Raw genomic sequence first — 72,089 nt, forward strand, 5'->3', positions numbered from 1 at the left:
CAAGTCACTGAAACAAACAGATCCTTTTAATTTACATGGGAACTAAGCCACAGTCATACAACTGTGGTTTGTATGTCTGCTGCAGGAATGGCTTTGTTCTGTTTTCCAGGAAGCAGGGGCACCATGACCCTTGATTCTATGACCCTTAATTCTGTGACTCTTGGTTCTATGACCCTTTATTCTCCGACCCTTGACTCTATGATTCTAGGGTGTTGTTTCTGTCATAATAGAATATTAAGCATTATTGGTTAGCTACAGTTTATGCTCAGAGAAAAGTCTGCAGAGCTTACATGGTCTTCTTGATGTTTCATATACTATTGAGACAGCTTTGTGCTTATAGGAGTTGGTTTATTCTCATTTGGTCTGTTAGATAATGATGATAGTTTGAGTTTGTTATTAGCTGTTAAAAATTCATTATGTCCACATAGACCAGAGAATCTTCTTCTTCCTCTTGTTTCCAGGCATCTGATTTCTTTCCAAACCATTAGTCTCATATATACATATATATATATATACACACACACACACACACACACATATATATTTATTTATTTCTAAGTATATTGTATGCTCACAAGTATATGGATATATACATATTTGTGCATTTACAAATCCATTATGCAGATGGCTGCATGCTATCTAAATATGCTATTCTTCTCTGAATCTTGCCAGATGCTGGAGGTCTAAAGGCATAACTCAGCCTTAGCCTTCCACCAGGGCATTTAGTTTGTTTCCAATACTTAGCTGTTACAAGCAAAGCTGCATGTCACCCGTGAGAATGTATCACCAAATAAACACTGGGAGTCAGTTCCAGACCCAAATAAGTTCAGTGATGATTGTCAAATTGTCTTGGTTGGAGATGGATCAGCTCTTGCAGACGAAGGTCATTCAGACCCTCTCCAGGTCACTCCCACCTACCTGTAACTCTGCCTCTGAGGGGGGAGATTCAGACCTTTTCTGGTCTCCATGTGTTACAGGTACACATGTGAGCACAGAGCCACACACCTATACATATAATTAAATAAAATCAAATCCTCAAAAGATTTTGACCTTTGCCAATCAGATTGTTGAACGATGATCTCATTGCAGCTTAAATGTGGGTTTTAAAGAATTACGTACGGATGGCACAGTGCCTCTTTGGAGCTGTTAAAGGTTTTTCTTTTCTCGCCTTTTTCTTCTGACACTTTCACTGTTTCATGTTTTAATTTTTAATATTTACTTGATTTTATGTGTATGCATGTGTGCCTGAGCATACAAATGTACACTGTGTGCATGCAGGATCCTGTGGAGGTCAGAAGAGGCATTGAATCTCCTGGAACTGGGGTTACAGACAGTTGTCAACTGCCACATGGGTGCTGGGGACTGAGCTGGGCTCATGTTTCTCTTTTAGATGCCAATCAAATTGGGATATTTTGGGTGTGGGGAGTGGGGTAAGAGTCCACCGAGGGTTTTAAGGGTCTTCCACACACTTGTCAAGCTCTGTTTTGGGCAGCTCTGAGACCAGTAAGCATCTTGACAAAGTGGAAGAGGCTATGATTCTGCCTTACAGAAGCCATCGTGGCCTTTAATGAGGGCATCAGGTAGTACGTACTTCACTGCCAGTCTGTGTACAATATTGGCACCTCCGGGGGCTCTGCAGAAGATGATAAGAACTCTGCAGCAAGAGAATACCAACTTGCAGGTGGGCAGTGGGCTGTGAAGGTGGTGGAATAAGAGCATTTCTCATGAACTGTATTAGCTGGTGAGCTGGTTTTATTATTGATGTGGGATTGATGTCCATATTTCCTATTCATATTGAGTAACCATGTAGTGAAGGGGAGATGGCACTTGCAAATCCAATGTGGAATAACTGAACAATTTAAAAACTTTGTGTGTGTGTGTGTGTGTGTGTGTGTGTGTGTGTGTGTGTGTGTGTGTGTGTGTAAGTGTATGCCTCAAGTGCTTGGGAACCCATGGAGGACAGAAGAGGGTGTCGAATCTCCTGGAATTGGAATTATGGGCAATTTTGAGCTGTCAGAAAAGGGTGGTGGGAACGGAACTTGGATCCTCTGCAAGAGCATCAAGTGCTCTTAACTGATGAGCCATCTCTCTAGCTCCCTGGACCAAGCTTTGGTTGCATTTGCTTGTTGAACTGACATAACTCTGTCCTATTAATGACATCTTCTATGCCTGCTAAATGTGAGATTGGGAATGGGATTATTTCTTCTCTGTTGCTGTCATAAAATGGTGACTTATAGAACAGACTACTTAGGCTTAGAGACCAGAGGAATGAGTCCGTCATGGTGGAGGAAGCATGGAAGCAAGCAGCAGGCCTGGTGGCAGCTGGGGGAAGCTGGGAGATCATATCTTCAGCTGTGAACAGGAACCAGAGAGAGTAAACTGGAAGTGGAGAGAGGCCCCCCCAACGATGTTCTTCCTCCACAAAGGCTAGGCCCCCTAATTCTCCTCAAGCAGTACCAAAAACTGGGAACCAAGTGTCCAAATGCTGAGCCTACGGGAACATCCTAATTCAAAGAACCCCAGGAAGTTTCACTGAAGGCAAGAAATGCTCAAAAGAGTGTAAAAATGAGCCTACATCTTTGCTTTGGACGTTATACATGAGAAGCTCTGGTAAATTTCACAGAATGTATGTTTTTCTTTGGCTCTTTGCTGAGCGTTTGCTTATCTGTAACTGTTCACAGGCGGGATGACGTCAGGCTCTGGTTGTGCAATGTCCACTGTGTTAAACAGCTAAAGCAGATTGAGAGATTTTCCGATTATTTCCAGTAAGTTTGCTGACCGGTATCACTGGAAGTTCAAGGATGCCAGCCTTTCTGGAGTCCTCTAGGGTATACAGTGATCCAGCTATCTCAGAGCCCCTCCTTCCTCCTCACCCTACTGGAATTCACTTCTTTTGATACTGTGTAGTTCTTCTCCTTCGGTTGTAATGGGGTTGTTTTGGTTGTGTAGTTCAGGACTATGCAGACATCTATATCCTGAATGTAAATATAGACTTGCTGATGTGTGTTTGTCTGAGACACAGTCTTACTCTGTGGTTCAGGCTGACCTCATATTCAGAGTATTATTCCTCTGCTCCTGAGGGCTAGGATTAAAGCTTGAGTCACCATTATCTTTCCCTTATCCTGATTGAACCAAAGAGGGTGCCCCAAGGCTGGTCTTCTCCATCTCTCATCATATTTTATAACCTTCCATATCTGTAGGAACTCTGAACCTTTCACATCCCTTCTGTTTGTGTTGACCTCTCCTCTTCTGACAATACACAGATGTTCTCAGAACATTTTATATCAAAGGGAAATGTGCAGACAATTTGCCTTTGATAATCCTCCATTCTCGCAGAGAGAACCAAGACTGGTGAGTTGCTCTACAGCCAAGGCTAGTTGAGTTGCTCTACACTCGTCTCTCATTTACCCTCACACTTCAGCAGCTGCATTCTCAGCTTACTGCTATTCTCTTCAAGTCAAGTCTTCATTTCCACGAGCTTTCAGTCTTCCCTTCCTTGAAGGTGAGACCATTTTTCAGTGTTCACCATTATTCCTTCTTGTGTGCTTCCCTACTTCCTGGGATTTTATTCTGCTTGCTATTTGAGTATTCCAGCATCTTTCTCCCCTGCCCATGCTCCAAGGCCAAGTTTCTCCTCATTTCTCACACTGTGTGGGCTCACCATATCCACCCATTTCTAGAGTAGTCAGTTGCAGTTTCATAATCTGCGAGGCCTAGATTTTACTTTTGACCCAGTCTTAGTTTTGTTATCTCAATAAGGCACTTCATCTGTATACCATTAACTTTTTTTAACCTTTAAAATGGGCATAATGATTCTGACCTCATAGAACTATGGTTAGGAGTAAATTAATGCCATTTACCGAATCAACAAACAACACCGAGCCCATATTACTATAGCTACTATATATATATATATATATATATATATATATATATATATATATATATATATATATACATATATTTGTTTTAACTATCACATACAGTAAGAAGTATATTTTATAATCTCATCTAGGAAACAAATACATGATTTTCTTTGACAAAGTCTTGTATTCCCTCTGTTTGATGTGATATGCATTCTCACTTTCTCCTGTATTTCTATAAAACTTATATCGGTTAGAAGCTACTAGGCTTCTCAATGAACTAATGTACTAATTGACAGTTTGGAAAACATTCTTGTGTCTTTGGGGACAGAGGATTACATGGTTTGAACATTAAGTGTCCCACATAGGCTCAATCATATGAACTTGGTCTCCAGTTGGTGGGACTGCTTGGGAAGGTAGGGGAACTTTGCTGGAGGAAGATACCACTGGGGGTAGGCTCTGAGAGTTCACAGCTTCTCCATACTTCCTCTCTCTCTGCTTCATTTTTGTGGTTGGGACGTGATCATCTAGTGCATGCTGCTTGCTGTCACATTCCATCCACAGAATGGATTCTTTTTAAAAATAGTTGTTTAAAAACTAAAATATTGTGATGGTGTGTGTATGCTTGGCCCAGAAGTGCCACTATGAGAAGGTGTGGCCCTGTTGGAGCAAGTGTGTCACGGTGGGTGTGGGCTTTAGGACCCTCATCTAAACTGCCTGGAAGTCAGTCTTCCACTAGCAGCCTTCAGATAGAGATGTAGAATTCTCAGCTCTGCCTATACCATGCCTGCCTGGATGCTGCCATGCTCCCACCTGTATGATAATGGACTGAATGAACCTCTGAACCTGTTAGCCAGCTGCAATTAAGCAATGTCCTTATAAGAGTTACTTTTGTCGACAAGTCCCTTCTGGTCCACTGGTCCACTCCAGCACTGGGGTGCCTTGCCCGTGGAGTCTCTGGACACACACAAGGACCCACACAGGATCCCCCACAGGATCCTAAGACCTCTGGTGAGTGGAACACAGCATCTGCTCCAATCCAATCACGCGGGACCTGAGACTGCGTTAACTAGGGAAGCAGATAACCCGGCCTGATCAGGGGCACAAGTCCCTTCCAGTCCACTCCAGCACCGGGGTTCCTTCTGCAGAGTTTCCGGACACCCCCAAGGACCCACACAGGATCACCCACGGGATCCTAAGACCTCTGGTGAGTGGAACACAACTGCTGCCGGGAGGCAGGTTCGAACACCAGATATCTGGTCACCTTCCCTGCAAGAAGAGAGCTTGCCTGCAGAGAGTACTCTGACCACTGAAACTAAGGAGAGATCTAGTCTCCCAGGTCTGCTGATAGAGGCTAACAGAGTCACCTGAGGAACAAGCTCTAACCAGAGACAACTATAACAACTAGCTTCAGAGATTACCAGATGGCGAAAGGCAAACGTAAGAATCCTACTAACAGAAATCAAGACCACTCACCATCATCAGAACACAGCACTCCCACCCCACCTTGTCCTGGGCACCCCAACACACCCGAAAAGCAAGACCCGGATTTAAAAGCATATCTCATGATGATGGTAAAGGACATCAAGGACTTTAATAACTCACTTAAAGAAATACAGGAGAACACAGCTAAACAGGTAGAAGACCTTAAAGAGGAAACACAAAAATTCCTTAAAGAATTGCAGGAAAACACGACCAAACAGGTGATGGAATTGAATAAAACCATCCAAGACATAAAAAGGGAAGTAGACACAATAAAGAAAACCCAAAGTGAGGCAACGCTGGAGATAGAAACCCTAGGAAAGAAATCTGGAACCATAGATATAAGCATCAGCAACAGAATACAAGAGATGGAAGAGAGAATCTCAGGTGCAGAAGATTCCATAGAGAACATCGGCACAACAATCAAAGAAAATACAAAACACAAAAAGATCCTAACTCAAAACATCCAGGAAATCCAGGACACAATGAGAAGACCAAACCTACGGATAATAGGAGTGGATGAGAATGAAGATTTTCAACTTAAAGGGCCAGCAAATATCTTCAACAAAATTATAGAAGAAAACTTCCCAAACCTAAAGAAAGCGATGCCCATGAAAATACAAGAAGCCTACAAAACTCCAAATAGACTGGACCAGAAAAGAAATTCCTCCCGACACATAATAATCAGAACAACAAATGCACTAAATAAAGAGAGAATATTAAAAGCAGTAAGGGAAAAAGGTCAAGTAACATATAAAGGCAGGAATATCAGGATTACACCAGACTTTTCACCAGAGACTATGAAAGCCAGAAGAGCCTGGGCAGATGTTATACAGACACTAAGAGAACACAAATAACAGCCCAGGCTACTATACCCAGCCAAACTCTCAATTATCATAGATGGAGAAACTAAAGTATTCCACGACAAAACCAAATTCACACATTATCTTTCCACGAATCCAGCCCTTCAAAGGATAACAACAGAAAAATACCAATACAAGGATGGAATTCACGCCCTAGAAAAAGCAAGAAAGTAATCCCTTAACAAACCAAAAAGAACACAGCCACAAGAACAGAATGCCAACTCTAACAACAAAAATAAAAGGAAGCAACAATTACTTTTCCTTAATATCTCTTAATATCAATGGACTCAATTCCCCAATAAAAAGACATAGACTAACAGACTGGCTACACAAACAGGACCCAACATTCTGCTGCTTACAGGAAACCCATCTCAGGGAAAAAGACAGACACTATCTCAGAGTGAAAGGCTGGAAAACAATTTTCCAAGCAAATGGTCTGAAGAAACAAGCTGGAGTAGCCATTCTAATATCGAATAAAATCGACTTCCAACCCAAAGTTATCAAAAAAGACAAGGAGGGACACTTCATACTCATCAAAGGTAAAATCCTCCAAGAGGAACTCTCAATTCTGAATATCTATGCTCCAAATGCAAGGGCAGCCACATTCATTAAAGACACTTTAGTAAAGCTCAAAGCACACATTGCACCTCACACAATAATATTGGGAGACTTCAACACACCACTTTCTTTTTTTTTTCATTTTTTATTAGGTATTTAGCTCATTTACATTTCCAATGCTATACCAAAAGTCCCCCATAGCCACCCACCCCCACTCCCCTACCCACACACTCCCCTTTTTTGGCCCTGGCGTTCCCCTGTACTGGGGCATATAAAGTTTGCGTGTCCAATGAGCCTCTCTTTCCAGTGATGGCCGCCTAGGCCATCTTTTGATACATATGCAGCTAGAGTCAAGAGCTCCGGGGTACTGGTTAGTTCATAATGTTGTTCCACCTATAGGGTTGCAGATCCCTTTAGCTTCTTGGGTACTTTCTCTAGCTCCTTCATTGGGGGCCATGTGATCCATCCAATAGCCGACTGTGAGCATCCACTTCTATGTTTGCTAGGCCCAGGCATACTCTGACAAGAGACAGCTATATCAGGGTCCTTTCAGCATAATCTTGCTAGTGTATGCAATGGTGTCAGCATTTGGAAGCTGATTATGGGATGGATCCCCGGATATGGCAGTCTCTACATGGTCCATCTTTTTATCTCAGCTCCAAACTTTGTCTCTGTACCTCCTTCCAAGGGTGTTTTGTTCCCACTTCTAAGGAGGGGCATAGTGTCCACACTTCAGTCTTCATTTTTCTTGAGTTTCATGAACACACCACTTTCATCAATGGACAGATCGTGGAAACAGAAACTAAACAGGGACACAGTGAAACTAACAGAAGTTATGAAACAAATGGATCTGACAGATATCTACAGAACATTTTATCCTAAAACAAAAGGATATACCTTCTTCTCAGCACCTCACGGGACCTTCTCCAAAATTGACCATATAATTGGTCACAAAACAGGCCTCAACTGAACAACACTCTTCTCAATGATACCTTGGTCAAGGAAGGAATAAAGAAAGAAATTAAAGACTTTTTAGAGTTTAAAGAAAATGAAGCCACAACATACCCAAACCTATGGGACACAATGAAAGCAATTCTAAGAGGGAAACTCATAGCTTTGAGTGCCTCCAAAAGAAACTAGAGAGAGCAAACACTAGCAGCTTGACAACACATCTAAATGCTCTAGAAAAAAAGGAAGAAAATTCACCCAAGAGGAGTAGACATCAGGAAATAATCAAACTCAGGGGCGAAATCAACCAAGTGGAAACAAGAAGAACTATTCAAAGAATTAACCAAACGAGGAGCTGGTTCTTTGAGATAATCAACAAGATAGATAAACCCTTAGCTAGACTCACTAGAGGGCACAGGGACAGCATCCTAATTAACAAAATCAGAAATGAAAATGGAGATATAGCAACAGATCCTGAAGAAATCCAAAACACCATCAGATCTTTCTACAAAAGGCTATACTCAACAAAACTGGAAAACCTGGACGAAATGGACAAATTTCTAGACAGATACCAGATACCAAAGTTAAATCGGGATCAAGTTAACAATCTAAACAGTCCCACATCCCCTAAAGAAATAGAAGCAGTCATTAATAGTCTCCCAGCCAAAAAAAGCCCAGGGCCAGATGGGTTTAGTGCAGAGTTCTATCAGACCTTCAAAGAAGCTCTAATTCCAGTTCTACACAAACTATTCCACAAAATAGAAGTAGAAGGTACTCTACCCAACTCATTCTATGAAGCCACAATTACTCTGATACCTAAACCACAGAAAGATCCAACAAAGATAGAGAACTTCAGACCAATTTCCCTTATGAATATCGATGCAAAAATACTCAATAAAATTCTCCCTAACCGAATCCAAGAACACATTAAAGCAATCATCCCTCCTGACCAAGTAGGTTTTATTCCAGGGATGCAGGGATGGTTTAATATACGGAAATCCATCAACGTAATCCATTATATAAACAAACTCAAAGACAAAAACCACATGATCATCTCGTTAGATGCGGAGAAAGCATTTGACAAGATCCAACACGCATTCATGATAAAAGTCTTGGAAAGATCAGGAATTCAAGGCCCATACCTAAACATGATAAAAGCAATCTACAGCAAACCAGTAGCTATATCAAAGTAAATGGTGAGAAGCTGGAAGCAATCCCACTAAAATCAGGGACTAGACAAGGCTGCCCACTTTCTCCCTACCTATTCAACATTGTACTTGCAGTCCTAGCCAGAGCAATTTGACAACAAAAGGAGATCAAGGGGATACAAATTGGAAAAGATGAAGTCAAAATATCACTTTTTGCGGATGATATGATAGTATTTATAAGTGACCCAAAAAATTCCACCAGAGAACTCCTAAACCTGATAAACAACTTTGGTGAAGTAGCTGGATATAAAATTAACTCAAACAAGTCAATGGCCTTTCTCTACAAAGAATAAACAGGCTGAGAAAGAAATTAGGGAAACAACACCCTTCTCAATAGTCACAAATAATATAAAATATCTTGGTGTGACTCTAAATAAGGAAGTGAAAGATCTGTATGATAAGAACTTCAAGTCTCTGAAGAAAGAAATTAAAGAAGATCTCAGAAGATGGAAAGATCTGCCATGCTCATAGATTGGCAGAATCAACATTGTAAAAATGGCTATCTTGCCAAAAGCAATCTACAAATTCAATGCAATCCCCATCAAAATTCCAACTCAATTCTTCAATGAATTAGAAGGAGCAATCCTCAAATTCATCTGGAATAACAAAAAACCTAGGATAGCAAAAGCTCTTCTCAAAGATAAAAAAAAACCTCTGGTGGAATCACCATGCCTGACCTAAATCTTTACTACAGAGCAATTGTGATAAAAACTGCATGGTACTGGTATAGTGACAGACAAGTAGACCAATGGAATAGAATTGAAGACCCAGAAATGAATCCACACACCTATGGTCACTTGATCTTCGACAAGGGAGCTAAAACCATCCAGTGGAAGAAAGACAGCATTTTCAACAAATGGTGCTGGCACAACTGGTGATTATCATGTAGAAGAATGCGAATTGATCCATTCCTATCTCCTTGTACTAAGGTCAAATCTAAGTGGATCAAGGAACTCCACATAAAACCAGAGACACTGAAACTTATAGAGGAGAAAGTGGGGAAAAACCTCGAAGATATGGGCACAGGGGAAAAATTCCTGAATAGAACAGCAATGGCTTGTGCTGTAAGATCAAGAATTGACAAGTGGGACCTCATGAAACTGTAAAGCTTCTGAAAGGCAAAAGACACCGTCAATAAGACAAAAAGGCCACCAACAGATTGGGAAAGGATCTTTACCTATCCTAAATCAGATAGGGGACTAATATCCAATATATATAAAGAACTCAAGAAGGTGGACTCCAGAAAATCAAATAACCCCATTAAAAATGGGGCTCAGAGCTAAACAAAGAATTCTTACCTGAGGAATACTGAATGGCAGAGAAGCACCTGAAAAAATGTTCAACATCCTTAATCATCAGGGAAATGCAAATCAAAACAGCCCTGAGATTCCACCTCACACCAGTCAGAATGGCTAAGATCATAAATTCAGGTGACAGCAGATGCTGGCGAGGATGTGGAGAAAGAGGAACACTCCTTCATTGTTGGTGGCATTGCAAGCTTGTACAACCTCTCTGGAAATCAGTCTGGCAGTTCCTCAGAAAATTGGACATAGTACTACTGGAGGATCCCGCAATACCTCTCCTGGGCATATATCCAGATGTCCCAACCGGTAAGAAGGACACATGCTCCACTATGTTCATAGCAGCCTTATTTATAATAGCCAGAAGCTGGAAAGAACCCAGATACCCCTCAACAGAGGAATGGATACAAAAAATGTGGTACATTTACTCAATAGAGTACTACTCAGCTATTAAAAAGAATGAATTTATGAAATTCCTAGGCAAATGGTTGGACCTGGAGGGCATCATCCTGAGTGAGGTAACACAATCACAAAATAACTCAAATGATATGTACTCACTGATAAGTGGATATTACCCCAGAAACTTAGTATACCCGAGATATAAGAGACAATTTGTAAAACACATGAAACTGAAGAAGAACGAAGACCAAAGTTTGGACACTTTCCCCTTCTTAGAATTGGAAACAATCACCCATGAAAGGAGTTACAGAGACAAAGTTTGGAGCTGAGACAAAAGGATGGACCATCGAGAGACTGCCATATCCAGGCATCCATCCCATAATTAGCCTCCAAATGATGACACCATTGCATACACTAGCAAGTGTTTGCTGAAAGGACCCTGTTATAGCTGTCTCTTGTGAGACTAGTCCGGGGGCCTAGCAAACACATAAATGGATGCTCACACTCAGCTATTGGATGGATCACAGGGCCCCCAATGGAGGAGCTAGAGAAAGTATCCAAGGAGCTAAAGAGATCTGTAACCCTGTAGGTGCAACAACATTATGAACTAACCAGTACCCCGGAGCTCTTGACTCTAGCTGCATATGTATCAAAAGATGGCCTAGTAGTTCATCACTGGAAAGAGAGGCCCATTGGACACGCAAACTTTATATGCCCCAGTACAGGGGACACCAGGGCCAAAAAGTGGAAATGGGTGGGGAGGGGAGGGGAGGGGGGGAGGGTATGGGGGACTTTTGGGATAGCATTGGAAATGTAATTGAGGAAAATACGTAATAAAATACATACATATATATATATATAAAAGAGTTACTTTTGTCATGGTGTCTGTTCACAGCAGTAGGATCCTGAGACAAATATAATTACATATTTTTCTTCGTTTCCTTTCTAATTCCTCCAACTTTCCCCATACACCATCCTTGTTCTTTCTCAAGCTCATGGCCTCTATTTCTTTAATTATTGTTACACACACACACACACACACACACACACACATATTATTATTATTATTATTATTATTATTATTATTATTATTATTATTATTATCATTAATTAAGAAATACAGCCTGCTCAGTCTGAACGTTACTTATATGTATATGGTTTCAATGATGTCCACTTGGTATTAGATATGCAGTGGACATTTATCTTCTGGAACAATAAACCTAAATAAACTCTCTCTTCCATAAGTTGCCTTTCATTATGGTCTTTTATCACAGTAACAGAAAAGTAACCAATATGTTTTAGGAAGAGAGGCTCCCTTTATGGAGGTCATGTCTAATTTGGTGTCAGAATTTAGCTATCTATACTGCTATATAGGCGGAGATTCCTATTAGAACAGTGAAAGCAAAGCTGTATAATCAGACATGAACAAGTCCTGTGTGGCTGGATTACAGGACATTTAATATTAACAGAAAGTGGCTATCATGATGAACATGGGGAAAAGGAATGTCAGGGCTCAATTCATCACCTTACTGCTAGATGCTCCACCAGACAGCCCCAGAGGCATCCCAAACTCATGACATACTGAGTCTTCAAAAGTTGTTCTCCTCTGTGTGTCCTGTCTCGGTGCCATTGCCATTAAACCTACTATTGTCCATCGCCCCGCCTTTTCATTCTTCCCTTCCTGTTGATTGCTAAGTCTTGTTATTGTCCTTCCTAAATCTCTCTAGAATATGTCTGTCCTTAAGTCATGGATTCAAAGTAGCATCTTACCTAATCTAGTTTTCATACTATAACCATATCAATCACTGAAAAATAGGAATTCAATTATGTCACCCTTTTGAATTAAAAAACACACAGTGTTCCTGATAGCTCTGTTTTTCAAAACATGAGAATTTCTTGCTTTGTACTTGTTGGGCACCTGCAAATAACGTTCCTTCTATATAGGATTTCTTTTGTTCCCATCCTCTTCCACTTTCATATTGCATCCTTAGTATACAGTATATCTCCACCCATGACCTTTGCCACCGGCTGACATATGCTTGTCCCTTCCAGTAGCCTTGTGGGTGCTCTCAACTTTCCCCATCATACCACCCACTATAGTACACTGTAATGTGAAGTGGAAACTTAAGGGTTCTTTGGAAAGTCAGCTGTGTAAGATGTTGTTTTGCTGGGGCAAACACATGAAGTTCCCAAAGAAACACGGATAAAAGGATGTTTTTACAAAGGTAGACTCATGAAGGAATGTTTCACTGAAGCAGACACAGGTGAAAGGATGTTCTGCTAAAGCAAGCGCATGAAAGGACACGTGACGAAGGATTCCTGGATAACAACACACATGTATTGGTCTGCCTTATATTGCATAGTTGAGCTCAATTTGTCGGGATTCCGTAGAAAGAAATGCAACAGAAAACTTCTGGTAGTGTGCTGTAGCTTCTTACCACTTCTGCAGACTCTGGATGATTGGCAGAGTGGTGTCAGCTGATGCAGACTCTTGTGGAGTTTTGCTGAGACAAACCCATGTGCTAAGGCAAAACCCATAGTAAGGTAAGATCCGTGGAGGACACATGATGTTTGGAGGGAGTATAAGACCATCCTGGATATCAAATGTTTACATTATGATTCGTAACAGTAGCAAAATTACAGTTATGAAGTAGCAAGGAAATAATTTTATGGTTGGAGTCACCACAACATGAGGAGCTGTATTACAGGGTTACAGCACTCGGAAGGTTGAGAACCACTGCTTTAAAGGCAGGTGTTATTATCTTCGTTTTGGAAATTAAAAGTGGAAGTTACTGAGAATCTCTGGTAACACACTGAGGTTACACAGCTCTCAGGTGACAAAGACAGACAGCCTTGGGTACCTAAGTGAAAAATCCATTTTATTAATTTCCATGCCAGATGTAGGCTTGCTCGAGAACTATGTTCTAACAAGAGCATTCACAGAAGGTGTATACAACCATATTTTTTTTTCTGAGCTGAGTCCCTATCCATGCACTTACAAGACCAGCTCCTGTGTTCTAGGCTTGAAATGAAAATACCAGACCAGGCTGTCAACCTCATAAAGCTTTTTTAAAATGTAGAACAAGTCTCCTAGAAGGCACTGGCAGAGTGCTCCAGGAGTGGCTTCCTGTGTGTCAAAAAGGCTGTGTCTGTGGAAGGAAGGAAGCCTGGAGATTTCGAGTGCATGGGTGGGTCATTTTCTGCTCCAATGGATTCTACATTCTCTTTGTAATTGCCAGTCTATCTGGGTAGTGACCTTGTTTTTAATCTTACTTCAGGAACTACCACCCTGAATTGTGATCCTGCCATTTACACTGCCATTGTATTTGGTGGAAATTCTGGTGAATTGATGTCGTCATTGTCCAGTGGTTTGACGTGACTTCAGGGGTTCTGATTAGGCCACTTTAGCCTATGCCTGTCATCTTTATGATGGGTTGAATAGTTAAACAGAGTGCCTTTCATTTGTAAAATTCCAGACACTTGCCAGAATTCATTTCCTTTATTCTTTGCTACCTCTATCTTCACCAAGAGGGTGGCAATTGTTGGTTCTTTCTTAATGAGACAGACAATAGAGTTCAGGAGGTTAACGGCCTTACCTCTGTGTAACATCCGGGTTACAGTCAGCCAACACAATGGTGTTACACTTTGAATCAAAGTGTTTTGTCTTACTGGGGAAGAAATGTACATGGTACACTTAAGGATCCATAATGCTTTCATGAATATTCATTTATTTTTTTCAACAACTATTATGGAGACCTACTATGTATCAAACAGTAAGGAGTAGGAAATAAGACAAGCACATGACAAGAGTGCAGACGTGGGACAGGTGACATCATGGAAAGATATATGTTACATATATTCATAGAAGTAATGTTCTATAGTAAAATATCAATAACAGGATAGGAGATGTTTGGGATAGATGAAACGAGAGTCATCAAGGGCTTCCATGGGTTAAACAAGTTGAAATTATGAGCTCAAATAGTGCTTCCTTTAACTTGTTTATCTGAGGGGTTCTTTTTGTTTTGTTTTGTTTTGTTTTTGTCATGGTGATGGACAATTGACAGTTTTAAGGGGGAGTGAAGGAAACGTCTTGTTCATTTTTACAAGATCTCTTGGTTTGTCCTGCAGTGGTGGACTGAGGGAGATAGGAGAGTTGATTTTTTGGGTGTTGCCTTGTGTCAGACACTGCAAGAGTTTCTTATACATGTGTCTCACTCTTCAGAGTCCCGTGGTGTAATAATTACTATCTTCACTTTTCAAATATTGAAACTAGAAGGCTCAGTGTTCATCTCTACCTCACCCAAGGCTATTCAATCTGGGTGACACGAAAGTTTGATTTCATTAATTAACTTAATTTTAGTTTAATTCTAATGAATGTACTATTATACTGCCCCTTTTAAGCTTTGGTTTATCTTCAGAGTCTAATGGATTGCCTCCCATGGTTGTCCCCAGAGATTCTCAAACTGCTACGCTCCATGTGGTTTAAAAGAGAATGCCCACCATAGGCTCTTACATTTGAGTACTTCGACACTAATTGGTGGCATTGTCTGAGAAGGTTTAGGAGGCATGGCCTTGCAGGATTTGAGAGCTTAAAGCCTCACCTTGTGATAGTTTGTATATGCTTGGCCCAGGGAGTGGCTGGCCTGTTGGAGTAGGCGTGTCACTGTGGGCGTGGGCTATAAGACCCTCACCCTAGCTTCCTGGAAGTCAGTCTCTTCATACCAGCCTTCAGGTGAAGATGTAGAACTCTCAGCTCTGTCTGCACCATGCCTGTCTGGATGCTGCCATGCTCCTGCCTTGATGATAGTGGACTGAACCTCTGAACCTGTAAGCCAGCCCCAATTAAATGTTGTCCTTCCAAGACTTGCCTTGGTCATGGTGCCTGTTCACAGCAGTAAAACCCTAACTAAGACCCACCTAATTCCAGTTTGCTCTCTCTCCTTTGAGCTTGTGGTTGAGGATATGAGCTCCCATCTTCCTGTTTCTGATGTCTTGCCTCCCACTTGCTACGAGGCTTCCCCACCATGATGGAATCTTATCCCTGAGGAACAGTAAGCCAAAACCAAACTCTTTCTTCCATAAGCTGCTTTTATTCATAGTGTCTTATCACACCAACAGAAAAGTAACTCATACGTATCCCCAACCAACTCATTGTCTTCTCTCTGTACCAACCAATCTTCCATCTCCCCAGTCCCATTAATGGCACCACCCAGACTAGTAGTAATCTAGGCTGCAGAGTCTTGCGTCTTATATCTTTCTTTATTCCCTTAATTAACTGTATCCCTTTGAACTGATTTCTCTATTCTCTTTCCATTTTTCTGTCCCATTGCTTTTGTGTAAGTAAATTAAACTATTCCGCTAATCAGTTTGTTCACAATTCTGTCTTTACCTTCTGCAATCTGTATTTATTCCACTTCTAGATTAATTTCTCATCCCACCCTCAGATCATGCTGTCACTATCTTTTTCAAAGGACAACATGCCTTCCCTTCTTCGTGGGAATCAGAAGTATTGGGTATTTCACTGTTCTAAAAAGATTGTTTGTTTGTTTGTTTTTGTAGCAGGGTACTCACCAGTTTTTACCAACAAGTCTTACCAAGTCTAACCCATCCCATGAAGAAGTAAGTTAGGAGTGCACAGCCCAGCAGCTCTTGACTAAGCTAAATGGCATGAGCTGGGTGACAGTATAATGAAACACTCGCACTCATGGGCCAACAGGGTGACTCCATAGCCTTGTAGGAGAGCTTGTTGACCCAACAGCTCCGGGAAGCCACTCAACTGGGTACCCTTTTGTTGGGTTGAACTGGCATTTAAGAAAGAACCCAAGTTCTAAGGCCATAGCCTGGTAACTTTTGCTGTCACTTTGGAAGAAAAATGCAGCTTAATTTTTTTAAATTAACTTTTAAGAACTAGCATACAGAGTTACAGCTTTCTTGATGGTGCTTTCATCCCTCTTTTGCTTTGGCTAATCCTCCCCATCATCTCCTTGTCCTTAGCTTGTCCCTTTGCAGCCTATGGCAGGTCCTTTCCACTTTCAAATCTCATACATTCAGTCACCCTCCTGTTCTCTTTCTTAAAACCTCTTTTTTTCTATTATGGTTCCCTTTAAAGTTGCATGACCCATACCTATTGCACTCACATTAATGTAAATTTATAAGAATTCAAGGGGCTGGAGAGATGGCTCAGAGGTTAAGAGCACTGACTGCTCTTCCAGAGGTCCTGAGTTCCATTCCCAGCAACTACATAGAAGCTCACAACCATCTGTAATGAGATCTGATGTCCTCTTTTGGTGTGTCTGAGGACAGCTACAGTGTACTCATATAAAATAAATAAACCTTTAGAAAAAAAATAATTTGAAGCTAAGATCCTAATATAAGACAGAATAGCTAATATTTATATTTCTGATGATAGTTTTTAATCTTATTAATTTAAGTTTGGGATACTTCACTTAAATAATAATTCCCAGATCCATCCAGTTTGATGCAAATCTCAGTTTTCCTTATGGCTTAATAAAAGACTATTGTGTGTATGTATGACAATTTCATTATCCATTTGACCCTTGATAGATATCTTAGTCAGGGTTTCTATTGTTGTGATAAAACACCATGGTTTGTACCAAAAGCAGCTTGGGAAGGAAGGATTCATTTCAGTGTGCACATAGGAAGCAAGGCCATGCAATCAAGGTGGGAACCTGGAGATAAGAACTGAGTCAGAAGCCCGGAGGAAGGCTGCTCGCTGGCTTGCTCCTCTCGTCTTGCTCAGCCTGCTTTCTTAGACACTTCAGAACCAGATGTCCAAGGGCTGCACCTCCTCCAGTGGCCTGACTCTCACATCAATCAAGGAAAGTCCCCTAGGCTTGCCCAGAGGCAATCTGGATGGAGACATTTTTCTCAATTGAGCTTCCTCTTCCTGGATAATTCTAGCTTGTGCCAAGCTGATGAAAACTTAGCCAGGAGAACAATGGGCTTGTGGGATGATTACGTTTCCTTGCTGCTAACCAACCGTGGATATGTGAGGATCTCTGTGGTGGGATAGCTTTTGGGCATATGCCAGAGAGTGGTATCACTGGATCCTATGGTAGTTTTATGAGCAGTATCTATCCACGCAAATTTCCATAGTGGCTCGAGTTTATAATTTCAGTAGCAGGGAATAAGGATTTCTTATTTCCCACACTCACATTGTCACCAGGTGCCATTGTCCTTTTGATAGTTGTAGTTCCAAATGAGACTTTAGTTCTCCAAACAGCAGTCCAAATACCCAGAAATGGGCTCAGCGTGGGCTAGAGGGGGGTTTCTGGTGGTTAGATAGAACCCAGCAGTCCTCAGAAGTTAGTGAAGCCAGTTCCCCTTTTCCTTGTCACTGGCAGAAGGAACAAAGGGTTGTCTGAGGTGCCTAATAACAACCAAAGTGCATGCTGGCCTTCAGCTCTCGGCACCATGGTTTCAGTCCATGCTGGGATCTCAGCCCTTCTCACCCTTCTCCAGCTCATGGGCTTCCGTACCGACAGCTACTCATTCTCCTTATAACTCTGCTATTTTCGCCCTTACCCCTGCCCCCACCACACACAGACACACAGACATACACAAAAACACACAGACACACACAAAGACACACATAAAGACACACAGACATACACAAAGACACACACAAAAACATACACAAAGACACACAGACACACACAAAGACACACACAAAGACACACAGACACACACTAAGACATATACAAAGACACACATAAAGACACACAGACATACACAAAGACACACAGACACACACAGTCACAGACACACAGATACACACAGACACATACACAGAAACACACACACAAACACAGACACACACACATACAGAGACACACCTACAAACAGACACAGACACACAGACACACACAGACATACACAGGCACACAGACACACATAGGCACACAGACTCATACAGACGAGACACACATACACAGACACACACAGAGACACACACAGACACAGACAAAGACACACACAGACACAGGCAACACACACAGACACAGAAGCACACCCACATGCATGCACACACACTCTGTCCACCCCTATCCCTCTGCTCAGCTCCTGCTTCGCCCCTGGCCACGTACGTGCTGCTGGCCATGCTCAGTCTACTTCCTCTCTCTGCTCTGGACATTTCTAGATGCCTCTGGCTGTTCCCTCTGTCATCGCAATAAAAACCTTCCCCTAACCAGAGCATCAAGTGGCCATGGGGTCAGTTTATACTAGCCATTTCGATTGAGGTGATCTGGAATCTCGAGGTACTTTTAATTTGGATTGTCCTGTTGGCTAAGGGTGCTGAACATTAGAAAACAAAACCCAACTCTTGACCATTTCTGCTTCTTCTTTTGAGAGCTGCTTATTCAGTTCATTGGTCCATTTACTGATTGGCAGTCTGTGCACGAGTGTGAATGTGTGTGTTCGTGTGTGTGTGTGTTAGTTTTTGCAGTTCTTTGTGTAGTCTAGATGTTAACTCCCTGTCTGAAGCTGGCAACGCTCTCGCACTGGGCGGGCTGCCTGTTCCCTCTGCTGACACCTTCCTTGGTTGGACAGAGAAGTCTTTTAGTGTCATGTGATCCCACTTATCGCTGTATTATTCCCCATGCTCTTGAATCCTGTTCAGAAAGTCTTACCTATTGTCTGTATCATGAAGTGGTTTACCTTCAGGTCGTTCAGCGTTCCAGGTTTTAAATGAATGTTTTTGGTCCATTTTTTTTTTTCTACTTGAGTTTTTGTGCAGGGTGAGAGTTATGGTTGACATTCTTATGTGTGTCTATAATTTCACCAGTACCATTTGTTGAATGGATTATCTCTTCTTCCTCCTTTTTAAAAAACAAGTTATCCATAGGTGTGCCCATTAATTCTGGGCCCACGGTTTTGTCCCAATGGTCTACAGGACTGTTTTTTGCCGGCACTAATAATCTGAGGTGGAGTGTTGTGGGAACAATGGCCACAAACTTTCTTCTTTGTCTTCCTTTTTCCACACACAATGTTTTGTCTCTGTAGGAAGTAGGAATTAAGACGCTTTCATTTATTTATTTATTTATTTATTTATTTATTTATTTATTTATTTATTTATTTGTTTATATATTTATATTTATTTACATTTACATTTACATTTATATTTATTTATATTTATATTTACATTTACATTTATATTTATATTTATTTAAGTTCTGTAAAGAGTGTCACTGTAATTTTAGTGCAGATTGCAGTGGCCCCACATTATTCTGTGTGATAGAGGTATTTCCACACTGGCCTATCAATCTACAGGTATGGAAGGTCTTTCCAATCTCACGCGTCTGCTCCAATCTCTTCTCAAAGTGCCTTCACTTTTCACCACAGAGCCCCTTGACCTCCTTGGTCAGGTTTATTTTTCGGTATTTAATTGTTTTCTATGCTGTTCTGGAGGGTGTAACTTTCCAATTTCTTTCTGAAAGTTTGTTATTGACATTTGTAAAAAAACGACTGAGTGCACGTTAACATTGTATCCTGCAATTTCACTGTAAGTGCTCATCAAACTTTAAAGTTTTCCATTGAGTTTATGGGGTCTGTCAGGTTTAGACCCATGCTGTTGGCTAATGGGTATTTTTCCTTCCTCTTCATGTTTTAGTCTTTCTGTATCTTGCTTGCTCACCCTACTCTTCCAGCTAAGACTGTGGGCACCATTTTGAGTAAGACTGGAGAGAGCAGCCACACTTACCATGTTCTAAATTTCAGAGGAGATAGTCTTGGTCTTTCTTCACTTCTTCGAAGGTTGACTGTGGGCTTGTTGTAAACAGCTTCAATCCGTTGCGGTGTGTTCCGTTAATTCTTATTTTCTTCAGACTCCTATCATGAGAGCATGTCAGACTTTGTCCAGTGTCCTCTGTGCATAGAGATGACCCTGATTTATATGCTTAGGCCAATTTAAATGATGCCTTATTTATTGATTCGTGTACACCGAACCAACCTTGCATCCCTGCGATGAAATCAATTTAGCCACTGAGTATGATCTTGTTAGGGCCTGGAATTTGGTTTGTAAGCATTTTGTTGAGAGTTTTTGCATCCCTGCTCATCTGGGAAATTGGCCTATAGTTTTCTCTTTCTTTGTTGGTTGTCTTTTTCTGGTTTTGATTTCTTTCTTAGTTACTTTCCTACTACTGTCGTGAAAAACACTATGACCAAAGCAACTGGGAGAGAAAATCTGGAAGAACTGGATTGGGCTCGTGTATTCTGCATCACGGTCTATTGTGGGATGCCAAGGCATGAACTCAAACCAGGCAAGTCCCCAGCTGGAGGCAGGAGCTGGTGCAGAGGCCATGGAGGGGTGTTGCTTACTGCTTGCTCCTTATGGCTTGCTCAGCCTGCCAGTTTTATAACCTTAGGACCAACCACCCAGTGGTTCCCCCCTACCCCTAATGGGTTGGGCACTGTCCCATCAACCACTAATTAAGAAAATGCACTACAGGCTTGTTTGCCTACAGCCTGATCTTATGGAGACATTTTTTTTCAATTAAGGTGTTTATTTTCCCTCTATGAAGACTTTAGCTTGGGTCAAGATGACATAGAGTTGGCCAGGACAATATCAATGTAATACTGGCTTCACAGAATGAGTTTAATTTTTCATTTCTATTTTATGGAAGAACAGTTTGAAAATGGTTGGTGTTGGGTCGTCTATCAGAGTTTGAGCCAGCGGTGGACGCCTCTGGCCCGGGACATTTTCATTTTGTGGAAGAGTTTTACAGTCTCACTTCTTGTCATGGGTCCGATGAAATTGTCTATGTTGTCAGGGTTTAATTTGATGGGTCATATGCAGGTACAAATTTATCAATTTCTTTTATGGTTTTTAGCTTTGGGGATTATAAGTATTCAAAGCCTTTCCAGTAAGTTGGGTTATCACTGGAGTCTGTATTGACAACTCTGTCTTTATCTCTAATTTAATTAATTTGTTTCTTCTCACGTTTGTGCTTAGTTTGGCTAAGTGTTTGTTGATCTTGTCAATCTTTTCTAAGAACAAACACTCCGTTGGTTAGTTTATGTATTGCTCTGGACCTCACTCACTTCTGCCCTCATCTCTTGCCTTCCTTTCAGTCCACTGCACCTGAGTTTGACTTGTTCTTCTTTTTCCGGAACCTTGAGGCCCGTCAGCAGCTTATTCCTCTGAGATCTGCTTTTTTACAACCATGAGCACTTCCAGCTTTGTGCTTCCCTCTTAGGACGGACGGCTTGCACTGTCTATCAGAGGTTCTGCTAAGTTATGCTCCAGTCCATTTGATTCTAGGAATTTCGAAATTTCCTTCCTGATTTCTTCAATGACCCACTTGTTCATTCAAAAGTGGATTGTTCGGTTTCCAAGTATTTATGTAGTGTCTGAGTTTCTCTTGGTATTGGTTTGTGTGTTCAGTGTGTGATGGACTGATAGGATACAAAGAGTCACTTCTTTCCTTGTTAAGCCTTGATTTGCATCCTGTAATGAGATCTGTTTTGGAGAAGTCTCCATGAGCGCCTGAAAGACTATGTATTCCCTATCTGTTAAGTGAACTCTCTCTTAACTGTCTGTTAAATCCATAGATCTGCAGTATTGTTTAGCTCGAAGCTTTCTTTACTAATTCTTAGATCGACAGACTTATCTAAATAAGATGGAGTGGGGGCAGTGACATCTCCCACTACTATGGTGTCAGGACCCATGTGGTGTGCCTTTTAATATTAATTTCATAAAAATTGCAGCCCTAAGAGTCAATGAATAAGTATTTACAATGGCTATACCTTTTTGATGAATCACATCCTGCATTAAACATGAAGTGAGCCTCTTTATCTCTTCTTCTGACCAGTTTTAGTTTGAATTCTACTTAATCAGGCAGGAGAACCAGGATTCTAGTTTTTTTCCCTTCACTGGGTAGATTGACTGCCAGCATTTGACTCTTCCTTTTTGGGTGTCTCTGATAGTAATTGTGAGATTTTTTTTTCAGGGATAGCAGATAATTGGGTTTTGTTTAAAATTTTCATTGTTATCTTTTTGGGTATGTCTATGACATGTGGGTGCGTGTGTGACATGGGATCTTTGTGGAGATCAGAGGACAACTTGCAGGAGTCAGTTCTTTCTATCTACAATGCAGGTTCTGTGAATCACACTCGGGTCATCTGGGTTGGCAGCCAGCGCTCTCACCCACTGAGCCATCTAGCTGGCCCCGGATCTTGCTTTACAATCTAGTCAGTTAGTGTGCATCTTTTAATTGGTAAATGAACACCCTTTACATTCAAGATTAGTACTGTGAAGGGTGTGTTCTTCCCTGCTTTGTTGTTTGCTGATCTAGTTGGGTGACCTGAGGCTATCTGTCCCTTTCTTCCGTGGTTAGGATTATTCCCCTGCTGGGCATAACTGGGTCCCTTTGGCTCTCTTCCAGGTACTTATTATATGAAACATATTCTTTCCTGATTTCTTATGAGTGAAAGCATGGAACAGATGATCTGATACCATCCTCATGGCTCTCCCCCCTTTGAGTTTTGTTTTTTCCTTCGCAGCTTTTAGCGTTGTTTCTTTGCCTTGTACTGTTGACATCTTGACTGTGATACATAATGGAGAGATTCTTATCTGATCATATCTGCTTGGAGTTCTAAGTGACTCTTGTCACTTACAGCCAGACCCTCCCCTTTTCACCAGCACTGGGAAATTCTTGGCTATAATTTTATCGACTATATTCGTTTTTTATTCTTTATCTCAGCTCATCATTCTTATACTATGGATTCCTTTTAAAAACCTTTCTAAAGTTAATTTTTATCTTATGTGTATGAATGTTATACCTGTTTGTATGTCTGCATATCACGTGTATACCTGGTGCCCTTAAGGGCCAGCATGGAATAGCTGCTTTCCTGGAACTGGAGTTGTGAGCTACCATGTTGGTTCTAGGAATCAAACTCAGGACCTCTGGAAGAGCAGTCAGTGCTCTTCACTGCTGAGCCATCTCTCCAGCCCCTTTGGTCTCTAGAACATACCTCAGAGTTTTTGTGAGGGTTGGTCATAGTCATTAATTTTTTTCTGTGTTTGTCTATAGCTGTTACTGTCAGACTGGATCCTCATCTCTTATATTTGTATCTTTTCTTCTATTCTACAAGGTCTTCTTTTTGCTATGTGTTCTGCTGATGGCTTAATCTTTCCTTCCTTCCTTCCTTCCTTCCTTCCTTCCTTCCTTCCTTCCTTCCTTCCTTCCTTCCTCCCTTCCCTCCCTCCCTCCCTCTTTCCTTCCTCCCTCCTTCCTTCCTTCCTTCCTTCCTTCCTTCCTTCCTTCCTTCCTTCCTTCCTCCCTTCTTCTTTCCTCCCTCCCTCCCTCCCTCCCTCCCTCCCTTCTTCTTTCCTCCCTCCCTTCTTCTTCCCTCCCTCCCTCCCTCCCTCCCCCCTCCCTCCCTCCCTCCCTCCCTCCCTCCCTCCCTCCCTCCTTCCTTCCTTCCTTTCTTCTACCTCTTTCTTCTTTTATTCCATTCTAGGTTTTCTAGTTGGTTCATTTTTGGCTTTTAAACCTCCTTCCCTTTTTTTCGCCTCCACGTTTTAAAATCTTCCCTTAAGCTACCGACTGTTTCATCCACCTTGATGTCTTTCTCGTGTAGGTTCTGGGTTAATTTGGCAACTTTCTTATTTAGGTTCCAAACTGATTTTCTTTCTTCCTTCCTTTGCTTATTTAACACAAGGACACTGGTCCTTTTAAAAGTGGGATCTGAAATATATTTCTGGTTCTCAGATCTGTCATTGTTTTCTGAGAAGTCACTAGCTCACGGGTGTTATAGTAGAGTGTTGTCTGATGTGTGTGTGTGTGTGTGTGTGTGTGTGTGTGTGTTCCTTTGTTGTGTTTTACATATCTGTTGGTGTGTATGTGGCCTCCAGCTTTTAGTTCTTTCTCTGTCTCCACCCTTTTCCCATTTCACTGTGTGTGCATCCTCTTGGTCAGCAGCCTTTGCTTGCGCTTATGTTTAGGGAAGCCAGCAGCAGTAATAAGCACAGTGCTTAGTTGGTGAGCTAGCCACTGGAGAAGACACGCGTGCTCTCTCCTAAGGCACAGAGGGACTACACACCTGGCTGGGGATGTCCAACCAGAGTTTGATTGCTAGGCTTCACATGAAAGCTTACAACTCCAGTTCCAGGGGAACACACACACACACACACACACACACACACACACACACCTGTATATAGCTCATGGTGTTTTTTAGGGGTAGGAGTATCAGTATTTAAGTTGTGTGAGCGGGATGGGATTGCAGGGGAGGGATAGGGGACAAAGCAAGGATGGAAGGAAAGTGTGTGTTAGGGTGTGAGAATCACCAGAGACAATATGAGCTTTAGGTTCAGAGAAAGGAAAAGCCAACAGAAAGAACTTTCCCAGTGACACTCATGTTATAGCACAACACATGCAGAATTAAAGTATAAAAGCATAAATTAAAAAAAAAACCACCCTAATCAGAGGGCAATTATTAAACCAAATAAAAAGTTATATTCAAAAACTAATAAAATAAAGAGATTTTTAAAAACCCTAAAAACAAAATTGGAAAAAAGTGAGCAATGTAATGAAAACAGACGATATTGTGCCCCAAGTCAGTATTTCATCCTGATTGGGGCTTCCTGTTTCATAGGCTTGCTTTCTTTATGTCCTTTCCTCCTTCCCTCCCTCCTCCACCACATACACCTTACACCACCCTCCAAAATTGGTGGTGAGTGTTGCTAGTCTCAGTGATTCAAGCATGTTAAACCATCCAATCCTACCAGAGAGAAGGGTTTTGTGGTTGAAGACCCTGTACTTTTAGTCTTTTTCTGTCAACTTGACATAAGTTTGGGTCCTCTGGGAAGAAGGAATTTCAATCGAGGACCCTCCTCCAGCAGATTGGCCTGTAGGCAAATCTATGGGGCATTTCTTGATTAGTGATTGGCATGGGAGAGCCCCACCCATTGTACGGGGGCCACCTCTGGGCAGGAGGTCCTCAGAGTGTAGCTCAACGTGAATCCAAGAGCAGGCCAGTTAGCCGCTTTCTCTCCTCCGAGGTCCCTGCTTCTACTCCTGCTTGAGTTCCTACACTGACTTCCATCAACGGTGGTCTGTGATTGACTGTGTAAACCAAACGAACCCTCTCCTGCCCACGTTGGTTTTTTCTGTGGTGTTTTTATGACAGCAAAAGAGAGTGCAGGCCCAGGCAGCCACTTTCTTGCCAGACTCTCTGGTGTCTGATTCCCAAGGTTGATATTTTTGGGGCTCTGTGGGATCATTTGGTCTCTGTAGGGTTGTCTTTGCCTGAGACCCTGAGGTCATATGAAGGGCCTACCCACCTACATTCACCTTTCTTCAGTGCCTCTGGAAGTTCCACCACGCACACATCGTAGGTTCTCAACCCCTAGACTCCACAGCTTGCCCCTCATTGTGGACATGGGGGTGGAGTGGAGGTATAATGTGTTACAAGCTAGAGAGATCTCCCAGCTTCAGACTCCTAACACAATTTTGCAGTCTCCACCATCTGTGCTGTTGGGGATTCACTGTCATCAAGATGGTACTGCAGGTTCCGAGTTCTGCGGTGCCCTCCCTCCCGCCCCTCCGACCCCTTGCTCCTCTGGGCTGTGGAGGTGAGAGAATGGTGGACACTGCTTGTCTCTCACCTGAAGACTCTCAGGCCCCTTTCCGATCCTGTGCCCACAGCTTCCTGTGTTACAGTCATTTGTTCAGTCCAGACAGACTGAATTCTCCATCCAGTTTGGGTTTCTAGTAGCAGACACTATTTCTCCTGCTGGGTCTATGGCTACCTGCGCTCAGAGTTTTTGAACAAGATTCTCTTGGGGGGGATGGAGCTCAGCGTGAGCAGGTTAATAAGGCTGGAGGTGCTAGCTGGCCTTTGTGGGGAACATCCCACCTAGTTTTATTCCTGTTTTCTGTAACTGTTTCCCTTACTACTCTCTCAGTGGCTTTTCGTCATGACTTTCTTTCATCTGATCCCACGGGGCCAGGGGTGGGGGGATTCTTATTACCATCCTGCCACCGTGACCTTAAAGCACCGATACCCTGGTTTGGCTTGGTTTTGTTTGCTTGTTTGTTTTGAGTCAGGGTCTCACTGTGTAGTCTTGGCTGCTTCAGAATCTTTAAGGAGAGCAGGCTGGCCTCTAATTCACAGAGATCCACCTGCCTCTGCCACTGGAGTGCTAAAATCGAAGGTCTGCCCAGCAGGAGAAATAGTGTCTGCTAACTAGAAGTCTGTTCTTAGGGGTAGGAACCATTTAATTTAAAAGGCAGATATCTGGAATGAAGGGAATGTCCATCCAGGATGCTATCTCCCCTAACCCTCTATTCCATGCTGTTTACTGGCAATAGGTTCTGGGGGCGGATGAAGGACTGAATAAACAGTCAGGAAACAGGAACAGTGAATTTTTTTTTTCTGAGTTCAATCTACAGACCTGCAATTTAGTGATTCATGTCTGGCCTTTTGCATCCAGCCAGCATCCTGCCTTTCAGTGCTTGTTGTAGACAAATAGAAGATAAAATATTTTCTGGGCTACTCCTAATAAGGCTTCCTCGAATTTGTGGTCGTCTTCCTCCAACCTCCAGGGAAGTTCTCTGATCTACTGGATAATAAAAAGAAAGCTTAATAAACACGACTTTGGCTAGCCCTTTCTCACTGAAGGGAGTAGTTTTGTGGCTGTTGTCTGGGATGCTAATCAGAATGAAGGAAGTTCATTTTAGCTGATTTTAAAAAAAAGTCTAAAAGTTGTTCTCTGCTTTATTTTGTAGAATAAGGAATAGTTTTTGAAGAGCAAAGAAGCAAACTCTGTCTTTTTTACATTCAGTTTTAAGGTGGACTATAATTTTTAATGCCTATACTGTAAGCACGTTATGATTTCCCAAAATAACTTAAGCGCAGTGCATACACTCGACTGACAACCTTTTGTTGTACCAACAATATTGTAATGACAAGAGCAGAAACCAAACAAGAGAAAGAAAAAGACCCTCTCTGATCTGCCACTTTAGTTAATGGCTCTTGATGTTGCTTTCCGGTTCCTGTCAATCTGGCGGTCTAATCTTCAGATGGTTACAATCTTTCACAGTGGTCTGACTTTGCAAGGCAAAGGTTGCTACTGGTGTTTTGTAAACCTTTCCTTAGCTGCTTTGCAGTTCTAAAAGCCAAGACATTTTTGTTAGAAGACTGCCAGAGAGTGATGGGTTTCTTCAAAGAAGTGTCTTAACCTCTGCGGTGAGAGGTGTCAGTTCTTAGCATCAGTGCCACCACGGAGTGCTGCTGGGTTGCACTTTTATTGCTTCAAGGAAGATAACAGCAGGTCAGGGACAAACAGAGAAAGGATCAGAGGACACAGGACTACGCTGGGGTCCCTGGGAACCGAGAAGACCTCAAGACTCCCTTTTCTGTTCTCAGAAACACAAAGGGAAAGATTTTTCAGTGCTGCTTGGCTGAACGGGAGGTGGCCTTCCAGAGGCGAGGAGTCCAGAAGGACATCTAAGATTGCCGGCAGCCAGTCTTGTGAAAGCATCTTCTCATGTGCGGACCCCTCCGCTCAGACGACTACAGCTTGTGTCAACTTGACATAAACTAGCCAGCTCTCTGTTGGCACAGGTTTTGTGGGAGGGGCTGGGATCTCCGTACGTGACAAGCCCACAAAGATCTGCTCTGAGGAAGCCACCAGCCTAGTGGAGAAGACAGAAGTCTCACTCAAAGCATGGTGTAAATTCAAAATTAAGTCTACAATAGGTGCAAAGAGCCAGAGTGCAAGGGGACTAGGCAGACCATGATCTGGGCATGAAAGCATCCCTGAGGAGCACTGGCAGCCTCAATAGAAAAAATAATCTTGACTAGGTTATGGTTGTGTCTTAGTCAGGGTTTCTATTCCTGCACAAACATCATGACCAAGAGGCAAGTTGGGGAGGAAAGGGTTTATTCGGCTTACACTTCCACGTTGCTGTTCATCACCAAAGGAAGTCAGGACTGGAACTCAAGCAGGCCAGGAAGTAGGAGCTGATGCAGAGGCCATGGAGGGATGTTCCTTGCTGGCTTGCTTCCTTCCCCTGGCTTGCTCAGCTTGCTTTCCTATAGAAGTCAAGACTACCAGCCTAGGGATGGCACCACCTACAATGGGCCCTCCCCACTTGATCACCAACCAAGAAAATGCCCCACAGCTGGATCTCATGGAGGCACTCCCCCAGCTGAAGTTTCTTTCTCTGTTATACCTCCAGCCTGTGTCTAGTTGACACACAAAACCAGCCAGTACAGGTTGCTACCCGGTTGTAATGTGTTAGGTCCATAGTGAAAAGTGTCCCAGTGAGGTCTGGACTCATATTACCATGTGGGTAGGCATCGGTTTAGGGGCAGCATGGGGCTCGTTACTGAGCATTCAGTCAAGTGGGTGGTGTAGAGAGGATAGGGTTATAACTCAGTTGATTCCAAAGCCTGGGCACTGGCTTTACGTCATCCCATCTTCTGCCCTGTCGCCGTAGATACCAGCAAGGGAGAAAGACGTTGGGAAGGCTGTACCAGGCAGGTAGAACAGTGTGTGGGGACCTTTCTGCTGGAAGAAACCTAGCAGTATGCGAGGAGGAAAAGGGAGGGTCTTTCCCCATTGTTTTAAGTATGACTGGTGGAATGTAGCGGCATTTCAAGATCTCCTATGCTATGTTAGGTGTAAAAACCAAACCAACCAACCAAAACCAAAAACAAAACAAGACACCCAAACCAAGACTGATTCTCAGTGGCAATTGGAAGACTTGTGATCACTGCACCATGACCCATCCTCTACTGTCAAGAACTACTCCTTGGACTTGATCTTTTGGAAACTGGGGTTGTGATTTGCTTAGATTTCCTATACCCAACAGGATGGATTGCCTGCAGTGGGTCCTTGGAATGGGTAGACCAATATTAGGCGCCGTAGTACATGTGACAGACAGGATACTTTCCACTCTTGAAGAAAAGGAGCCAGTAGTCAGATCTGTGTTTATTTTATTTCAGTAACCTGAGAAAAAGTGACAATGTTGGTCTCAAAGAACTGGAAAAGGGATGGTGTGGACTGCTGGGTAGCTGTTTCTGCCAAGTGGCATGGAGGAAAAGCGAGAGGCCGTGGGTAAGAGATGTGTGAAGGTTTGACAACTGCAGGCGGGAGTCCCCGTGGTGGCAATCTCTGTGGGATTCTTTCCTTTGCAACCTGCTGGCAAAAGCTCTGTGTAGAGAGGGGCTTTGTTTCCAGTAAGGACTTGAGGTGTCGGTTACACAGAACTTTGTTTTCAGAAGCCTGCACGTGCAAACTGAGGTTGGTGACTCCTTGGTCTCTGAATGGAAAAGGCCACAACTCTCATATCCCCCAAATTATCCCTAAGGATATAAAACATCTAGTACCTTGCAAGATTTTTTTCTCTCTAGGGCACGAATTCCTCTCTCCTCCCTTTTCAATAAACCAAGTTATGACTAAAACTTTAGGATAGAAAGAGAGCCCCAGTGAGCATGTCCTCCGCCACCCTCCCAACGTGGCCACTGAGTCACAGGAAAGACATTCAGGACGAGAGACCTCAGGCCCTGGGAGGCAGGGCTGGATCCAGCTCTCGGTAAGGTTATTCTTTCTATCTAGAAACTTGCTGTTTTCCAGAGAGGTCCTTTAAAAGGGCTGAACCACTTCAGTTCTGTCCTTGGCCACAGACAGTGGCTTGGTGGTTGGCAGGGGAGCGTTTTGTTCTCGGCACGTTACTGATTTGCCTTTCCGTGACACGCAGGCGGGTGGCACCGTGCCCAGGACTTCAGTACAGAGGCCACCCCTAGATCCGGTCAAGCCTCATCTGAGCACAGAAGATCCATATTTGAGGAAAGTCAGCACCAAGAAAAGACATGCGACTTATCTGTCCCGGGACATTCGTTTGTAAAATGGGAACCATGATAATATATAACACAATAACTTCACTGTTTTGCCAAGTGGCCACACTGACCAAGTGACAGATGAAGGAGCAACACAGCCAAACCATTAAAAAAAAACAATGTGAAATACTAAACGTGTCATACTGACGCAGTGTCCTCTTCGGCTTCCCTTCCATCTTGAAAGAGGCACTACCCTTCTCCGCTGAGCACCCCAAAGTGTAAGCACGCACGTGCCCAAGCGTCTAAACATGGCTCACAGCTTTGCGCCCTGCAGAAGCAAGAAACAGTTTTTCTTAAGTTTGAAGTCTTTGCTCAAACACAGTTTGCAATGTTTTGGGAACCGGAGCCAAGCTCTGTTGAATGCTTATGAGACATTTTGCTTATTAAATAACCTTCTGAAAGCTGCCAGGTTTTAGTGACTCATGGACTCATGCAAACGGAGGCATGGCGGCTTGAGTTATGGAACCAGAGGGAGGAGATGCTCAAATGTGCATTTTACAGGAAGGAAACTGGCTGCCAGGACAGTGGAGACGATTTGCCCAGACCACGCCCTGCGAAGTGCCCACAGGAGAGTCAGGCCAGAACCCTAAACCTCCGAGCTCAGGGCTCTTTTTTCTGAACACATTTTCCCATGGATCTTCTGGCCCACGTGGCTCTAATTCCATGGCCAGCACAAAACTCTAGAAAGAAATCAGAAATGACCTACCTTCCCTACCTCCTCTCCCAGCCCTGGTGATATTAAGATGAGAAAAATGTTTAGGATTGCAAAGCTGCTTAGGATATCATGCTTTCAAGGAATGCACGATGTGCTGTAAAATGCACAACGCAAAGATGAGCGTAGGTATGTTATTCTTTACAGCCATCTTGGTGAGATTGCTATTCACACCGCACAGGGAGATGACCATGTGACAGGCTTGCTCCAGGTTCCTAAAAACCAAAAGCGGGACGCACCGGAAGGCTGGGCTTCCAATCTTGGAGTGTTTTAGTACAACATGACCATAGACACGTGTTTGTATAAAGATGAGTGACGTTTGCCATGGAGACAGCTGCCCAGCCCCCTTCTCTGTCACCTGTGAGGGAAGCTGTGTCCCACCATCCCCTTGTGTAGCACGCCGCAGTTCATGAGCAAGAAGCACTTGTTCCACTTGTCTGAGTGTTGGCGACAGCTGTGATAATAGAGCAGAGGGTATTTATTAAACACACATTTCTAGGTTCTACTGTAGGTTCTTATGAGCACTGATTTGCTTGTCTTAGCGGGTGTAATGTTATCTCAAGTTTATACATGATGGAACTCAGGCACAGGGAGTCGAAGTAAATTACTCCAGGTGACACAACTAACAATGGCTAAGCAATAAATAAATAAATAAATAAATAAATAAATAAATAAATAAATATTTACTTATTTATTTACTTATTTACTTATTTATTTTGCTTTTTCTTTACAGTGGGGGCCAGTGAGAAGACTCACTGTGTATATGCTAAGGACTTAGGGTGTCCTATCTCTACCCACTCCTATACTCCTTTTAGCCGTGAACAAAAGTCACAAGTCATTATGACTCCTATACATAAACATAAGCTATGCTAACCCTTCAAGACATTTGAACTCATTTGAAGAAAAAAATAGGAAACAACACCCCACACCCAATTCTTGCCTTTAGTCCAACATGTTTATCCAGACCAAATCAGGCTGAAGTGAACAGAGGGCAGTCTGAAGCCAAGGGAAGGTGGTGGGGTCACCAAGGGTGTGTGTGTGTCACCACGGCTTGGGCGAAGCTGGAAAAGCTCGATCCTGCGGCGATCCACACGAATGAATTTATACTCCCTTCCAGAGTCATCCGTGACAAGACTACCCACCTTCCCACGGGTCCCAGAAATGACCCTCAGCTGTCAGTGACAGGTTGTGGCACAGAATACAACCTCCTTGACTCGACATGCTTAAACAAAAATAATGAAGGATGCCTAAATGTGGGCCTTGCCGTATGCAAAAGGACCGTGTGTCTACCAAGTCTTGTGACAAATCCAAGGACTAGTGTAAGAAGTGTTCAGGTGCGGAACGGGTCAGCAGTGGGAGAAATTGCCACAGTGGCATCCCCGCATGCTTGATATTGCAACCAGAAGGGTTAAAACGCCCGCTTGGGTCCACACAGTTTCCTCCTCATGAATTAATCAGGAAAGTATGTCCATTTCATCATCTCCCTCACACACCTCGCTCTCAGCGAGCTGTCTCCACTTGCCTGCAGACAGACCTCTCCACAGTTTGTTGACCTAGAGCCACGAGCCCTCCTGATGAGAGAGTGTTGGCTCAGGAGGTCAGAAGTGAGCGGTCTGTTTGGTTGACAGAGCCACGCTTGCCTTTTCTGCAAATGTGACTTTTATCTCCTGGTTGAGAAGATGGCTCTCAGGCCCTACCCCCTTTTCGCTCAGTGTGGCTGTTGCTGTCTAAGGACTCAGTTCTTCAGGTGAAGAGAGTGGGATCCAGCCTGGAGGGCGGGGGAATGATCCCACCCCCGTGTGTGCTAACCCCCCCTCCCACAGTGGTTCTGTGGCGGGTCAGGGTGGTGGGCTTGTCTCCTGGAAGGCAAGGGATGACTCTTGCATTGTAGAATGACTCTGTGAAAGTGCTGACTGACACCTACATTTCCTTCCTTCTTTCCATATAGGAATTCTGGGACTTAACTGGATTCTGCCAGATAGGAAGGGATGTGCTGAGCTCCGCGAACCTCCTTCCGTTATTGACAGAGGAGCCCGCTGGTGAGCGGAAGATGACCTTCGCCTCTCTGCCTTCAGTCAATAGCAACCCCGAGACAAACATAATTATTTCATGTGCAATAACCACTTAATTTTGTGCTCCTCTCTATTTACAGTCAGAAAAAAAAGAGAGCAAAGCAAAATTCTGTGATATGTATTTTTTTTTTCAGTCAAGGATGTTCCACAAATGTCAACAAAGTGTCTTTTGAGTCAATACTTGCTAGGAAAAGTACAAGGTGTTCTTGGCATTATTATGGTACATAAGTCTTGTCACAAACTAATGAAAACGTTGAATTTGTTACATATTCATACACAAGTACTATGGGACGTAAGAGGAGGCAAACTTCACAGATCTACATTCTAATAAAGTCCCATTCACACATACACACATTCACATACAACTTTTTTTTTTTTTTTTTGTATTTACATCAACCACGGATGGAATTTTCTGCCCAGTCCTGGGGGTGGGGGTGGGGGCAGCTTTAAATATTTCATTGGAAAATAAGAGTACTTCTTTATTCCCTTAAGACGAAATGGAATGGATAAATAATGCATAGGTCTGAGGCCAGTTTTAAAAACCTCGTGCTTTGTACTGACTGAGAGGAACCAACTGACGCTTGAAGCCAGAAACTATGAAAATTGAAAGGAAAATGGATGGAAAATTCCACAACCCCAGCTCCCAGCTCCCAGGACGGCAGGGTTGTCACCTGAGAGGCATCAGCTGAATTTTTGGCATCCTTGCATCACCTTGCTTTGAAGACAGAGGGTAAACACCCTTTTCACCACTATCAAGGGCTTCCAGAAGGAGACTCAATTGCATTTGTTGGGAGACTTCTTGGTACCATCAATTTATCTAAATCTAAGTGAATAGCCAATATGGAGAAAGACTTCAATTCTAGAAGTTTCCCTTAGTGGACAGTATTAACTTTCAAACCAGGGACAAGCAGCTGAGGTGCCCATTTAACATAATCAAAGTGGACCCGGCTGCCAGGTTCTCCCAGCATCCTTCAGTCTCCTTACAGGGTATAGCTGGCACATCCCGACTTCTACCCTGAACTTTCCAGCCCAGGGGCTGGGCTGCCTTTCACCCAGCAGCTCTTCCCTGTGTAAGCCAGACATATTGGTAACTCACTCTCTTTCGCGCCTTTTGTAGCTTTGGCATCCTGGCTGCTGCACTCGGTTTCCTTCTCTCCCTTGCCCTCACTCACTCCTTTCATGGTTCAGGGTCACGAACTCTCTGGACTCTCCCAGATACCTCTCTGCCCCTGGCTATGCTCGCCCACGTATCTATAATAATTTTTTCCTCCACCATACCTAGGAGCGTCATGTCCTGTCCTTTCCAAATTTTTTTTCATTCAGAAAGCACTGCCTTGTTTTGGGGGAGGGGGCCTCTACCCTCTAATCTGCATTACAGAGCACTTGTAACCATGGGTACAGACAGATGACTCTTATTGCAATGGCTTTCTGAGCTTGTTTGTACACCACCTGTGGAATACAGAGGAAGGTTCACCTGCAGTAGAAGTTGGGACTTCCCACAGTGGGAACAAGGTCAGGCAGGCACTGTCATAAATGTGTCCTTCGGACTTTCATCAAAGGCAGAGATATTTCATGTGTGAGGAGGGTGAGGCCGATAAAGGCTCAGAGATGTGAGTTTAGTTACCTTGACTGCTTGCCACAATCTGTTACTTTCTAAGTATAAGAAACATTTTATCTGAGTCTTTTCTAGTGAATACTTTAACACTTGTGTTTAGGACAAGTCTTTTTACAAGTCTTTTTTTTTTTTTTTCTTTTCTCCTACCCTACACTGGGAAACCATTCCTGTAAATGTTTTATCTTTCTTCCCCACATCCTTTGTGCCTGCTCTGTTTCAGGCGCTTGATGTCCGAGCTGCGATCCCTTCATTCCCAGGGGCAATAAAGTCTTTCCCATTTCCTGTGCACATGGTCTGAAAAGACTAAAAGGTTAGCCAATCACCAAAGTCTGTGAAGGCGGATTCTAACCAACAGGGAAAAGACACAGGCACGACTTACACCAGAATAAAAATCCAAGCACACTTCTGGTCCTGGCGGTGCTCTCTCTGCCCGCCGGTGAGCAGCGCTCCCTCCTGATCAAGAGTAAAGTTTCATCCTAAATTCATTTTAGAATGGCTATCTCATTCTTTGTGGCCCTGAGCTTAGTCCTAAGGTAGACATTGGAAGTAGTTTTTGAGAAAAAAAAAACCTCGTCACAAAGGCAATCTCTAATAAGAATCCAAACCCTTCTTTCTTGGATATTTATTTAAATAAATAGAGGGAAGACTTCTTTTGCGGGAGTTGGGAGGGGTTTTTTGTTTGTTTGTTTGTTTGTTTTGTACTAATTTTTATTTTAAACTAAAAAGATTATTTTCTGTGTATGGGTGTTGTGCCTTCATGAATGACTGTGTACTAGGCGCATGCCTGAGTAGCCGAGAACAGGGTATTGGATCCTCTGTAACTGGAGATATAGATAGTTGTTGAGCTGCCATCTAGGTGATGGGAATTGATCCCTGGTATTCCCACTGGAAATAAGTTCAGGGTGGCAAGGAAAGAGACTGCCAATGGAAATGTCTGGAAGAAGCAAAACTTTGCTCTTCTTGGTCAAGAAGACAGAACTCCTGCAAAACCCACCTTCCTCCATCTTTGAGGAGGAAGATGGAAACCACAATTGCCCAGTGAAAACAAGCTTTACTGAATACTGGGCAGGAAGATGGATACCGGCCAGGTCCATACCTGGAATCCCCAGAGAATGGCACTAGATTAGGTTGCACGTGGGCAAACCTCATAAGGGTAAGGTGCTTCCTGCCTTGGTCCAATGAGGACAAGCTTACAGCCGGATGTACCTGCTGCTGCTGTACCCCTTGCCTCTGTCTGGCCAAGCACATCCTGTGCAGTCGAGGCAACCAACCTTATTTACTGATGTGAAAACACATGGCTTGTTATCCTACCCGAACAACAGCCTCCAGCCAGCATTCCAGGAAGTTACCTGGGCAAGTGGGCTTTCAGGTTAACTTCAGCCTTTACACTCCCAAGTACGAACACACAGGAAATATGTTTTGTTAGTTTGATTTAACTCGGTGGTGCCTATGTCTTTTCCACAGTGGCTGGGGTTGAACCTCACAGGTCTTTGAGGATTGGCTAGTTTTAAAAGACTCAGTGCAAAGGAAAGGAAGGGAGTTTAATCTGAGAGTGGAACAGGTCCTTTGTGTAAACAAAAGGTTTCACTAGGTCAAGGGTAGATTAAAACATGTGCATAAAAGTTTTTCAAGGTGAGAGAGACAAAAAGTTCTGCATTCCTTATAATAAAGTTTTATAGTATCTTATAAAAAAGACTCATATTTAATTCTTCCTACATTCTTCAAAAACCACATGTGCTCTTAACCACTGAGCCATCTGTCCATCCTCAAAAGGAGAGTTTTAAAATAAAACATTCAACCAAACATGTGGGATTCCAGTTTCTAGCCCTGTGTTTGTGACCATAGATAATCACTTTTTAAAAGTAGGTGTCTTTTTTGTATATTTGGGACAAGGTCTCACTATGTAGATCAGGCTGGTCTTAGACTCACAGAGATCTCCCTGCTTCTGTCTTCAGAGTGCTGGGATCAAAGGTATATGGGCCACCAAGCCCAGATAAAATTATGTTTAAACACTGGGTCTTGGACAACTTCCTTCTCCTCACTAGAGATTTTGCCACAATGCAAAAAAAAAAAAAAAAAAAAGAAAAAAAGAAAAAAAAAAAAAAGGTCACGCTGAAGAACATTTAAAAGATCATTTAACATAGCTAGCATAAATATCAGCGTATAGGGAGAATAAAACACTTAACAAGACTTTTATATGTGTTCTGAATTTAGAGATATTCCTTATTGCTTGGACACTTTATGAAACTGAGTAGATTGTATAGATGATTGCTAGCTAGCTAGGTCATCGCTGTGGTTAAGTGGAGTTAATTGGTATTTGAAACGAGGAAAATGGAAGGATAAATGGTGAGAAACTGTTTCTTCAAAATCCCACCCCCACTTCAACCTTGGAAAGATTCTGAAGGAAGTGATGGTTTGCAAAGGTGCTGGCTGCCACCGGCTAGATCTGCAGTAGAGTCTTTTCACATATATTAGGGATACTATAAATAGAATTCCCCTACAAGCACGAAGGATCTTGCAGGTGGTTTTTTTTTTTTTAAGATTTATTTATTTATTTACTTACTTACTTATTTATGTATTTATTTATTTAATGTATATGAGTACACTGTAGCTGTCTTCAGACACACCAGAAAAGAGCATTGGGTTCCATTACAGATGATTGTGAGCTACCAGGTGGTTGCTGGGAATTGAACTCAGGACCTCTGGAAGAGCAGTCAATGCTCTTACCCACTGAGCCATCTCTCCAGCCCCCTGTAGGTTTTTTGAGTACTCTTTTCTTCTACAGTTAAGTTCGATTGCATGGCAGAGTCACTCAATATCGCATGGATGTGGGACTTCCAGGTGTGTGGTGTTTTCCTTTAAAAAAGAATGGATGTGTCTTTCTTACAAAGCTGATTCTTTTACATATTAGGAGTTCTAACAACAAGGCAATAAAATCATTTCTCTTTTACTGTGCAAGTTCTATAGGGTTTGGAATAAAATGTACAGAATGTAGCCTTTGAGAAATTGGAATCAATACAGAGAAGTGTTCCCAGTTAGAAGGTCACAGGCATTATTAGTCAGGCTGGGCCAATCCCTATATAACTATCAATACACTACTCCAAGGGGCATGGGAGCACACACCTTTAATCCCAGCCCAGGGGAGGCAGAGGCAGGTAGACCTCTGTGAATTTGAGTTCAACCGTATGCACATAAAGAGTTTTCCAAGACAACAAACAAAGCCAAACCAAACCCAAACAAACGAAACCAACCCGCCACCCCAGAACCTTCCAAACCAAACCAACAACAACCAACAACAAAACCAAACCAAACCAAAACTGGAAACCACTCCTATTATCCTGTCTTAGTTCTCCATAATATCAAATTTCAGAGTGCTAATGAGGATCGAATGAGGTGATAAATAAGAGTCAATATCTGGCCTGGGACACTGTAACACTCCGCCTGCTCCGCCCCCATACACATAGAGTAAGGAAAGGTCTTTTTGTTAAGGAGTCACAGAGCCTGACTTAAAAAAAAAAAAAAACTGCTTAATCAATGTGATGGTTTGTATATCCTTGGACCAGGGAGTGGTACCATCTGAAGGTGTAGCCTTGTTGGAATAGGTGTGACCTGGTTGAAATGGGTGTGTCACTGTGTGTAGGGGTATAAGATCCTCACCCTAGTTGCCTTGATGTCAGTCTTCCACTGGCAGCCTTTGGATGAAGTCATAGAACTCTCAGCTCCTCCTGCGCCATGCCTGCCTGGATACTGACATGCTCCCACCTTGATGATAATGGACTGAACCTCTGAACCTGTAAGCCAGCCCCAATTAAATGTTGTTTTTTTTTATAAGATTTGCCTTGGTCATGGTGTCTGTTCACAGCAGTAAAACCCAATCATTATTTAAATTTTTTTGATTTATTTATTTTATACGAGCACTTCGTCACTGTCTATAGATACACCAGAAGAGGATATCGGATCCCATTACAGATGTTTGTAAACCCCCATGTGGTTGCTGGGAATTGAACTCAGGGCCTCTGGAAGAGCAGCCAGTGCTCTTAACCGCTGAGCCATCTCTCCAGCCCCTACTGAATAATTTTAAATGATCCTAAGTGCTTTTATAGATCCAAAAAAAAAAAAAGAGTTGGACAGATCAGCCTTGGAAAGTTGAGGCTTCACAGAAATGTCACCATGTCAAATGACTCAGTTCCAAGGGACATCAGGTCTTTTAGCAACAGATTCTCAATTCTTTTGTTGCGTCTGATTAGGCTATTGTGGAGAGAAAAGACCTCACAGCACATACCACTGTGAGCATCTTGAGAGAAAGAAGGCATAACTTACCTGGCAGCCACCTCTCATAGGTGTTCAAACTAGAAATCACAGCTTCCAAGTTCATTGTGAAAGACGTGTGTGTGTGTGTGTGTGTGTGTGTGTGTGTGTGTGTGTGTGAGAGAGAGAGACACAGGAACACACATGCATACACACTCCATGAGGCTTCTTACACAGTAGCAGCAGTTACCACAGTGTGTAGGGGAAAGCCGCGTTGATATTTTAAATCTCGTAGAAAACAGAAAGTAGAGTTGAGAACCAGTGTCACGCGCATGCTCTTTAGTTTCCTGAGCTCGCATAGCCATCTTGTTGCTCTCTCCTGTCTTCATTTCATATATATGCAGGTATGTAGGTATTATGTATTTGTTTGTTCTAAATAAATATTCATATTTATATTGGACTCAGGCTAGCCTTCTCATCTCCTGTCTCAGCTCCCCGAGTCCTGGAATTAGAGGCCTGCACCACCACACCCAGCTAAAGTATAATATTTTTGCATGGTTTGTGTTCTTGTTAGCATTTTGAGTATATCATTCTTCTCCCTTGTCTTTTGATAAATGCATTGACAGCCATGTGTAGTTCCCACGTAGGGCATAAGGTATTTTTGGTTCACGGGTCATATCTACTGGATGATCCAGTTTGGTTTTGGTTTCTGGGTCATCCGGTTTGCTTTGTAGACTTGTAAGTTTTTGGTTCAGCTATTGCGTTCTTCAATTTCTTTTGTACATCTTGGTGTTTTCTCTCCCTTTCTTGAGTTCCCATGTTGCTCATGCATGTTTACCTTACTCTAATGAGAACTTTCGTTTTTTTAGAATTTTAAATTCTCGTTCAGATAAATCACATGATCCCATTCCATTGAGGCCAATCTCTGATGATTTATCGCATCTCTTTGTTGAGAATATCTCTGCCCATTTCGTCTGCTTCCTTACCTCTGTGTGGCTTACTGGGCATTTGATAAAACCAACAACTACTACAGTCTCCACTGGGTGGCTTTATGTGGGAATATACTGCCCCCCGCCCCCCCCCCCCCGCAACACACAAACACACCTTCTATGCCCTCACAAACTGTGCTGGAGGTCTTCAGTCCTATAGCGACTCCGTTCTTCCTCATGGAGAAGCAGAGAAGCAAGCTGCTGTGTGGTCTTTGCTCATTTTTGGTGTTGAGCCTGAGACTAGGGGTGCTAATGGTTTCCTCTAACCCAAGCTACTGTCCTTGTGCTGGGCCCAGTAGAGCTTTCAGACTGGCAAAAAGATAGTTGCTTGTAAAAGTCTAGGGCCATTCTACACACACCTAGCTCACCTAGCTCAGAGGTAATGGCCAGAAGATATGGTATATTTATTAAAAGCCTCCTGCACTATAGGTCAGGGTTCTCATTTATTCTAACCTGACCATGATATCCTGGCCTACTTCCCAGCAAGTTCCCAGTCATGGGGTGTTATCTGCAATCTTAGTTTCTCCCTGGCTGCCTCTGCTCCACCCGTCCTCTCCTGGGGACTCTCTCGTGCCCACTTCTCCTGTCTCCTCTTTCCAGCTGGAACCCCTCACAGGGATCAGAAGTCCTTCCTCTTGCTCCCTTGCCCAGCTGTTGGCTGACTTATCCTTATTAACCAATCAGAGGTGATGGAAGCAATTTCTATACAACTTTGAGACAGGAGATGTTTGACAATGCCAACATCTGACTGCAGCCAGATCTCTGGGCCCAGTAATCGGCATCTGAGTGCACAGTGCACACAACCATCCCCCAACAGCTACTACTTCAGGGAAACCTGGAGAATTGGAATCAAGGACACACAGATCAACCTGTTTCCTACCCAGTGAGAAACTCTTCACCCGTGGCAGACATTACAAATCGCTCACTGAGCCTTTTATTATGGCCGCGCTTGGCTATGACTGCTGAAGTTCTGTCGGGGTGTTGCTCAGGACTGACACAGTATAACACTGTGGGTCTAGAGATAGAAAATACCCAGACATATTTTTTAAAAAGTAAATCCAGCTTGAAGCAGTCTACAATTCTATAGTGGGGTCAAAGCTGATCAGCGATCACCATTTTTAGTTCCCCGACTTCATGCGCATGCATGTGTGTTAGTTTGTTAATGAGAACTATGTTGTTATTATAGTAGCATATATGCTGTGGAATAGTAATAATGTTTGTTCTTTTCAGAGCGATCTTCAAAAGCCTTGGAAACATCTTGTGATTTGAGTGAGTACACTATGGCCAAAGCCATCTTTATTTTTCTGGAAGCAAAAAAGACAGACAGAAGCAAAATGATTCAGGCTTAAACGGACTGCTTTCTCTCAGGGACCCCCACGGTTAGACCTCAGGGATTCTGAGCCTGGCAGCCTGGCAGTCGAGGATCCCTGCATGAGCATGGAACTCCTCCTTCACTGCATGGAAGTCCCTGGGACCCTGGCCTCCCTCCCGCCCGTGCTGCCGTTCCAAAGCTTCCTGTATGGGAGCGTTGGGCTGGAAGGTTCTCCTCTGTGATTTAAGGTCTAATCCTTGCCTCCTTTTAAATGACCTTTAGGAGGTCCCAGGGGTCGGGAGAGAGAGGGGGGAGGGAGAAGATGGAGAAGAGGGAGGGGGTAGAAAGGGGGAGAGGGAGAGAGGGGGAGAGAGGGGGGAGACCGAGAGAGGGAGAGAGGGAGAGAGGGAGAGAGGGAGAGAGGGAGAGAGGGAGAGAGGGAGGGGGGAGAGAGGGAGAGAGGGAAAGGGATGGAGTACGGGGAGGGAGCTATGAGATCATTAAGTTCTACTGGACTTCACAGCTTCAGCAGGGATGTCGAGTTGGTCTTTGAAGTGGGTTTTACTGTACAGGAACTACGGAGAACATTGGGGTTGGGACATCACAACGGGATAAACGTGTCCAGAAGCAGGCTGCCCATGACAAATGTCCCTTCCTACTGTGTGACAGGACCCTAGCAATAGCCTTGGGGAGGTAGCATGGGAGTCTCCACGTTTAGTGTGTTTGTTCCGCACACGTTAACTTAACAGGTGTTCACTGACACTACCGAGATAAGACACTTGGGTGGCTGACCCCCACCACACACACACACACACACAAGGACATGGTTTTTGACAGAGAAATCTAACTTACTTACTTAGCCATAAGAAATGGAAAAAGAGTAATGTCCCCTTATTTGGCATAATTCAAAATTTTACAAGTTAATGATTGTAAAATTTCCTGTGGGTCTTTGTACCATCCCGTCTAGACAAGAAACTATTTTCTCCATGGCCAAACATGTTTTCTTAATACTCGTTCAAAGCTTTACCGAGTGTGTCAACACAGCACTGAAGACCTTTTACTCTGCCAATCCTGTACCATGTCTGTATCTTGGCCTTCGGTCTCTTTCTTTCCTCCCCGATTTTCTCTCCTCCTGCTCGCTCAGATACCCTCTCTCCTTTAGTAACCCCTTCTCTTCTTTTGATCTCTCTCTCTCCCCTCCCCCATCTCTGTCTCTCTTTCTTTCTCCCTCCTTCCCCACCCTATCTCCCCACCACAGGATCCTCCCTTTTCCTCTTCTTTTCTCCTTTTTCCTTATTGCCTCTCTTTCCCCTTTCCAGTTTGATCCTGTTTTCCCCCTACCTTAGGGACTGAAGGATTGCTTCTGGAGTAAACTCATGGAATATGGACTCATGTTCACAAACAGTTATTTTCATGTGTTCTCTATGGACTGTGGTGGCTAGACTGTTTTGTTTTGTTTTTTAACATCTAGCGAGAGTCTCTCACGTCACCAAGAATAATCTATTTTAATTCTTTGGTGCTTTAGAACACAGTGTGTGGAAGCCTTTATAAGCGATGGGAAGGAATAAATTTAACTTCATGCAACACATACTTGACGAGTGTCTGGGTTTGAACAGCTAAGACACCTGGAAAGTAAGGACCCACTGACTGGGTGGTTGTGGTGTCTGCCTCAGCCTCAGGAGGTAGAGCTGGGTGTTGCCTCTCAGTGAGTGAACCCCACCCATTCTCAGCATCTGGGGAATGTTGGGTGTTCTTCAGCCATGCCTACGCATGCTTCCTCTTAGCCTCTTTCATGTCATGTGATAATAATCCTTCAGGCTCTCTTGAGGCGGGCAGTTAGGCCATCTCACTGGACTCTAGAGTCTTGCTCAGTGGGGCAGGCAAGTGAATCAGGAGCAAAGGAAGCCCAGGGAGGTGGAGTGTCCTTCCTGCAGGATCACACAGGTCACTGAAGAGAGAGCTAGGATTCAGTTGAGCCTTTCTGGGTACATCACTACCAAGTTCTCTTCCATAGTCTCTCCTCTGTCCCTGCTTCCTTGGACTGTGCGGGATTCTTCTTCTTTGGCTCATTTCCTGGTCTTCCTTAGCTTTCCAAAGGCAGGCATCATTTAAAGCAAGGGGACTCAAAGTTCACCAATAAACACAACTTCCTTAAGGAACTCAACAAGCCTCCATAGTTCTGAGCCCAACTTCATCTGCACTTCTTCTAACATTTTGATGGTGATGCATGTTACAGAGTTCAGCAATCAGCCTCCGGCACAGGCTTGTGGAGGAAGGACAACGAAGAAAGGAAAAGGAGACTCAGGCCCAGGAGCCACAGAACTGCAGAAGGATAGAACCACTGCCGTCCAAAGGCCGGCCAGAGGAACACTCACTAGAGAGATGACCAGGCCTCATACTGTCACACTGCTCCTCTACGATATCGTCAGGAGGACTCCTGAGAGGAATTTGACTTGATTTAGAAGCCAAAGAAGCCAGCTGTTGAGAGGCCAGCAGCTGCGCATTGAGTTTCTCAGAACTGTGTTCCACAGACTTCTTTGGTGTGCTGATTTGTGATGGTTCGGTGGCTGCAGGCTTTTAGGTTTTACCTCAGCAATAACAATGTATCCTGACTGAGAGTTGGGGCTATTTTATGGGATTAAAAAAACACCCCTTCTACAGAGCAGCCTGGTAGATTTCCTCTTAGGTCATTGTTGGAGTTGGGGAACAAGATGACTATCCCCCTCCTCCCCCCGGAATAAAAAGAATGACGTCTTCAAAACATCCACAGAGGAGATATAAATATTACCTCTGTCGGAGGAACCTGACAAGTTGGGACGAAGAACAAATGATAAATACGAGCTTTGTTTAAAATTTAATTAAGCTTCTAAGTTTCTGGCCTGTTCGGTGGTAAATATTGAATACATGCTAGTGGAAACAAATTCTGGAAGTTTATAGTTGGAAGATGAGTAACCCCAGCGTAGCAACAAGCACAGGGTTTGGATTTGATTGACTAAGGCTCTCTCACAAAAGATGGCTTCCTGTCCTGGTGGAGGCTGAATCTGATGCAAGCCACCAATCCTAGCCTTTTCTTTTTCCATGTGTCTACCATTGAACTTAGGATGAATCTAGGGACTGAGTGTTCCAAGGAAGCCTTCCAATGGGGGGGGGGGCAGGGAGGGCTGAGTACTTATGAGTGCTGTCAGATATTTCCCGCCAGCCCTTAGCAGCGTTCCCCCATGTTAAAGTTTTCTTATTATTTAGAAGTAACAGCTAAAGTAATCCTTCCGTCTCACTTCATTTGACGGTGCAATTTAAAAATACATTTCCCCAGGGGCAAAATATGCCTGATAAACAGAAAGAACTATCTTTTAAAAGGGGGATTTTAGTGCACAAACAGCTGTCTTCCATTTTTGGCATTAAAAGGGAGCAAATAAAATGACTAATCTCGCTAAGTATTAACAATAAAAGTGCTGACAAAATCTTAACTAATACACCTCACATCCTTAGTAACACTGTAATTATAGCTCTGGCTAAACCCACACGTGCAAGCACACACACACACACACACACACACACACACACACACACACACACACACACATCCAGAGTTCTCACAACACCCCCAGCACAAGCATTAAGCACACCTGTGGTCTCGCCCATGTGCACACACAAGCACGTGCTCCTAAGCGTGTTTTAGAGCATGTGTGATTACTGTCCACTCTTACTACTGCTTTCCTCCCCACAGATGGAGCATACTGACATGCTGACTCCCCACATGAGTCATTCAACTGCTCTGAAAAGGCCAGTACGGTTTTTAATAAAATGTCTTTATGTAACGCCAGTTACGGCAGATGATATCCTGAACCAATGATTATTGATAGATGCTGATCAGAACTGGGATTCAGTTACGCAGACTTGACTAAAGCATCGAGATGAATTTCTTTTATCATTTCCTCTACAGTGACCATGGCTTGGGGCTCATTATTAATGCAATAGGATCCTGACACGAGGTTGAGCCAGTGTGGCCCAAGATGCTGAGAAAATGAAGCTCTTCTGAGAGGTCACAGGCAAGCCGGCAGCAGAAGGCTCCGGGGCTCAGGGAAAGGGCTGACCCAAGAGAAAGGCTTTCTGAGTTCCTTTGGCCCAGACCCTTCCAGGTCTGGTTTTCCTCTCTGTTCTGGAATGGGAGGTGGACTTTTGCCTGTGAATTTCAGCCAAGTTTCATCCCCCAAGGGCACTGAAATCTGCAGAGAAACTAAACCAGTGCCAGTGAGAAGATTCAGCAGTTCAGCCAAGGATGCGCCAAGGAGCGCATCTGCAGGGACCCATGCGCTGGAGGCACTGGCTGTGGTTATAGCGAGGCATGCAGAGGCATCTGGAAGGAGGACTAGGTCTCGGGATGACTGTTAGCACCCAAAGTCTTCAAGTTTTGACAAACATCTCTACACGCTCATTGTAGGCAGGAAGGGTGGTTGACTGTATGACTCTCCGGTCTCACCTAGCTGTAATTGCCCTTTTCCCAAAACAATATGACTCAGAGGGTAGAGTGGATGGGACAGGTTCTATCTTCTGCTTTTTCCTGGGCGGTACCCACCTCACCTTAGCCAAGAGAATAAGCTATTTGGGTTATAGGTCAGTGCCCTTCTGCCAGAGAAAAAGGGTGATAGTGAGGCAGGGGGAGGGGGCAGGGGGAGGGGGCAGGGGGAGGGGACGGGGGAGGGGACAGGGGGAGGGGGCAGGCGCTGATGTTAAGGCAAGCAACAATAACAGATAGCATTCATTCAGATAGCATTCATTCCGTATTAGCTGAACAGCAGGTACTTTGCACACATTCTTTCTCTGAAAACCAGCCAGAGCATCCATTGAAAGAATTGTTGAAGGAGTAGATAACAGAACAAAGCTCGGGGAGATTAGCTCACCCAAGCGCACACACAGTTCCAAGTTCCAGTCTGACTCCAGGTCTGTCTCTGTCTGAAGTCCCTGACAGGAGTTTGAGTGACATTTGTCATTCTTCTAGATTGAGGCCTTAAAGATAATGGATAATAAGAAATAACATAGATAATAAGAAAGGATGCTGGTGATGATGGGTGGTGATGGCTCATCTCAGCATGTCAGAGGCAGGCAGATGTAGGCAGATTTCTGTGAGTTGAGGCCAGCCTGGTCTACAGATCCAGTTTCAGAAAAGTTGGGGCTATGCAGAGGAATTCTGTCTTGAAAAATCAAAAATTGAACTGAAGACAGAAATAAATCCACACCCCTACAGACACTTGAATTTTGACAAAGAAGCCAAAACCAGATGGTGGGATAAAGAAGGCATCCTCAACAAATGGCATTGGTTTAAATGGATGTCTGCATGCGGAAGAATGCAAATACATTCATATTTATCTCCCTGCACAACACTCAAGTCCAAAGGGATCACAGACTTCAACACAAAACCAGAAACACTTAATTAATCTGATAGAACAGAAACTGGGGAATATTCTTGAACTCGTTGGTTCAGGACACAACTTCTTGAACAGAGCACAATGGCTCAGGCACTAAGGTCAAAATTAATAAATGGGACCTCATGGAACTGAAAAGCTTCTCTAAGTCAAAGGACACTGTTGTTGGGACAAATCAACAGCCTACAGATTGGGGAAAAGATCTTCACTACATCCAGTGGAGACCTAATATCCAAAATATATAAAGAACTCAAGAAACTAGGCACTAACATCCAAATAACCCAAATTTTAAAAATGGGGTACAGAGATAAACAGAATTCTCAACAGAGGAATCTTGAGTGGCGGACAAACACTTAAAGAAATGTCCCCAAACCAAACCAAGGCAAATCAAACAAAAAACAAAAAAACTGAAAACAATCAAAAAGAAAAAAAAAACAAAAAGAAAGAAAGAAAGGAAAGAAATTTGGCTCAGGAATTGAAGACAGAGAGAAAACAACTCACGGTGTCCGCTAAAATAGGAAAGGAAAGGTGCGAGATGGACAGCCACCAACAAGGTGTGGCCGGAATACATCCACCAAATGGAAAGGTTCAGTCACCTGCATTGCCTGGGCAGAGGAGGAAAAGATAGAACAGGTTAGACCCTCTGCTAAGAGAAGATAGAGCAGGTTAGACCCTCTGCTAAGGGGAGATAGAGCAGGTTAGACCCTCTGCTAAGGGAAGATAGAGCAGGTTAGACCCTCTGCTAAGGGAAGAATAAAATCTAGTTGGAAGATGGGAAAGGGGGAAAAAAACCAAAAAACCAAACAGACAAACAAACAACAACAACCCATCTACGTTCCCCAGGATTACTCGAACTCCAAAGGGAGCTCTGAAGAGTTCAGAATGGGAATGAGATGTCCCTTGAGCATTTGGTCACGTGTTGTGTCCCCTGTCCCAAACCCTATCTCCTACCTCAACCTTCCAACTCCCCTTCAACCCCCTCCCACACAAACCAAAAGCAATGCACTTATCAGCACCAACATTGCTGAAAGTGCTAACAAGATAGTTCTCCCACCCATCCCTGGCCCATCCTATTAACAGCAGACCTGTGGAGACAGGCAAGTTCAATGTTATGTGCCTGGCACTCAGGGGCTTCTGAGATGGAACCTCTTCTGTTTGGGGCATTTGTGATTTTTATAGAAATAATTGTATTGAGAAAAATTTGTGGAGACTTACCAGTATTCTGCTGCTTAGGTGAGAAACTCCCTGAATTTCTCTATTTATATTATGTATGAGAAATTGGACTGTGAGCCTCTCCATCTGAATACAGTAAGCAACTTGGGGATGACGCTTTCATAATAAAGAATAATATCTTATTTCAGAGGATGTCCACAGATTTTTCAATACTTTGGATAATTTTATAGGGGAGTGGTAGATCTAGGAACATAATCACTACACAAGTGAGATTAGCCAACACTTAGAACTGTTGGATCATTAAAAAACAAAACAAAACAAAAACAAAAGCAAAACAAAAACCTATATATTTCTCTTTTACATGTATGGGTGTTTTGCCTGCATGCAAGTCTGTGTACCATGGGCATGCAGTACCCCCAGAAGCCAGGAGAGGGCACTGGATAGGCTGGAACTGTAATTGCAGATGGTTGTGAGTCCGATGTGGCTACTGAGAATCCAATACAACTCATGTGGAACAGCAGCTAGCACTCATAACTGATGAGCCATCTCTTGAGACCCCCGGAAGTTTTGATTTGCATATCTCTGTTGGCTACCTTGGATATTCCTTGGCTAACCAATTCCTTGTGCATTCCTATCTTTCTGTCTAAATTTTTATTCAATTTTTACCACCCCTCCCCTTGATTTGTAAGAACATTTTACTTATGTAGACACTCATCAGTTGTCAGTTTTTCATTTTGCTAATGTCTATTCTCCTTCTGGTACCTGTATTTTTACTGTTTTTAGTGACACATTTAGGACATTTCCAGTTTCATGTCATCTTGCTTAGCAATATTTTCTGGCATACTGATTAAAAAACTACCTTTACCCCAAAGTTATAGTGATATTTTCCTGTATTTCCTTCTGAAAATGTAAAATTGTATTTCCCTCAGTAGGTATTTAACCTAACAGCCGCCTCGCCCCCACCAGTTTCTGCACTCATATCCAGAAACCTCTTCTCCCCCATGTTGTATGACATACAGAGTCTGTCCTGGTCAAAGCCACAGCTCATTTATCTCCAAGAAGAAAAGAATCACATGATTATGTCAGTTGGCACAGGAAGGGCATTTGGCAAAGTCACATCTATTCACCATGGAAGCTTGGGATAGTAAGAAAACTTGTAAAAGTCTACATCTGGGCTGGAGAGACAGCTCAGTGGGTAAAGATTGAGCTTGCTACATAAGGAAGGGCCCAAATGTGGATCCGCAGCTCCCAGGTGAAAAGCCAGGTGTGGAGGAGGCATGCACCTGTAAATGCACCTGTAGCTCCTGGCACTGAGAGGTGGGGACAAGCATGCCCCTGGGCTTCAGGGCTAAACTGGTGAACTAGGCTCAGTGAGAGAGCCTGTTTCAGAAAATAAGAGTGTGTGTAATAGAGGGCAACACTCAGCGTTGATCTGTGGCCTCTACATACTCACACTCACACACACAGATGTTCATAACTGTGTGCACTCATACATACATGCACATATATGCATTAATATGTGTGCACATATATATGTATTCAAGCATGTATATATGTATGTATTATACATACACACATATGTGACATATACATATATGTATATTCATATACACAGATATGTACATATATATGTATATATGTCTATATACATATATATGTATATAGATGGGTATATATGTATATATGTAATATATAGATTTATGTATGTATATATATATGCATGTGTGTACATGTATGTGTATATATGTATATATGCAATATATGGATTTATGTACATATATACATGTGTGTACATGTATATGTATATATGTAATATATAGATTTATGTGTATATATGCATGTGTGTACATGTATGTGTATATATGTATATATACACACATATACATGTGCATACACAGATGTCACATTTCCCCCTCACATTTTTTTAAGATTTATTTATTTTATGTATATGAGTACAGTGTTGTTGTCTTAAGACACACCGGAATGACTGTGACAAAAGGCAAACCTGTGAGGACAGCAGGTTAGAGAAGACGACAACCAGGCAGAGCGTGTGGGATGCTCTCTGCAGGAAAATCACTCCGTGCTGTCTTCACAGCGATTATGCAGTAAACACTTCTCCAGAGTCACAGAGAGCACAATGCCAAGAGCAAACTCCAGGACAGACCTTGGGTTGGGGGTGATACTGTGTCAGTGTGGGCCCCTCGGCTGGAGTGTGTGGCTCATAGGAGGCTACGTGTATGGGAGAGCTGAGACAGATGCCTTTCTGTACACTTCTGCAGTGTCTAAAAGCAGTCTGCTTAGAGTATTCTCCACACATAGAAGTGTGTCTACTGAAACATCATATACACTTAACCTCTTATTTTCTCTGCTGATAGATGCCTTTCCCAGTCAGATACCAGACTTCCTGGCTGAACCTTTTAATACTATTCATTTCCCTCTTCTGTGGATTTGTTTGTCTTTCTGTTCAACTCCCTAGAATATCTTTGATATCTTCTAATTTCTTACCAGTTTTATTTTCTCCTATAAAGTTCTGTCGATTAAAAGTGTTTCAATTTTCCTTTATCTCTTCCTTCCTGTCCTGAATTTTATGTCTCATTCCAATGTTTCCAGTATTTTCTCTTATGGATATTTGTCAATGTTTATTCTAGCTTTACATTACTGATTCATCCTTGTTCCTAAAACGGATGAGGTTAAGGGCAAGTTAAAAAAAACAAACAAACAAACCTGTGTGTATGTGTGTGTCCTGTGCATATATGGGTGTTTGAATGTACATTGGACACAGGTTGCACCGGTTGACATGAGATCTCTCTTTACTGTTATCCATCTTATATATCAGTGCAGGCTCTCTTGAAGGACCTAACTTGCTGTTTGGTTGAGTCTGGCTAGCGAATTTTCTTGAGACTCTTGTGTATGCACCTCCCTATACTGAGATGACAAGTGGCTGCCATGCCCTCTTGGCTTTTGCAGTCGGTTCTAGGGATTCAAGCTGCCATCCCCTGCTTACACAGCACATGCCCTTTCCCTCCAGGCATCTTCCCACTCCAAACCTGTTTGGTTTTTTTGTTGCAAACCTTCCTTCTGTGTGTGGGGTCTATCTCTCCAGTTTCATTTCAGAGTAGCATTGCAAAGGCCCTGAGAACTGAGGACATTCTTGCGGGATGCCAGGGACAGGACTGGCATCAGTGAAATGCCAGTCACTCTGTGCAGGCATGAGTTTACTTGGTTTCCTCATCCACAGAAAGATTTCATGGTTCCATACTATCCTAGTTAGGTTTTATTGCTGTGAAGAGACACCATGTCCAAGATGACTCTTATAAAGGCAGTTATTTAATTGGAGCTGGCTTAGAGTTTCAGAGCTTCAGCCCATTATTATCATGACAGGAAGCATGGCAGCGTCCAGGCAGACATGGTGCTGGAGGAGCTGAGAGTTCTACTCAGACATGGTGCTGGAGGAGCTGAGAGTTCTACTTCTTGATCTAAAGGCAGTCAGGTGGAGGTTCTAATTCCACACTGGGCATAGGAGACCTCAAAGCCCACCTCCACTTCCTCCATCAAGACCACACCTACTCCAACCAGGTCACACCTTTTCATAGGGCCATTCCCTATGGCCAAGCATTGAAACACATGAATCCATGCAGACAGAACCTATTCAAACCATCACACGCACCTTACAGGAGTCAGTTTGGCTGACAGTGGTGGGCTGGGTGGGTTCTTGATTTTCACTTTTATCTCTCCTCTTTATAATGCTAGGCTTTTGGGTCATCCCTGGCTTTTTAGCCACAGTTTCTATCCTCTGACTCTGCTGGGCAGTCCTATGTTTAGGGGATGGTTGCCTTACTTTTAGTTCTGGTAGGTAGTTATGGAGCCCGGTTGTCTACTGCTGGTAAAGATTTGAAGCCAGGCTGTCTCAGTTGTGTGTCTCCCTGCCATGTCTGCATAACATCTTGGACTTGGGAGGAAGGTTACAGTGAACTTGCTTCCTCCTTGATGAAGTTGTCTGAGAGAGATGCTTGCTCTCAGCCCTTCCTGCTCCGTGCAGCATCCATACCTCCATCTGATTTCCAATCTCTCCAAAGGCAAGGGTGAGGCTTACTCTTCAATTCACCCCATATGCTCTTTTTATAGCAAGCGGCAAAGAAAACAAGCACGCGATTTTAATCTGCCAAGCTTACCGATGGGTAAGATGCCTGTGCCTGTGTGTGTTGCTAGTATGTCGAAAGATTGGGAGAGAGAAGCTGTGCAGGAAACATGCCAAGGTTTCTCTCCAAGTTGCGACATTTACTCACGATCATTTCTTTAAAGACGCTTTCGGTTATTTCCCAAGTTTTAATCTAAGTAGCAAAGTGTAATTTCATAGGCAGGAGACGTAAAGTTACGCTTAAAACATCCTGCCCACTCAGCCAGCAGGATGAGTGTTAGTGACCTAGCGAAGGAGATGGAGTTTTATGTTTTCCAGACCAAGCGTTAAGGCTTCAGTAGCAACCGAAAGGCAGTGGGGTAGAGAAACAAGCCCTGCTCTGCTGTGAAGTGAGGCATTTTCTCTTCACGGTTAGTGTGAACTCAAATCCCGTGCTCCGTGGGAGCAATGTGCACATTGGGATTATGACATGCCTGAGCTGAGGATCTAGTGCAAGAGTGTGTTCTTACAATATAGCTTCTGGGGTACTAGAAGGTGATTTTTAACACCCAGCTGTGAGCCAGGGCACTCCGAAGTGTTCTTTCTCGTTGAACACATAGTTCTGATGGCTCCTCTGCAAAGAAATCATGTGATTTTTTTTTAATCCACCATGCTTAACCATGGATAATGTGCCTGTGTGTGACAGTTGCATGCACGGCTCTGCCTTCTTGGCGAAGGCTTGGAGACTGCGACCTGGGTAGTACTTCTGTGAAGAAATTTGATTAATTTTCTTCCTTTACTTTTGATCAAATAAGAATTTTTGAAGCTTCTTTTGACCACAAATCCCCTTTCCAAAAGACCCCCTCCATGTGACTATCATATGCTCTGTGGCTATTGTGTCCGGGCAATGATGATGCTCTTCAGTGCAGAGGGAGAGAAAGATTGGCTTTGCTGGTCCCTCTTGCCCCCTGTCCCAGTGGAGGGTTGAGGTGTATTTTATTGCTGCCACATTGGAAAGAGGAAGGGCTGTCTTATTTTTTTTTCTTGGCGTTGCTTTGAGGTTTTTGGATTCATCTTAGGAGGTTCCCAGCTGTTTTCCAGCAGTCTTACTTAGCCTTTGTAAAAGTCTGAAGCATCTTGTGGGAGTCCGTTTGCGTAAATACAGGTTTAGGTGCTGGTAATTGTCAAGTGTACAGCCGGAGCCCAGAGATAGGGCAGTTTATTGTCTAAATTCCCAGCAAACACAATTTTCATGAACGTCATCATTCGGGGGTTTCCCCGGTGGCGTTTGCTTTCTATGCCTGGACCCCTTTCATGAAATGAAATGGGGAAAATAATTCGGGTTATCTAAAATAAACCAGACTCTGTTGATATTGGTAATCTTGATTGTGCACACACTTAGTGAAGTGCCGTCAAATTGCTTGAAAATGATTGGCAGCCCTAACAGTTTTCAAAGTCGTGCTCTAGAGAAAGCCACCAGGATACTGGAAAGAGGTTCTAGTCCAGGCACTACCTATGAACGGTCCTTACCATCAGCACAACTGCCTTGTAGAACCTTTTACTGAGAGCTCAGTACCTGCAAGTTGCTGAGTCCCAGGCCATTACCCCAGTGTGTCTATGGTACCAGGGCTTTGCTCAGCTGTGGGGTATGGACTGTCAGGCAGTGAAGGAAACTCACACTCACTAAAAGGGGTGGAGCCCCCAGAATCTCATACTCACTAAAAGGGGTGGAGCCCCACCAACCTGACTTGAAGCTCAGCTCTGTTTTGTATTCCAAACCAGTATACAGCCCTGGGTGGGTGGCATATCTTAGCACATTAGAATCAAATGCCAGAAGTGGCTGTGTGTGTTTGGTGGTAAAACTTTACACTGGAGATGGCATTTTCTTTCACTACAGTTTGTTGCGACTGGGTCTGCCGGAAGTGGCTTGCATTTCGTTACCCATTATGGAGAATCTTAGGTTTGACAATGGACATTTTGGTTCTTTCAAGAGAGTGTATCTCCACAGAGTGACGCTATGGCCCAAGACTTTCAAAGAGTCTTGTCATGATCCCTAGATCTCTAGTCTGAGATACTCCTTGTGCTGCTATGGGTCCGGAAGAACTTAAGAGGGTTTGTTTTCATGTCTCAGCATGGGCCCTGTCACCATGCAGTGGGCACTGGCAGGAAGGTGGGTCTACTGGCCTAGTCGCAGTTCTGACCCAACAACTTATAAGTCACTGCCCATGACATAATAGTTTCTCTGCTTTGGCAGATGGGAGGGGCCATCTTGGCTTAGGGACAGGCAGGATTCTGTATACCTGTCTTAAGCACAAGTTATTGCACCCTCATGAGAGGTACCACTGGAAAGTATGTGTCCCTTCTGGAAGGATGACACCTTTGGGGAGGTACACCAATCAATTTTGTCTTCCTGAGAGAGCCTTGCACGTACTTGGTGAGCTTTGTGGGTCTCTGGGAGAGTGAGCCAGATGTGTGTTGGCTACTCTCTGAGATCACCCACCCTCACACTCACTGTTTTGACGTGTGAAAGGCTGAGATGACTGTGGGGTTCTCCTGAGGTGACTGGGGGGTGTGGGGGTTCTCTCTGCTCAGTCCCTACTAAGGTTTCATGATCGAAACTTCTCACACTAGAGATAAGCACTTGTTACTCCAGCCCACTTAGTCAGATACGCCGTTGAAAGCTCTCTAAGCTTTCTTTTTTTTTTTTATGTGAGACCTTGTTTTTATTTTTAATTAAATAAGCAATTTATTTCCAGAGTCTTGTCTGCTTTTTCTCTTTAGATGAGATCTCACGCTACCACCCATCATTACCTGAAAAAAAAATCACTGTATGGCTCACATGGGCCTTGAACTCATTGCCATCCCCTGCCTCAGATTCCCAAATGCTTGTATTCTGGGCATGAACTATGATGTCTGCCTACAGTCTTTACTTTAAGACATAAAAGATATCTACTTTCAAATACTCTCAGTATCGGTGGACCTAGAAGAATGTTGGCCCTTCCAGTGTGAGACTCCCCGACTTCCTGGGGCCTGAGAACCTCTTCTCGGGAACTGATGAAGGTCTGGCAGCTGTTATAGAACTCTACGTGTGAACTGGTACTTGTGAGTGACTTTCATCAGCTTAAAAGGCCCCACAGTCAGAATGTATTACTTTTTGGCTCAACATTTTGCACCCAGCATGTTATGAAAGCACTGTGCAGACCAGTGTATTCGTCCAAAATTCCTGGACCGAGTCATGTTTTGGGTGGAATGGATGGATTTGTATGTTTGCAAGTTAGTGGGCACATATATGTGCATGCGTGTGTTGTGGAGACCGTAGGTCAACTTTTTTCCTCAATTGCTCTCCACCTGCGGTTTTAGACAGAGTCTCTCGCTGGACCTGGGTCAAGTTTTGGTACTGATTGGACAACAAGGTTTAAAGATGGAGACTTCATTGTGGCAATGGATGTGTCAACTGGATTCATTGGTCGTTTCAAGCTGAAACCACCCAAAGACCTGTAACCTTAGAGTAACCCTTTGACCCAAGTTCCTTAACTACAGTAAGCCATAAAACTTGTCTCAGGAGGGGTCCCTTCCCCACACCAGGCCTGGGGAGTAGCCTTGGTCACAAGAGACTGGGATTGGAGCTACACTGAACCAGGGTGAACAAACTGAAGTTTCCCTTATCTTCTATGCCTACCCACCCTTTCTTAGTGACATCCTTTGAAGCTATTACTCTGGTTCACCTCTCCTTTGGCCCCATTATTGTGTCCCAGATGTGCCGTTCTTGGTCTGAAACAGTGAGGTAGCCTCATTCCTTCATCATCTCTGCTGACTTTACCCCCTTGTGAAGATCTGCAGACTTCTGCTGGTCTCCTGTTACACTTCCGATTAATTGGGTTCTTAGAGCCCACATAGGAAGAAGGGTGTAGAGGAAGTCTCTTTTGCTTTCCTCTACAGTAGGGGATAAAGTGGTGGTGAGAGGCCACGTCTGGTAAAAGTCAGGTTATGGGATTGTCTGCTGCTGAAGATGAGTGTGTTCTGGTTCATTCATCCATCTATTCATTAGGTGTTTAGTGAGAACTTACTGTGTGTGACATACTTAGTTAAAGGACAGTGTCTTAGTGTTCTGTTGCTGTGAAGAGACACCATAACCATAGCAACTCTTATAAAAGAAAACATTTGATTAGAGCTTACAGTTTCAGAGCTTTAGTCCATTGATGTCATGGTGGGGAACATGACAGCACACAGGCAAACATGATGCTGGAGAAGTCGCTGAGAGCTACATTCTGATCCACAAGCAGAGAGACTTTGGGTTTGGCACGGACTTCTGAAACTTCAAAGCCCACCTCCAATGACACACTTCCTCCAACAAGGCCACACCTCCTAATCCTTTCAAATAGTGCCACTACCTGGGACCAAGCATTTGAATCTATGAGTCATTCTCATTCAAACCACCACATATGAAACAGAAACAGTCATGGTCTCTAGGACTCCAGAGTATGGGGTGCTGAGGCTATGCCAACGGATAGCTCAGTGTTGTGTAAAAATGCCACAGTTACAGCAGGCAGAGAGTGGTGCAATTCCAGGTGAAGGGGGTGCTGTGGAGGGGTAACAGAGCCAAGATGGTGGATGTTCGAGTTGTAATTAAAGAGCAAATAGAGATATTTGCCTAGAGGACAGTGGGAGAAGTAGTCACGGAAGGGGGTAGCCTGGGCAAAGGGCACAGTCCTAAGGAGGAGCTTGTGGGTAGGGTGTGAGGGGTCATAGGGGGTAATGCTCAATGGTGTCACTGATAGACCCTCACCCTCACTCATGGGGGCAGTTCTGACCCAGAAAAGGGCCTGACTAGACTTTGGTGATTGACAGATGACTCTAGACATCCTGAAGCTGCTGCGCTGGAGGGAGGCGTGCAGAGACTCATGGGTAAGGAGAGCAGATCACCACTGTGACTGTACCACATGTAAGCACACACTGCTCCCTTCGCTGTGGAGTGGGACGGGGCTGCGTAAATGCTGTGTCTACACTGAGCACAGGTCTAAGATGTTCAGTTGGCTCTTTTTTTTTTTTTTTAAGACTGGGTCTTGTGTGGTTACAAGGCTGGCCTTGAACTTGCTGTGTAGGCAAGGATGGCCTTAAACTCATAATCCTCATGTTTCTGCCTCTAGTGTGATGGGATTACAGGCGTACATTTAGGTCTTATGATATAATTCAAAGCCTCAGAAAGCCAGGAAAACCTATTAAGACAAGGGAAGTCAGACACGGAGCAGTTTTTGGTTTCTTTGTGTACACATGTTATTTTTCTACATTCAGGCCAAAAGCTTTCAGGTTATTATTAGCCCATTTGAACATCTCACCAACATAAGGCTAATAACAATGTGAACTTGATTTTACTTTATGCACATTGGTGTTTTGCTTGCATGTATGTCTGTGTGAGGATGTCGGATCCCCTGGAGTTACTGACAGCTGTGAGCTGCCATGTGGGTGCTGAGACTTGAACCCAAGTTCTTTGGAAGAACAGCCAGTTCTCTTAACCACTGAACTATCTCTCCAGCCCCAACAGCGTGAACTTGTGTTAAACCCACTCTAACTGGGATTTAAGGAAGGCATTTCTAAAGGAATTCTCCAACAGGGCAAATGAGAAGGTTCAATTTCACTAAAAACCTGGACTTGATACATACATTTAGTTGTAGTTTTACAAATATGTTTGACAACCAAGCCCTAAAGACACATTTTGACTAAAGATTCCTTTGTCCTCAAAAGAAGGAAGGAAGGGAGGGTGCTGTTAAATCCAGGAGCTATTTTTTTCTGTTTTTGCTCTCACCTTCGCCATTTCTGTGGCTGAGACTCTGAACAGGGAGTGCTGGGGCAGATCCCCTCTAGCAATCCAACCAGGTCAAGGGTAACAGGCAGACAAGGAAAAACAAACATTTAAAGGCAACAATGTTGCAGAAATGAAGCCGGTGGGAGGGGTAAGCCAGACTCTTTTACTTTGACTGTGAGATAACGTCCTAACAGGTGCTGGGACTTAGGTCAACATTATTAATAGAATGGAAATTCTAATGGGAGCAGCAGAGTGATCCTGGGAGCTAAGCACTAAGACCCTGGTAAGGAGCAAATGGTCTCAAATATCCCCTTGTCACAGAAGGGGTCCTCGTCGCCAGCTACACCTCCCTCTCCTACCTCATTTACCTCAGTGTTAGGCATCACTTTATCCTGCCTTGAATGCTGTTTGGTTTAACTGGAATCTACCAACATACTTACCTACCTCGTCCCTCTATTGGGGTTGCTGCTGGTGTAGCATAGAAAGGCCTTTGAAACAAGCTGGTATGTTACTCCAAATATTTCCCAGCATCTAAGGCTTCTAGATAGCAGTTACCCATTGGAATGGCAGGTGAGGAGTGCTGGCTCCCGACAGCTTAGATTTCTGACTCTGCCTCTTAGGCATGTGGCCCAAGGATAGTTCTATCCTTCTCTGTCTGACTTTCTCCCAGCACATGAATGATGAACTTCTGCGGTTGTACTTTGATTTTTTATTTATTTTTGAAACATGGCTTCAGTCTTAGCCCAGGCTGGTAAGAACTCAGTACATAGCACAGGCTGGCTTAGAACTTTTGGCAATCCCTCTGTCTCAACCATTTGAGTTCTGGAATCACAGAGTTGACCCACCTTATCTGGCTTGAATGATGTACTTTTAAAACCCATAAAATGTGACTTCTGTTGTCTACTACTTAATATTGGGCCGCTACTGTTAACATGCGTTCACAGTTTCAAGATTATTACAAATGGGAAACTTCCTCCAGCTCATACCTGTGAGTGGCTCACCTTATTTTAACAGAGTAGAGCCAAGATAGTCTACAGAATCAGCAGTGTGATGGCTGAAGAGACCAAAGAACGAGCCATGGTTAGACTCCCCAATAAATGGTGAAGATGGGAGTGGTTTCTCACATGGCCTGTCAAGTTCACCCAGGACACATGGGTCTTCATTTGGATTAGAAGCATGTGTGTGTGTGTGTGTGTGTGTGTGTGTGTGTGTGTGTGTGTGTGTGTGTGTGTGTATAAGCACTATGAACAACGTGGGTGCACTATGGGCAGTATGGGAGCACTATGAGCAATGTGAGAGCACTATGAGCAATGTGGAAGCACTATGGGACTTGTGAGAGCACTATGGGAAGTATGGGAGTACTATAGACAAAGTGGGAGCACTATGGGATATGTGGGAGTACTATGGGCAATGATACACACGCAGGAGGGCAGCTTTCAAGGTGGATTGTTCTGGAAGGAGAAAGTGAATGAAAGCTGGGAGGGACTGGTGAGACTGTGGTGCTAAGCCCTGAACACTGTGCTAAAGGAGCTGGATAAGGTTCAGAAAGTAATGGTTCAGCCCCTGAAGAAACTATTGAAACTATTTAGGGCAGCACAGGGGCATATTTCTGTTTTAGAAAATCCACATCAATGGGGAACCTGCTGGATGGTAGGGATCGAAGGAGGAGATAAGAGCAGAGTTAAAAGGCTTTAATGCTATTTTAAGGGAAAACACGATATGGGCCTGAGTGATTACAGCAGAGACAGGGAGGGAAGATTGACCACGGCTGTGTCCATTGGACAAGGTCATCAGACTGAAGATCACATCCACTCTAGAGAAAAAGGAGAAACAATGTCTAAGGCATGTGCCTACTCTGAGCAACTAGATAATATTAGGAAGCAGACACACAGTGTCTCACTCAAAGAAATTCACTGTTGAACAGGAGAGGGACAAACAATTTTTTAAAAGAGCGCACAGCATGGATTAGGATTGGGGAATTTTCAAGCCTGTGTTACGTCTGTGGCAGTCTGCAGAGTGCTTTGCACATGCCTTTCCTCTGTATGTTTATGCCAATCTGTAAACATAGCCTCTCCCAGTCATCACCTGTGAGTGGGTATGGAGCCTTGGCAGGATTTTTGAGGCCCTAAGTGACTTTCCCTCTGGATTTAGCTTTCTTATATATATTATATATTTTGAAGCCCAAGGAGCTACATCAAAAATTCATCCTTTCCTTTACAAAATGTAACCTCTTATTCCAAAGAAGAGGCGCGTGCAAACCGTCACTAGTCATTTGTCCACAAAGAGTCCCTGTCTTGGGTCTGGTCTTGTGCACAGGACAAGGAACGGATGAAATTTCTGTTATCAGGGAGAAGGGAAAAGAAGTACAGACTACATGGGGTTAACCATTATGGAATATTGTTGGAAAATCAGTTCAGATGACTTAGTAAGTTTTAGGCAGATAGAAACTTAATTCATAAGGGTTTTGTTTGTTTGTTTGTTTTTGGGTTTTTTTTTTTCTTGTTTTTTGTTTTTTTGAGACAGGGCTTCTCTGTATAGCCCTGGCTGTCCTGGAACTCACTTTGTAGACCAGGCTGGCCCCGAACTTAGAAATCTGCCTGCCTCTGCCTCCCGAGTGCTGGGATTAAAGGCGTGCACCACCACTGCCCAGCTAATTCATAAGTTTATTCTTTATCCTTTGTTATAATTTAGACCAGCCAGAGGAAGGTAGAGAAGCCAGATCCTGAGCCTGAGTTCTGATCTCTGACCTGACATCTATCTGTTTGTTGCCCCACATGGAAGATCTAGGTTAATGACGGATCTTCCACCGAGATCTGAGCATCTTTGAAGGTGTGCTAGCATTGAGTGGATAGATTACTGTCTTTGTTATTGTGTTCATTGACATATGCTTGTGTGTGTGGAGGGGTGGTAGGTAGAATGCAAGGCAGGAGGATGTCAAGAATGAATGGGCATGGCCCATCAAGACAAGTGGACTGTACGTGGAGTGGACCATCCCATGCGTGTGTGTACCACTGTTGGTTGACTGACTGAATTCTCTCTCCATCACTCTCCAGAGTCCTCAGAAGTTGGTTCTCACAAAAATGGCAAGAATTTCTGTCTCAAGAACATGTTGAGTCCCCTTGACTAACCTTCTCACTCATTCTTAGAAAGGGCATCACCCCTTTTCCTGCAGACAGAAGTGTCTAAGTTGTAGTTAATATTTTTAGGGACTAGGGCACAGCCAATGAGGTGATCAACCCCAGGGTGACATACACCAGGATAGACTTGAACTCCAGATCATGCCTACTTGCGTACGTAGTTTTGGCCCCACCTCCTAAGTGCTGGGATTAGAGGTGCGTGCCACAGTGCCCACCCCAAATCCTTTATAATTGAGGAATGTGTTTATTCAAAACTCTAGCAAACATGATGCAATTTTGGGATCCAGTAAGTCTACCTACAAGAAGAATAATCTAAAAATCCAAGTATTTCTGTTCAAAGCTTTTTTATAGAATTATAGCTACTTTTCTTGGAGTTGATTATTGTTTGTCAAGCCAAGCAGTGGTAATTAAGGCGAACTGATACCTACAGCATCCGTGTATTAGAGGGTAAGCTCCTTTCCATTGCCCTCGTTTGTCCTTCGTTGTTGATTACACTTTCCATTTCTTCCAAGGCCTACAGGAAAGGCTGGCAATTTTTTAATCATCAAATCAAAGCTCCTTCTTAGAATCATTTCATTTGGTGTAATGCAAGGCACGCTGTGGGTAATTCGATCAGCTCGGTCATTCCCACAATTAGAACAAGATCATACCTTCCTGAAATATTCGCTAGGTCCACTGTTGGAGTCACACAAAAGCAATGCGCATAGTCTGGATATCGTGTGGCCCCAAACCAGTTGTTGCTTTAAAATACTACGTACACAAGTAGGCATGTAAGGATTACCTCTGAAAGTTTGTCTGTCATCTCAGTAAACCACGTTTGCTGATCCTCTCTATGTTTGGCTTGTTAGTTGGTGACTAAGGACACACAAATCGGGGCATTTCACCACCTTCTCTGTTTGGTGGGTGTGTTGTGGCTGTCCACCCATGGGAGATTCTCCATCTTCTCTCTGTTTGGTGGATGAACTGTGGATAGCCACAAGCCTTCCCAAGATCTGAATGGTCAGGGAAAGCCATGTTGAGGCTCACTGAGTGCTCTGTCAGGCCTGTTTTCCTCCTGTGCCTATTCCTATGCTCATTGTGGTGTGAGGTGAACAGAGCTTCTGAGGGTCACAGTGATGGTGGCTACCCCACCTTCTGGAGTTCACAGTGATTGTGGCTACCCTGTCTTCATTGTAAAGAAGGGAACAGCTGGACAGCAAATAGGTTTACCTCAGACCCTTCTGTGGTCTACTTTAAGGTACTCAGGGAAGTTTGCAGAGCTCAGGGAAGCTGCTCAGGGCAGATGGGTGAGATCCTGGGCAGCTTACCCTGGCCTCTCTTTCTTCTCAACCACTACTGTGTGGACACAGTAGTTACAGTAAAGTCCCTTGTACATATCCATTACAGCTCTCACTGTTATGGGTGTAACATTTTGACATCTCAGCCACGCTTCCCTCTAGCTGCCCCCATGCTGCCTAACAGCAGCCAGGTTTGTACAAACCCCTCATGAGGCACATGGCTTTAAACCTTCCCAGTCATCATTGGTCTAGTGACTTCTTTTCCTCACTTCTAACATGAGTTCTTTTTTTATTCTTAGGCAATAATGAGAACTCCTCTTATCCATGTTTTCATATATCTCCCTGATGGTGTTGAATACCTTTCCCCAACCATTTACATATTGGATCAGTAGATATCTAAATTCACAACAATATAAACAGGAGTTTTAAAGACTCCGCTGTAATGCTACTGCCCTAACACAGCTCCGTGTTGGAAAATTCCCTGTGCTTCTGTAAAGGATTTTCTATGTGGTTTGTAAAGTTTGCACAGTATGATCAATGTAACTTGTGTGATATTTCCACTCAACATCATTTCATAGCTATTTTTCCAGTCGCCATACTGCCTTCATTTTTAGTACAGAGGTACTACACTCCCTCACAGGAAGTGAGTGGGGGAGGAATAGGACTTGCAGTCTTATGGGAAATCCACACACACTTTTTGAGTCTCATTTCTTTTCAGCCATGAAGGAGTGGAAAATGTATGTGAGGTGCCCTGTAGTATACCTGACATCTCATAAATGTGTCTTCTCATGTATTACCTACATCGAGTCATTTGATTTTTGTGGATTATTGTTTTGAAACCTGTCTGTGATTGTTTGATTAACTGTTTCCAGGACACTACTCAGCTCCTTTAAGCTACAGCTATCACTTTTGGGTTGTTAGGGGTCACTTTCTAGGTCTTGTATTGAAAGACAGACATGGGTACCATGGGTCTTCAAAAAAGGCCCATTTCATTTTGAATGGTTGTGAGGTTTTTATGCTCCAGGAAAAGCAGGCTTAGTGAGGCTTCCTTATTTCACCATTCCTACTCATTCTCACAAGTCACTCAATCTTCCACGTCACACTTACCTCAAATACCTTAACTCTAAAACCCAACCCAATCTGACCAACCAACTAACCAACCAACCAGTTAGCCAGCCAACCAGCCAGCCAACCAGCCAACCAGCCAACCTACCAACCACCGCCACCAACAAAAAACCCTAACTATGTACCCTGTATCCTTTACCCTCTCTGTAAACTATGATAACTTCGACAACATCATACCCTTCCCAGACACAATATGTCCTCTGTTTGGAGTATCTGCTCAGAGCACTTAAAGTTTTTTTTTTTTAATGGTAGAAATAACATTTGACATGAAGGGCATGGTGAAGGGCCTTAATGTCATCCTGACCTGCATTAATGCCCTTATTTTTGGTATGATAATGTGGTGGACTGCAGAGTTTTGGTCTTGTCTTTAAGTCAGCCAGTTGCCATTGTTCAACTGACCCCTCTCCTGGAGAAAGACACATCGGCTTACAGCTAACATTTTCATGCCAAGTTTGGGAGATTCAAATTGGACTGACTGTAAACTCACATGTTCGGGTATATCTCTATCTATCTATCTATCTATCTATCTATCTATCTATCTATCTATCTATCTATCTATCTATCTATCGCTAATGCTTCTTGTTTTAGAACTAATTCTTGTTTCCAAAGCGAAGATTAAGCACAACACTGTATGAATTCCATGGGGCTAAAGGTTATACCTCATGAGGGAACATTTTTATTTTTAAAATTCGATGCAGAAATTCTATTCCAGGTGTTGTGGCAGCTGCGCTCATATCTGTCATCTGAATTTTTAGTCTCGTGGTAAATTTCTTGTTCTCCAACACATCTTTCAGTAGTTGCCCTAGAGATCTCTGTGTTCTTAGACAGTGTCGATGTATAGCCCGGGCTGGCCTTGAACTTGCTATGTGGCTGACAATGACCTTGGATTTCGGATTCTCTGCCTCTAACTCCCAAGTGCTGGGATTAAAGATGTGTGATACCTCACCCGGATCGTATCATCTTCTAAGCTGAACTGTGTTTGTCAATCATTAGTGATATATGTAGGATGTGAATGTGGGTGGCAGTGGGGGAGTCAGTACTGAGAACCAACCCCCTGGTCTCTCAACTGCTAGGCAAATACTCTGCCATTCCTCTACATAACCAGCCCAAGCAGGAATTCTTTATTCCAACAAGCATTCTGCTATTTTTAAGAAGCGATACTTTTTAAAGAAAACTCAACACCTTTCTGTTGACACACAACTAGGACAGCCTGACTTCAAATCTTTACCAGCAGTAGACAACCGGGCTCCATAACTACCTACCAGAACTAAAAGTAAGGCAACCATCCCCTAAACATAGGACTGCCCAGCAGAGTCAGAGGATAGAAACTGTGGCTAAAAAGCCAGGGATGACCCAAAAGCCTGGCATTATTAAGAGGAGAGATAAAAGCGAAAATCAAGAGCCCACCCAGCCCACCACTGTCAGCCAAACTGACACCTGTAAAGTGCGTGTGATGGTTTGAATAGGTTCTGCCTGCATGGATTCATGTGTTTCAATGCTTGGCCATAGGGAATGGCCCTATGAAAAGGTGTGACCTGGTTGGAGTAGGTGTGGTCTTGATGGAGGAAGTGGAGGTGGGCTTTGAGGTCTCCTATGCCCAGTGTGGAATCAGAACCTCCACCTGACTGCCTTTAGATCAAGAAGTAGAACTCTTGGCTACTCCAGCACCATGTCTGCCTGCCTGCTGCCATGCTTCCTGTCATGATAATAATGGACTGAAGCTCTGAAACTGTAAGGCAGCTCCAATTAAATAATTGCCTTTATAAGAGTCATCTTGGACATGGTGTCTCTTCACAGCAATAAAACCTGACTAGGATAGTATGGAACCATGAAATCCTTCTGTGGATGAGGAAACCAAGTAAACTCATGCCCGCACAGAGTGACTGGCATTTCACTGATGCCAGTCCTGTCCCTGGCATCCCACAAGGATTCCCTCAGTTCTCAGGGCCTTTGCAATGCTACTCTGAAATGAAACTGGAGAGACAGACCCCACACCCAGGAGGAAGGTTTGCAACAAAAAGCCAAACAGGTTTGGAGTGCAAAGATGCCTGGAGGGAAAGGGCATGTGCTGTGTAAGCAGGGGATGGCAGCTTGAATCCCTAGAACCGACTGCAAAAGCCAGGAGGGCATGGTAGCCACTTGTCATCTCAGTATAGGGAGGTGTGATGGTTTGTATATCCTTGGACCAGGGAGTGGCACCATCTGAAGGTGTGGCCTTGTTGCAATAGGTGTGACCTGGTTGGAGTAGGTGTGTCACTGTGGGTGTGGTTATAAGATCCTCACCCTAGTTGCCTGGAAGTCAGTCTTCCACTAGCAGCCTTTAGATGAAGACATAGAACTCTCAGCTCCTCCTGTGCCATGCCTGCCTGGATACTGACATGCTCCCACCTTGATGATAATGGACTGAACCTCTGAACCTGTAAGCCAGCCCCAATTAAATGTTGTTCTTTATAAGACTTGCCTTGGTCATGGTGTCTGTTCACAGCAGTAAAACCCTAACTAATACAGGAGGTGCATACACAAGAGTCTCAAGAAAACTGATCAATTAAGGAAGGTGGCTTATGATGGTTGCTGAATCTTCAGCTCAAGAAGAGAAAGGCTTGACAGCGGGAAAGCAGCCATAGCAGCCTCCCCAAGTCAACCTGCCCCAACATGCCTCTTACCTCAGAGGACTTCTCACCTTAGGATGTCACCCCCACACATACACCTATATCCCCACCCCCTTACATGCCACTCCACACTCCTCCCTCCAACTCCCCCGCCCATGGGCCCCATGCAGGATTCAAATGGCAGGATCTTATCTTTTGCATGTGTTTTCTTCTTCCACTCTTAAAAGCCGGCCTGACCAGGAAACAGCAAGAACCGAGATGACAGGGCGTGGCCCTGAGAGTCTGTGGGACACAGCCCGTTCAGATCTGGGTTTTTCCATCTTGCGAGTTTAACTGATCTCATCTTGTGCTCACTGGCTGTTAGGTAGAATAATTTCTTTCATTTCTTTTCTTTCTTTTTTGAAGATTTATTTATTTATTTATTTATTTATTTATTTATTTATTTATTTATTATAAGTACACTGTAGCTGTCCTCAGACACTTCAGATGAGGGCATCAGACCTCATTATGGATGGTTGTGAGACACCATGTGGTTGCTGGGATTTGAACTCAGGACCTTTGGAAGTGCTCTTAACCTCTGAGCCATCTCTCCAGCCCAGTAGAATCATTTCTTGCAGGGAAGAACATTGTAACAAAACCTATAATAAATTTCCTGTGTGGTGATAAAGGAAGTAGGCCTTTCGCTTAAGCTCAAGGGCTTGAGCCGTGTGTTCTTAGAAAGTAACCATAAAAGCACTAGGGCAAATCCCTGCACCCTGAGTTTCTTGTGGAAAAGAAGAACTACGCATTTTGTTTTGCTATAATTGGGATTCCCACCAGGGTCTGTTAAGTAGAATTTGTTATTTAGACATGGAAAAGGATAGTGATACTGGGAGGACAGAATACATTATTGAGACAAGCGACAGGAAAACCTCTACAACTTTTGACCTGTTCTAGCAGATGCTCTCAGTGAGCAGAGCGCTGGCTGGGGCTGGAGTCCTGGCTTTCTTTAATGGCTGCGTGGATTCCCTCGCCACCTTAATTTTTCTCTTAGAATAGGGATAGCACCACCATGATTACTTCTCTGGAAGGCTAATTCAATGACTAAATGAATCAATAACCAATAAATAATCAATAAAATGTTAAGAATAGCACTGTGGCCTAAAGCCAGTTGCCATTGTCACCACAGATAAAGGATGTTTTTAATTTGCAAAAACGTATGATGGATTTATGATACAGACTATGAGGCTCTGAACTGTAAAAGGGCTAAAGCGAGCTAATTAGCATATATATTACTTTACATGTATTTTAGCGGTGCAACATTTAAAACCTACACTTTCAAGTAAACAAAACGTTGCTATTAATCATAGTCGACGTTGTTCTAGTGACTTTTGATCGTTGTGATAAACACCAGAACCAGAAGCCACTGGAGGAGGGAAGGATGTATTTCAGTTTAGAGTTGTAGCCCATCACGCAGGGATGTTGGTGCAGGAACCTGGAGCAGAGGCCATTGAGCAAGGTGCTGGCTTGCTTAGCATCACTTATCCAGCCAGCTTCTTTAAACCGCCCAGGACCACGTGCTCAGGGGTGGCCCTGGCCACGGGGTGCTGGCCTCCTTCATCAATCACTAATTAAAAAGATGCTCCTCTTGTCTGCCTAAAGGCCAATCTGAGGAAGACGTCTTCTCAACTGAGGTTCCTCTGCCTATCATATCACAAGTTTATAAACCAACTAAACAACAACGGCTAACTAGCAAACAAATCTCACAAACAAAACAAAATGCTCCCACCCCACCCCCAAACTAACAGGGAGAACAGAAGAGCTCTTGAAAGTTTTCTCTTGCCTGAGAGATTTTACTCTGACCACATCTTTGTTCTCCACGTACTCTCTGCCAGCCCCAGTAGCCGCCATTCCGCTCATTGTCTCCGTGAGTTTTGTATTTCCGATTTCATGTGGTATTTGTTTCTGGCTTGTTTCATTAAACATGTGTGCTCCAGGCTAACTAGACATACAATGCTGCCAGTAAACTGGCCCAAGATTCTTCTCCTTCTCTGGTTTGAACTGTGTGCCAGAATTTCTTCTGTCTCACCCAGTGCAGACTCGGTTACATCTGGGAATCTCATTACTTAAAGCCTTAAGTGACAAATAAATAGCACACTGTGTTGGGGTGGCATCTTTTAAGCATCAGTCAGTGCTGACAATGAACTGACACAAACATTAGGGAGCAAACGAGGGCTTTTGTCTGGGTCATGAAGATAATGTGCTACAATTCTGCATACGTCAATTTGTAACTCTGTCTGTGTGATTATATGACCGGCTCTTATCTTCATTATTAGGCTTTAGATCACAAGCAGGTTTTTTTTTTCCAGCAATAAAGACCAGTGGCCAACATCCAATCCTGTGAGTCCCAGTTTTGGATGTGTTTCTATAAAACAAAAGGGATTTAAGGAATAATAAAAAAAATTAGTTGGATCAAATCTGTAATCTCAGCACTCCTCTGGTGAGGTGGAGACAAATGATTCAGCTCACATAAGCAGTGCATCACACACATGGCATATACTGGAACACACATATTTGCACACATACTTTATTTAGCAGGTCCCCTTCTTCTTCTTCTTCTTCTTCTTCTTCTTCTTCTTCTTCTTCTTCTTCTTCTTCTTCTTCTTCTTCTTCTTCTTCTTCTTCTTCTTCTTCTTCTCCTTCTCCTTCTCCTCCTCCTCCTCCTCCTCCTCCTCCTCCTCCTCCTCCTCCTCCTCCTCCTCCTCTTCTTCTTCTTCTTCTTCTTCTTCTTCTTCTTCTTCTTCTTCTTCTTCTTCTTCTTCTTCTTCTTCCTCCTCCTCCTCCTCTTCCTCCTCCTCCTCTTCTTCTTTCTTCTTCCTCTTTCTCTTCCTCCTCTTCCTCCTCCTCCTCCTCCTCCTTCTTGTTTTTAGAGGAAGGGTTTATCTGTGTAGCCCTGGCTGTCCTGGCGCCCACTCTGTAGACCAGGCTGGCCTTGAACTCAGAAATATGACTGCCTCTGCCTCTCAAGTGCTGGGATTAAAAGAGTGTGCCACCACTGCCCGGCAGGTTCCTTTCTTCTTGCCTGCAGTAGTTCTGTGGCTTGGGATCTATAGATGCAGAAAGAGAAACGGGCAGTTGGCCTGTTCCTTCCTGGAAGAAATACGGATATCCAAAGTCACCTGCAACACAGAGTCTTTTCCCAGAGGCTGGGCTGTCACGTTTCCTGAAGTGCTGATAAAATTAAAGTGTACTGGTTCTCAGGCAGGTACTTGTCTTAAAAAACAAATGCATATTAATTGTAAAGAATAGCCAAAAAAAGCCCAGGACCAGGTGGGTTTAGTGCAGAGTTCTACCAGACCTTCAAAGAAGATCTAATTCCAGTTCTGCACAAACTATTCCATAAAATAGAAGTAGAAGGAACTCTACCCAACTCATTCTATGAAGCCACAATTACTCTGATACCTAAACCACAGAAAGACCCAACAAAGATAGAGAACTTCAGACCAATTTCCCTTATGAATATCGATGCAAAAGTCCTCAATAAAATTCTCGCTAACCGAATCCAAGAACACATTAAAGCAATCATCCATCCTGACCAAGTAGGTTTTATTCCAGGGATGCAGGGATGGTTTAATATATGGAAATCCATCAACGTAATCCATTATATAAACAAACTCAAAGACAAAAACCACATGATCATCTCGTTAGATTAGGAAAAAGCATTCGACAAGATCCAACACCCATTTATGATAAAAAGTCTTGGAAAGTCTAGGAATTCAAGGCCCATACCTAAACATGATAAAAGCAATCGACAGCAAACCAGTAGCCAACATCAAAGTAAATGGTGAGAAGCTGGAAGCAATCCCACTAAAATCAGGGACGAGACAAGGCTGTCCACTCTCTCCATAAATATTCAACATTGTACTTGAAGTCCTAGCCAGAGCTATTCGACAACAAAAGGAGATCAAGGGGATACAAATTGGAAAAGAGGAAGTCAAAATATCACTTTTTGCATATGATATGATAGTATATATAAGTGACCCTAAAAATTCCACCCAGAGAACTCCTAAACCTGATAAACAGCTTCAGTGCAGTAGCTGGATATAAAATTAACTCACACAAGTCAATGGCCTTTCTCTACACAAAGAATAAACAGGCTGAGAAAGAAATTAGGGAAACAACACCCTTCTCAATAGCCACAAATAATATAAAATATCTTGGCGTGACTCTAACTAAGGAAGTGAAAGATCTGTATGATAAAAACTTCAAGTCTCTGAAGAAAGAAATTAAAGAAGATCTCAGAAGATGGAAAGATCTCCCATGCTCATGGATTGGCAGGATCAACACTGTAAAAATGGCTATCTTGCCAAAAGCAATCTACAGATTCAATGCAATCCCCATCAAAATTCCAACTCAATTCTTCAACGAATTAGAAAGAGCAATCTGCAAATTCATCTGGAATAACAAAAAACCTAGGATAGCAAAAACTCTTCTCAAGGATAAAAAAAACCTCTAGTGGAATCTCCATGCCAGACCTAAAGCTTTACTACAGAGCAATTGTGATAAAAACTGCATGGTACTGGTATAGTGACAGACAAGTAGACCAATGGAATAGAATTGAAGACCCAGAAATGAACCCACACACCTATGGTCACTTGATCTTCGACAAGGGAGCTAAAACCATCCAGTGGAAGAAAGACAGCACTTTCAACAAATGGTGCTGGCACAACTGGTGGTTATCATGTAGAAGAATGCAAATCGATCCATTCCTATCTCCTTGTACTAAGGTCAAATCTAAGTGGATCAAGGAACTTCACATAAAACCAAAGACACTGAAACTTATAGAGGAGAAAGTGGGGAAAAGCCTTGAAGATATGGGCACAGGGGAAAAATTCCTGAATAGAACAGCAATGGCTTGTGCTGTAAGATCAAGAATTGACAAATGGGACCTCATGAAACTGCAAAGCTTCTGCAAGGCAAAAGACACCGTCAATAAGACAAATAGACCACCAACAGATTGGGAAAGGATCTTTACCTATCCTAAATCAGATAGGGGACTAATATCCAATATATATAAAGAACTCAAGAAGGTGGACTCCAGAAAATCAAATAACCCCATTAAAATTGGGGCTCAGAACTGAACAAAGAATTCTCACCTGAGGAATACCAAATGGCAGAGAAGCACCTGAAAAAATGTTCAACATCCTTAATCATCAGGGAAATGCAAATCAAAACAACCCTGAGATTCCACCTCACACCAGTTAGAATGGCTAAGATCAAAAATTCAGGTGACAGCAGATGCTGGCGAGGTTGTGGAGAAAGAGGAACACTCCTCCATTGTTGGTGGGATTGCAAGCTTGTACAACCACTCTGGAAATCAGTCTGGCGGTTCCTTAGAAAATTGGACATAGTACTACCGGAGGACCCAGCAATACCTCTCCTGGGCATATATCCAGAAGATGTCCCAACCGGTATGAAGGACACATGCTCCACTATGTTCATAGCAGCCATATTTATAATAGCCAGAAGCTCGAAAGAACCCAGATGCCCCTCAACAGAGGCATGGATACAGAAAATGTGGTACATTTACACAATGGAGTACTACTCAGCTATTAAAAAGAATGAATTTATGAAATTCCTAGGCAAATGGGTGGACCTGGAGGGCATCATCCTGAGTGAGGTAACACAATCACAAAGGAACTCACACAATATGTACTCACTGATAAGTGGATATTAGCCCAAAACTTAGGATACCCAAGATATAAGATACAATTTGCTAATTGCATGAAACTCAAGAAGAATGAAGACCAAAGTGTGGACACTGTGCCCCTTCTAAGAATTGGGAACAAAACACCCATGGAAGGAGTTACAGAGACAAAGTTTGGAGCTGTGACGAAAAGATGGACCACCTAGAGACTGCCATATCCAGGGATCTACCCCATAATCAGCTTCCAAATGCTGACACCATTGTATACACTTATCCAGCCAGCTTCTTTAAACCGCCCAG

At 43.4% G+C, this 72,089-nt stretch overlaps 2 long non-coding RNA genes across 3 annotated transcripts; both read left to right on the forward strand.

Moving 5' to 3' along the window:
• The first annotated feature begins 18,824 nt into the window (after positions 1 to 18,824).
• On the forward strand, positions 18,825 to 33,537 carry Gm32564. Of its 2 annotated transcripts, none has more exons than XR_384399.2 (3): positions 18,825 to 18,898; positions 29,598 to 29,709; positions 33,152 to 33,537. It is a non-coding gene; the product is annotated as a predicted gene, 32564 (long non-coding RNA). The 2 variants fall into 2 exon arrangements; XR_384400.2 differs by lacking the exon at positions 33,152 to 33,537 and adding an exon at positions 30,353 to 31,288.
• A 5,127-nt stretch (positions 33,538 to 38,664) lies between these two features.
• On the forward strand, positions 38,665 to 44,069 carry Gm32677. Its single transcript, XR_384401.2, has 3 exons — positions 38,665 to 38,683; positions 41,358 to 41,396; positions 43,676 to 44,069. It is a non-coding gene; the product is annotated as a predicted gene, 32677 (long non-coding RNA).
• Positions 44,070 to 72,089: the final 28,020 nt, after the last annotated feature.

This window comes from Mus musculus, chromosome 15 (assembly GCF_000001635.26).
Source record: "Mus musculus strain C57BL/6J chromosome 15, GRCm38.p6 C57BL/6J".
Taxonomy (NCBI): Eukaryota; Metazoa; Chordata; class Mammalia; order Rodentia; family Muridae; genus Mus; species Mus musculus.